The sequence below is a fragment of the Marmota flaviventris genome, chromosome 1, assembly GCF_047511675.1.
Source record: "Marmota flaviventris isolate mMarFla1 chromosome 1, mMarFla1.hap1, whole genome shotgun sequence".
Classification (NCBI taxonomy): domain Eukaryota; kingdom Metazoa; phylum Chordata; class Mammalia; order Rodentia; family Sciuridae; genus Marmota; species Marmota flaviventris.
Window position 1 is genome coordinate 215,763,897 of NC_092498.1, and position 60,960 is coordinate 215,824,856.

General features: G+C 51.9%; 5 protein-coding genes across 5 annotated transcripts; 4 read left to right on the top strand and 1 right to left on the bottom strand.

Moving 5' to 3' along the window:
* Positions 1-10,232: 10,232 nt before the first annotated feature.
* On the top strand, positions 10,233-14,689 carry LOC114107531 (CD209 antigen-like protein C). Its single transcript, XM_027954944.2, has 7 exons — positions 10,233-10,387; positions 10,485-10,571; positions 11,339-11,428; positions 11,744-11,830; positions 12,231-12,382; positions 13,023-13,132; positions 13,919-14,689. Exons 1-7 carry the CDS (start codon positions 10,342-10,344, stop codon positions 14,067-14,069), a joined length of 723 nt encoding a protein of 240 aa, XP_027810745.2. The 5' UTR covers positions 10,233-10,341; the 3' UTR covers positions 14,070-14,689.
* Positions 14,690-21,744: 7,055 nt separating this feature from the next.
* Positions 21,745-26,410, top strand: LOC139702334 (CD209 antigen-like protein E). The gene is made up of 7 exons (XM_071603267.1): positions 21,745-22,016; positions 22,112-22,195; positions 22,456-22,545; positions 22,858-22,947; positions 23,332-23,483; positions 24,200-24,306; positions 25,069-26,410. The coding sequence occupies exons 1-7, from the start codon at positions 21,971-21,973 to the stop codon at positions 25,214-25,216; spliced, it is 717 nt and encodes a 238-aa protein (XP_071459368.1). The 5' UTR covers positions 21,745-21,970; the 3' UTR covers positions 25,217-26,410.
* On the bottom strand, positions 25,236-30,837 carry LOC139702788 (CD209 antigen-like protein A). The gene is made up of 6 exons (XM_071604999.1): positions 30,747-30,837; positions 30,568-30,651; positions 30,218-30,307; positions 29,816-29,905; positions 29,145-29,431; positions 25,236-25,382 (listed from the first exon to the last, which is right to left on the bottom strand). The coding sequence occupies exons 1-6, from the start codon at positions 30,790-30,792 to the stop codon at positions 25,236-25,238; spliced, it is 744 nt and encodes a 247-aa protein (XP_071461100.1). The 5' UTR covers positions 30,793-30,837.
* A 1,953-nt stretch (positions 30,838-32,790) lies between these two features.
* Positions 32,791-44,207, top strand: LOC114107566 (C-type lectin domain family 4 member M-like). The gene is made up of 13 exons (XM_071605067.1): positions 32,791-32,857; positions 33,246-33,332; positions 33,592-33,684; positions 34,079-34,230; positions 34,956-35,065; positions 35,691-35,837; positions 35,940-36,100; positions 39,995-40,048; positions 40,474-40,563; positions 40,885-40,977; positions 41,369-41,520; positions 42,222-42,331; positions 43,162-44,207. Exons 1-13 carry the CDS (start codon positions 32,812-32,814, stop codon positions 43,310-43,312), a joined length of 1,446 nt encoding a protein of 481 aa, XP_071461168.1. The 5' UTR covers positions 32,791-32,811; the 3' UTR covers positions 43,313-44,207.
* A 10,291-nt stretch (positions 44,208-54,498) lies between these two features.
* Positions 54,499-57,154, top strand: Clec4g (C-type lectin domain family 4 member G). The gene is made up of 9 exons (XM_027954840.2): positions 54,499-54,553; positions 54,819-54,929; positions 55,224-55,277; positions 55,456-55,518; positions 55,650-55,754; positions 56,010-56,099; positions 56,281-56,429; positions 56,537-56,652; positions 56,970-57,154. Exons 1-9 carry the CDS (start codon positions 54,499-54,501, stop codon positions 57,106-57,108), a joined length of 882 nt encoding a protein of 293 aa, XP_027810641.2. The 3' UTR covers positions 57,109-57,154.
* The last annotated feature ends 3,806 nt before the right edge of the window (positions 57,155-60,960 follow it).

Below are 60,960 nucleotides of genomic sequence, written 5' to 3' on the forward strand. Positions count from 1 at the left end.
GTTTAAAACCAAAAGGTTGGAGACCAAAGTCAAGGAAGTAAAAGGGCCAAGGAAAAAGCAGCCAATATTTGGCCCTTGCCCTCTAAGGTCAGCCAGGACCCAGAGAATGACTCTGGTGAGTCCCCTGTTGTTAGGGTCTGTAAACAAGTCTGGATGGCGCCTGGCAAAATGCCAGAGGGAGTGGTTTGTGAAGTAACTCCAGCGAGCCATAAAGTGTGGAGATTTCTTATTGGTTGACTGATGTATCTAGTTTATGCTAATTAAGATAAGCTGTGTGGAATGTATAAATACCGCTCTTGTCCTACAATAAACGGCTTCCACTCCTGCTGTATCAATCTGCGCAAGTTGCTCGTCACCCCCCCGGTTATTTTGCCTAGCCAGCCGGGCTGCGGCACCCTGGTCTGCTGATCAGGGAGATCGGGAGAATCCTAGGGAACAGGAAGCCAACCAGTGCACATTCTGCAAAGAGGAGGGTCATTGGAGAGGGAAATGTCTTCTTCCAAGAGAAGCCACATGTGGTCAGCAAGACTCTGACCCATCCTGGCCGATGGCACCACTGCTGGAGGAAAGCTAAAGGAGAGAAGAGGCTTCTCACACATCCCCCAAGAGTGATCTCTGAGGAACCTTGGCTGACTTTTTTAAGGGGGTGGGTGGGGTGAGTACCAGGGATTGAACCCAGGGGCACTCGACCACTTAGAGCCATCCCCAGCCCTATTTTGTATTTTATTTAGAGACAGGGTCTCACTGAGTTGCTTAGCATCTCGCTTTTGCTGAGGTTGACTTTGAACTCATGATCTTCCTGCCACAGCCTCCCAAGCCACTGGGATGACAGGTGTATGCCACTGCGCCTGGCTTCAGCCGACTCTTAAGAATAGATAGAAACAAGGTCAGTTTTGACCAACTTGGTCTTAAATACCTGACAGGAGGGTATAGCCAAAGCACAGTCCCACATGGACATTTAAAAGGAAAAACAATTTTTTTTTAATGTAACTTAAGACATACACTGTGTCAGCTCTACCAAATGTGAGCAAAGATGGGGACTATAAAGGTAGGTTTTGTGTAGGAGTGTTTAACGATAACTATCACAAAAGACTCTAGTGACACAACTCTGTCCTGAGTCAATTTGAGCCTGATCTCATAGACCTACAAATCTTCCTAACCTCCTACATAGATAAACTGGATCTGTTTTTCACTAATACAATTATGAGTTACTGTCTTCATGGTTTTCAGAAACTGGCTGAAATAGTAATTGATTTTGGGCTAATTGTTTACCAAAAAATGCTTTGCCGTCTTGTTTATTGTTGTCTTAACCTGATCCCTGCCCTATGTATGCCTTTGTCCAGTTATCCACCAATGGACAGTATGGACCTCTGGGCGGCTCTGAGGCTGAATACCCTTCACTGTCCACGCCCACCTGATAGAGAACAAGGACTTCAGATCACTCGCCCCAACTTCACCCTCTGTCAGCAGAAAACAGCTTGGAGCGGTCGCTGCCCGTTTTCCACAGAAATGGAATGTAGACATCGACGTGGGGAAACGTAGCAGTGTCCACTTGATGCTTTGAGCACAGCCCTTGCTGCTCGGTCACTGCAACTTATTTATTTATTTTTTATACTTTCATTTTATTTATTTTTTATGTGGTGCTGAGGATCGAACCCAGAGTCTCGCATGTGCTAGGCGAGCGCTCTACCGCTGAGCCACAACCCCAGCCCCCCTGCAACTTATTTTTAAGATGGACATGTTTCTTTCTCTTCCTCTCTCCCTGCTCCTCCCTAATCTCTCCCTGTCCCTAATCTCAGGCAGAGTTAATCCTGTCCCTGAGCACATACCCACCACAGGAATGAAGAAATTCAGATTTGGGGATGGCACCGGATAATCTCAGAAATGACCATCTCCCCTATTAACCAGCAAGTTGCAACTCCATCAGAGAACACGTGGAATGTAGCCTTTGAATCACCTCTTTAAAAAACCCCGTTTCCCCTGATGGGGAGAATCACAGCCTCTAGGACAGGAGTGCCCTCTGCTACTCCTTTGCTAGCAAAGCAATGACATTTCTGTTTCCTTTTTCTCAAAACCGTGTCCTCCCTGTTGGCTTGGCATCAGGGACAAGGTCCAAGCTTTCAGTAACAGTGGCACAGCTGAGAGGGCTGGAGGCTCCCTGCAGCCTCCTCACTCTCGCTCTGGAAATATTTTTCCTTTGTGTGTTTCTAAGTCACATCGTGTATAATACACCAGGAAACGTAAGGGATGTGTCTTTTTTTAAAAATACTTATTTTTTAATTGTAGTTGGATACGTTCCCTTTATTTTACTTATTTATTTTTATGGGGCTGAAACCCAGGGCCTTGAACATGCCAGGCAAGCTCTCTACCGCTGAGCCACATCCCCAGCCCCTGAGATGTGTCTTTCTGGAGTTCGGTGAGTCTTGTGTGAAATGATCAAACTTGAGAGGGGATTGTGGAAATCCCCACTTAGTGTTCATCTGGGCAGAACTGTGGGTACCTGGGTACCCCTCAATTCTGGCACCTGAGCTAAGTCAGTGTAGGGGTACTGAGTCCTCCAAGTCACAGAGTCTGATGTCAACTGCAGGGAGCCAGTGTCAGAATGGAGGGTCGCTTGGCAGAAAATAAGCCCCCAGGCTCCCCGCCCTTCAGCCGTGCTGATCCCCAGGTGCCCTTCAGAAACAGCTTCCATATTAAATTCCATGTCCCCACTGTCAGTCCTCAGAGGTCTTGTTTCTTCGACTCTCTCTCGTTTTTGATTTCATGATTTCTCCTCTTATCTTCATCCTTCCTTCATCAGACTTGCTTTTCTTTGATTTTCCCATTCATTTTCAAGTTTCTTGAGGAAGGAATTTAAATTGTTGACCTGAGATCTTTCCCCTGACAAAGGATGAAATTAGACTAATTGATGTAAGGATTTTGTCGGCTTCATGTTTAGTTCCAGAATCCTGCAACTCTCCACCCCATGAATGGAGAATATGTGTCCCGACGGTGTTGCGAGCTGACCATGGGCTGTGTGTGGACTTTGTCATCATTGCACCCTAGTGAACAGGAACATCTGGTGTCTGGGAACTTCCAGTGTAAGTTTGCCCAGAGACATTGGGAATCCTATTCCGCTCTGCCGTGTCCCACACGGCACCTGAGACGGGTGTGACCTGCCAAGAGGCCAATCAACCTGCTGACTGCAAGACATCAGGAAGCAAGACTCTGCCCTGGAAATCTTATCCCTGCCTTTGATGGACCCCCTTAAAGAAACCACTGGAGCCATCTCCAGCTCTTGTGTGGACTACATCTATCAGGACCTCTGCCTTTGAAAATACATTTCTGACCCCCTTTGTCTTTTCTTCTTCACTAATTATTCTAGACTTTAATTTCTCAGGTGGCTTACACCCTCCTTGGCAGGAGGAAGAATACCCCAACAAGATGCTGACTGTCACCCCATATGATGGCACAAGCCATGCAGGTTGGTTTTATGGACAGAGAGGGGTGGGAGGGAAGCAGACACACACACACACACACACAAACACAAATACGAAAACAGAGAGTGGGTTGTTCCTTTCCAGCCTGATTCCTCCTCAGTTGCATTTTAGCAACTATGAATTTCCCTCTAGGCACTACGTTAGCTGCATCCTACAAATTTTGATATATTTCTTTGATTTTTCATTCAGTTCTAAGTATTTTGTCTTTTGATGCATACTTTTGAATGTTGAATTATTTAGTAGAGTGTTGAGTTTAAAAGTTTTAGGAAGACTGGACAGTAGAGAATTAACCAATTAGTTTACTCAAGCTTCCTTCAGATCCATTTTTTTAATGTATATAAGGATTAAGGCAAAAGGAATTTGAATAGCACACAGACTGAACTTAGTCTTATGAGAAGTGATTTATACAACTTAGCTTTGGCTTTATGACGGGGAACTTCAGCATGATTGGCTCCATTTTGACTTTTGGTCTGATATCACCAGCTGGCCGGACTGGTGATATGAGCGAGGTTCAAAGGAGCTGGCTCTATCAATAACTAAGAAAATGGTGAAGAAACCACGCAGCACACGAACATAAGTTTTTAAAACAGGACGGCTTGGTGACCCAAGGATCAGCTCCAGAGCTGGAAGGAGCAAGAGAGCGAGTACACCCGAAACCTTTGAATTATTGAGGAAAAGACATTCAAGAAAGTTCCACCCAAATAAGGAAAGGGATTGGGTTTCGAACGGTGGAGTCCTGCTTGGTGATGTCTTATGGACAGCAGATTGACTGGCATCTTGGAAAGCCACACCCATCTCAGTGTTGAGTGGGATCAAAGGCAGAGAGAGAGAAAAGGCATACCTATGTTGCACAGCTCAATCAGGCAGTAGCATCAGGCCAGTCCCCTCATATGCTCAAATGTGCATAGCTCACACACACAGCCCATGGCTGGCTCGTGACAGTCTGATCAGTTCAGGCCTAGAACAAGAACATTTTAGCAACTATGAATTTCCCTCTAGGCACTGCTTTAGCTGCATCCTACAAATTTTGATATATTTCTTTCATTTTTCATTCAGTTCTAGGTATTTTGTCTTTTGATACATACTTTTTGAATGCTGTATTATTTAGCAGAGTGTTGTTGAGTTTAAAAGTTTTAGGAAGTTTCCTCTCATGTCTGCTACTGATTTCTCATTGGATTCTTGCTGTAGTCTGGATGTGAAGCCTTGCCCCAAAGCCTACATGCTAACGGCTTTGCAGCCAGGCCTGGATGCTATTGGGAGGTGGTGGATCCCTTATGAGATGGGACCCAGTGTGAGGTCTTTGGGTCATTGGTGTGTGCCCAGAGGGGACACACTTAGCCTTCTTTCTTTTGCCCTCATTGGCCATGAGGCAAACAGCTTTGCTCCACTATGTGCTCCCTGCAATTGCACTTGTCAACCATCAGAGGCCTGAAAGTGTTGGGTCCTCCGGATCATGGACTGGAACCACCAAAACCAAGAACAAAAATAAATGCTTATGTTGTTGTCACCTGACCATCTCAGGTTGTGGTTTTAATGGCCAAAATCTTAGTCACTCAGTTCCATTGTGATGAGAGAATGTCCTTGGGATGGTTCATCTGGGTTGTCAATTTGGTCAGATTGAGAGATGTCTAGGATTAAGAGGTGATTGGCATGTGGGACGGTGTGGGAGGTGGCCACTCTGAATGATTCACATTCTCCTTCCTTGAGCGGAGAGGCTCTGACTGTCACTACATCTCATAGTGACCTGGACATTCCCTGGGTCCTGGAAGTTTGAGGACGTGTCTTCAGACGTAGGTGTATTGCCCATGGATTGAGCTACACCCACCTGTTCCTTTGTGATGTTACCCCCTTGCCCTGTTTGGGATAGAATGTTCCATAGAAACTCCCTTTGTGGGTCCCCTTTTCTTTCTCTGCCTTTGGGGGTGGCCTTCCTAGATGTCAGTCAACCTGCTGACAGCAGACATCAGGAAGCTAGACTCAGCCCCCTGAAACCTGACCTCGGCCTCATTTGCATGGCTTCTCCTCAATACAAGTGTTCAGCATGCGCTCGCTCGCTCTCTCTTTCTGCGGACCCTTAAGGTCAGAGGAGCCATCACAGGACCCCAAAGAAAAAGGTCCCTCTGTCTCTTGTGTGGTTATTTTGCACACCCAGTTCCCCTGGAGGGACCCTGAGTGTTTTAGTCGTGAGGAACGCAACAGGACGGCACACTAGTGGAGACCCGATGGACAGCACTGTCCAGAGGCTGGGGCCCCGATGGAACCTGGGCTGGAAGCAGGAGGAGGTCTCATGGATGGGAGTCTCATTCTGCTTGAGCAAGGGCTGCTGCTGTCACCCGTGGACACTGGAGTTGACTCCTTCCCTCTCCCAGGGCGGGCGCTCTTCAGTGGCTCTCCGGGGAGTGTCCAGGCTTTCCGTCTCAGCCCGGGACAACCTCACTGGTCCCTCTGGTGCTGAGGCTCCAGCTTCTCAGACTGAGAAGTTCCTCCCTTCAGCTGTCCAGCGTGCAGAGGGCCATGGTGGGACATCCAGCCTCGGACTGTGTAAGCCCGGCTAATAAGTCCCCTCTTATAATCATACACACACCTTATGGTCCTGTGTATCTAAGAACCTGAATATAATGGTTTTAAAATGATTTTAATTCATTTAAGTGTTTTATGTCCCTGGAGAGGGTCTCCCTTGGTGAATGTTCCATGGGCACTGAGAAAACTATAGTCTGTAGTTGGGTGGTTGTGTGTGTGTGTGTGTGTGTGTGTGTGTGATGCTTTGGGTTGTTTGTGGTTCTCTACATACAAAACACACGTATGGGTTTCTTTTCCTGCAGGGTATTTCTCCTACTCCCTAAAAGTCTTAGTCATCTCCAAGGTGGAAATCGATGTCATGTAACGAAGGGTCAGTTGGGGTGTAAGACCTGACACTAGGCCCTGTGTAATGTGCCTTGACATCTGGGGCCAAGCAGGAGGCCCTGGGATGGCCGGCCCACAGGTTCCCTCACCCTGCAGCTTCTGCCATCATGTCCCCTGGCCAAGCGACGCCTATTGGAAGGCAAGGCCTGGTTTCTGTTCCCCCTCCAGGGGTGAGTTTTAGTTCCCTGCCATCCGCAGCCATTCAGCCCAGCCAATCCTGTCCCCGTGGGTCCCAGCATGCTGTTTGTCACCACGGAGTCGGACTCCCCACCCTGTGGTGGCTCACTGTTTCCAGATGCATCCTCCTGTGGTCTGCATGGTGGACACCATCCTGCCGCCTGTGCCAGGCAGGTATGGAGCGTATGTGGGGAGAGATCACTGTCACCTTGCCACCCCAACAGTAGCGGCTGTACGTTCAGGCGTCTCTCCCCAGTGGGGTATTAAAACCCAACGGATGAGGACATTCTATGCGCTCTTTCCTTTGGTAAAGTGTCTGTTCAGATCTTTTGCCCTTTAAAAATGTTTTTTTTTTTTTTTACACTGGGGCTGTAGGTCAGTGGTAGAGCGCTTGCCTAGCATGTGGGAGGCACTGGGTTCGATCCTCAGCACCACTTGAAAATAAATGAATAAAATAAAGGTATTGTGTCCATTTACAACTAAAAAAATTTAAAAAGTGTTATTTCAATTGTGGCAAAATACGCAGAGCAGAGAATGAACCGTCTAAGGACATTTCTAAGTCTGCTGTTTGGGGACACCAAGCCCATTCCCAGGGCTGCACAGCCACCACTTGGCACTCATCCACAGAGCTCTTTGTTTCTCAAAATTGAAACTCTGAACCTTTGAACAGCTCCCTGGTTGTCCTTCCTTCAGCCCCTAAAGCGACGGTTCTATTTCCCATCTCTGTAGAGGTGACATTCTATGGATCAGCTATGAGCAGAACCATTCTGTATCTGTCCTTTTGCGACTGGCTTACTTTGCTTAGCATAACGTCCTCGAGGATCGTCCACAGTGTGGCATGTGTGGGAATTTCCTTCCTCGTTCAAGGCTGACTAACATCCCGCTGTATGGATACACGAAGTGTATCCATTTCTCCCTGAAGGACACTGGGTAGCTTGCACTCTTTGGCTATTGCATGTAATGCTGCAATGAATTGGTCATGCAAATATCTTTGTGAATCCTTGCTCTCAATTTTTCCAGGTATATGCACAGAATCAGGATTGCTGGGTTATATGCTAGTTGTATTTGTAATATTCTGAGGAACTGACGTATGTTTTCCACTGTAGCTGTGACATTTTACATCCCCACCAACAGTGTGCAAGGGTTTTCATTTCTCCCTGAACGGGCCGACACTTGTCATTTCATTTAGTTTTGGGGAGATACTGGGGATTGAACCTAGTAGTTTTTTACTACTGAGCCACATCCCTGGTGCCTTATATGTTTTGAGATGGGGTTTTGCTAAGTTGCTGAGGACCTCACTAAATCACCGAGGCTGGTCTCGAACATGCGACCCTCCTGCCTCAGCCTCCCAAGTCGCTGGGACTACAGCCATGCCTGGCATTTTGTTATTTTTTATAGCAGTCACCCAACAACTTCAAGGTGATATCTCAGCATGGTTTTGATTGGCATTTCCTTAAAGATGCATGATGTAAAAAACGTGTGTGCTTATTAACCCTTTGTGCGTCTTTAGAGATGTGTTATTCAATCCTCTGCCTATTTTTTATTTGAGTTATTGGCTTTTCTGTTCTTGATTTGAGCTTTTCTCCATTTTAAAACCAGCTGTCTTATTTTCCTTAGTTGGGTTTTAAGAGTCACAAGTGCACTTTGAATGCAAGACCTTCACCTTCACCTGTGATTTGCAAGTATTTTCTCTAGACCTGTGGATTTTCTTGTCACTCTTTTTTTTCCTGGGCCACTTGGAGTGCTTCTGACCTTTCTCCAATAGGAAGGAGTGTGCTCAGATTCCTGATGGACACTGCTATCATGTAAGCACATCTCCTTCTACTTCTGGTTGACGAACCGTGTTTTAAAGGTGAATAGCCAATCGATGGTACGTTTTGCTGAACGCTTTTGTGCAATGTGGTGAAACACTCAGGAGGATTTTCTGCTTTAGTTTATGGGATATATATAAACCAGTTTTCTCATGCTGTTCATGTACCTGTGAAAGAGGTGTACTACATCATGGTGCACGTGCCGAGTCACCCAGCTTCATCCCATCAGGGAGAATTGCACTGAAGCCTGCGCCCTGAATTGGAGGATGTGATGGGAACAGCTTTCCTCTCTAGGGTCTTCCACCAAAGAATCCACGACCTCAGGGAAAAATATCAGATGAGCCAAATTGAGGGACGGTACACAAATGCCCGACCTGTGGTCTTCCAAATGCTCACAGTCATCGAAAACAAGGGATCAGTGAGATTGTCCCGGCACAGAAAATCCCGAGATGAGATGTGACTGTCTAGACACAAGGTGGCATCCTGGGTGGGATTTGGGAGCAGAAAAGGACATTAGGGACCAGATAGTGAAATCTAGAAAACCCACGAAGGTCACTGTGTGTGTCATAAATAAGAAATTGACCTGGGCACATTCACTATTTCTAACATGTTCTCTTAAGTAGAAGATCAACGCTAGGGGAAACTTGATGAGAGGACTGTGGGAAGCCTCTGCTCTGTTTTTGCAATATGACCACAAATCTGAAATTACTCTAAAATGAAGAATAAAGCCCAAATAAAAACAAAGTGAATAGAAGGTCGAAATCCTCACTATCTGATCGTGATGCATGCATTTCCTATTTTCTAATCAGAACATGACACACAAAGTCTTATATTTCTAGCTCTAGCATTTTATGTAGGAATACACCTCTGAAAACATCTCTCACATAAAAATGTGGTACATCTCCAGCTCACAGGGACTTCTTGGTGTTCCTCCTGGCCAATCCCCACTCACCCCTTGTAAGTAAACTCCATTTTGAGTCCACATCAAATGTCAGTCCTACCTGTTCTTGAAATCCATATAAAATCGAACCTCAGAGTACATACGCTTTATGTCTGAATACTTTTGCTCTTTTTTGACATTCATGTATTTGTTGCCTGGATCAGCAGGTTGCTTTTTAGTTGCTGTATAGCATTCCACTCATTGAATGGCAGGATTTTTAAAAATATATTTTTAGATGTCGATAGACCTTTATTTTATTTATTAATATGCAGTGCTGAGAATCAAACCCAGGGCATCACACATGCTAGGCAAGCGCTCTACCACTGAGCCACAACCCTAGCCCCAGGATTTTTTGTTTTTATTCACCTGCTGGTGGCCTCCTTTTTTTTTGGTCCCATTTGGGACTATTTTGAATAAAGCTTCTAGGCATCTTTTGGTTTCCTCCTTGAGACTATGTGACCCTCTTTGGTTCATGGTGTGGACTTGGAAGCAGAATCTCTGGGTTCAAATCCCAGCTCTGCTGTTCACCAGTGTGTGACCTTGGGGTCGGTTACCTGACCACATTGTCCCTCATTGTCTCTCAACTGTAAGGTGCAGGTCAGACCATCTACACAGCCTGGGGAGACTGGACTCGTGAGTCTAGGAAGCAGTTAGAAAGGAGCCTGGTCCGAGCAGCGCAGAGTAGACATGAGCCATGATGATTCAGCCCCGTCCCTGAAGCCAGCAGGAGGCACCCTCAGTGAGGACACCAGCAAGCTGAGGCAGCGAGTTCCTGGTTCTGTTGAAAGCACCCCATGACTTGGCCACACCGTGAGTGGACCAGTCCTTTCAGCTACGGGCCCGGGCCACTCCCACTGCTGCCCGAGATTCCTGGAATATGGGGGGCCCATCCCTTTAGCATCTTCCAGTGCCCCTAGCCAGTTCCCTCTTTCTCTTCCTGACCTTCAGTCGATTCAGCGAGTGAGTTACAGGGGGTGGGAATAAAGGCTGAGATCCCAGCAGTCCTGGGCACTGAGAGACAGCAGTGAGCATGAGTGACTTCCAGGATGTGGACGCGCAGCAGCTGGGTCCCCTGGGTGAGGCTGGGCTGGGCATCTGGGAGCTGGGAGGGGGTATGGGAGGCCAGCTTGGGTCTCAGCTGCCCAGGCTCTGGCTGACCCTCTGCCCATGCAGACGAGGAAGAGCTGACAGCCAGCGGCGCCAAGTATTCCTTTCAACGCTTTGGATTCCAACCCACGGGCGGCCTCAAGAGCACTGCAGGTAGAGCGGGGCTGGGGTGTGGGCAGTAAAGGACAGGTCCACCCAGATGTCTGTGTCCTGGGGAGTTGGAGGCCAGGGACAGACTCCTGGATACTGGGGTAATAGAAACTGGAGTCTGAACCCCTGGGGTCTCGAGGAGGTGGATATAGAGGACAGGACCCCACTGGTCTGGTGAAGGTGGAGGCTGAGTGCATTCCTGGGTTCTGGAGAGGTGGAAATGGACTGGATATTCGGGTTTTGTGGAAACAGAGGCTGAGGGTCTGGTTTCTGGTCCTAAGGTCGTGGAGGCTGGGGACTGGACGGCAGGATCTTGGCAGTGCAGAATGGGGACCAGGGTCCTGGGTCCTGGGGAGGTTGAGGCTGAGGACTAGGCTCCTGAGTGGACTCCTGGGTAGTGAGAGTGGACGTTGAACACTTGATTCTCGGTGAAGGCTGACGGTCTTAACCCCTGTGTCTTGGGAAGACTGAGGCTGGAAACCTGGACACCAGAGTTTTGGGGTCCTTGAGTCTGGGGGAGCAGACTACAGGGTCCTGTGGAGGTGAAGGTTGAAGGTCTGGATTCCTGGGTTCTAGGGGGGAGGAATCTGGGAACTGGACTCCTCGGTCCTGGGGAATTGGAGGCTGGGGACCTCTGGGCTGTGGGGAGCTGGAAGTCATGGGACTGGAATCTTGTGCCCTGGGAAAGAGGGGTTTGGGGCCAGGCTGTCCTGGGCCAGGCTGAGGCAGGGACGCTGGCTTTCCGGGCCACCCATCCTTCTCTCTGGCAGGGTTTCTGGGCCGTGGCCACATCCCCCTGGTGCTGAAGCTGCTGTGCCTCATGCTCCTGGCCGGGATCCTGATGGCCGTCCTTGTCAAAGGTCAGGGAAGGCCCAAGGGCTGGGGCAGCTGGGTGTGGGAGGGAGGTGGGCTGAAAGCCGGGACGGGGTCTCTCAGCGCCTTCTCGGCACTTCTGAGGGCCGAGGAGGAGCGGGGAGCTACAGGGGGAGGGTCCTGGTTCCACTTCCCCTTGAGGTTCAGCCTTCTCTGGGTGTCAGGGTTCTTCATCTTCAAATGGGATTGAACGAGATGTTGTCCCTCAGAAACTGTGTCCCTGGGAACCCAGTGCAGGCCATGACACACAGTAGGTATTCAATAAGTGCAGTTTTTCTCTCTCTCTCTCTCTTTTGGCCCAGTCTCCAAGCTCTCCCACTTCTATGAGCAGAAGAGATCGAAGCAGGAGGACATCTACCAAGAGCTAACCCAGGCGGAGGCTGAACTGGGTGAGTGACAGGAGAACAGGGTCCCCAGGCTTCAGAGGGTCTGGGTGGCGCAGCCTGAGTCAAGGGCCAATTCTGAGCCTCAGTTTCCTCAACCAAGAAATGGAAACAAACGGGAAGGTGACAACATCCCTCGCTGCCCACAGTAGGCCAGGCGCACAGTGGGCACCCAGTGAAGCCAGTCTCCTGGTCTCTGTCTGAGTGCTGAAGCCCCTACTTCTCCCAGTCTGGAGGAGACCGTGCCAGGACTCCTGGGTTCTCCTGGAGGTGGAGAGGTCCAGGGAGAGGGGAGGGAACAGCCATCAGATGCAGTGGAAGGAGCCCCCAACTCTCAGGGCTGGAAGGCGGGGCAGACACAGGAGCTTGGCCTCCCAGCACGGGTCCTGACCCTCTCCCCCAACAGACCGCCTGTGCCGCCCCTGCCCCTGGGACTGGACGTTCTTCCGAGGACACTGTTACTTCTTTTCCAAGTCCCAGCGGAACTGGAATGACTCTGTCACCGCCTGCCAGGAGGTGGGGGCCCACCTAGTCATCATCAAAAGTGCTGAGGAGCAGGTGTGTCTGGTGGGGGTCCCTGTTCTGGCCTGGGCATGCATCTGGTCACTGGCCACCTGGGAGGAGGTGGTTGGTTAGGACACATTTTTGGGACCATTTAGGGGGAGGAGGAGGAGACTCTGAATGAGAGGGTTCTAAGACCTTACATAGGAGACACACACAGTTCCGGAAGTGGCTGAATGCTTTGGGGGTCACCTAAATTGTGAGTGGTCCCTGGTGTCGTGCTAGCTGGTGTTTAGCAACCTGGTCCCTTTGCCATTTTCCCTGGCGTGAATTTTCCACTGTTACTTTTGGATTGAGCTGGGCACCACTCGATACAGAACATGCCCTGCATGGAGGCCGGGCGGGGGTAAATTCCTGGGAATCATGCTCAGAACTCACAGACGGTGAACATGAGGTGTTGCCAAGTGTGTGCCATGTGAGGCGGCTCTGTGCGTCGTGTGCACAAGTCCAAATACACCTGTCCGTAGCGCACACATGCGGGAGGGACTCAGACCTCCTGAGCACACCTGGGGGCTGGCTGGTGCACGAGAAGGCTGAAGGTCAGACTGCAAGCAGAACTTGCCATCAAGACATTGGTGAGACACTCGCTGGAACTTGGGGGTCTGAGCTCCCTCCTGACTCCTCCTCTCCCCTCCAGAACTTCTTGCAGTTGACTTCTAAGAATAAAGGCAGCACTTGGATGGGACTGTCAGACCTGAATAAGGAAGGCACGTGGCTCTGGGTGGATGGGTCGCCTCTGTTTTTCAGGTAGGTCCTGGAGAAGGGCATTCCCCAGAGAGAGGGCTGGGTTTCCCAAACTCTGCCCTGAGCTCCCCCACGCTGCCCCTCTAGGCCTAAGAGTGTGGCATTTACTGAGACAAGGGAGGGGTCTTGAGACCCACGTTAAGGTGGGAGGGCGGCCTCGTAAACCGCCCTGTCAGAGATGTAGGAGGCTCTGGATCTGCAAGAAGTCTGCAGCCAGGGTTGGTGATTTACAGTAAAGTGTCTGAGTAGGAAGCCTGAGGCTTCGTAAGACCAGCCAGTCTGGGGCTCTTGTCACTGGAAGGGTGACTTGTTACACTCAGATCCCCAGTGAGGGCACACACAGCCTGCCCCGGGGAATTACCCAAGAGTGTGCCAAGGTCTGCCAGGAGACAAAGGGCGAGACACTGTGGGAAGGAACAGTCATTGTGGTGTTCACGGGAAGAAACAGGCAAGCCGGGCTAAGCAGGCTTGGTGGTGGCTGGTTCAGATCACCAGTGGGCTCTGGGGTGTAGATGTTGTCCCTGGGTGTATTGTACCAGGCCCGGGGGAGGTGTACAGAGGCCCAGAGTTCAAGAGCACAGTAAGGGAGGCGGTTGGGATGGGGAGTCTCGGCTGGTTGGTTGGTTCTCATCCTCAAGCATGGGGGACAAGGGGCCTTGGGGTCCAGAACTAGACTCATCTATCTGCCGTAGGCCTGAAGGGAAGCGGGGAGAGCGTCCAATGTCCCGGAGCAGGAACGGGGCTCCTCGAGTGGGGCTGGGGCGGAGCTCACGCTCGTCTGGCTTGCAGATTCATGAAGTTTTGGAACGAAGGGGAGCCCAACAATCACGGGGAGGAAGACTGCGTGGAGTTCAGAGGGGACGGCTGGAATGACAGCAGATGTGACCTTGAGAAATCCTGGGTCTGCAAGAAGTCTGCAGGCTCCTGTTCCCACAAGTGAAGGCGGGTCTCTCCCCAGGCTCCACCACGGCCCGGTCCACCCTCCTGATCCCGCGAGTTCCCCCGCAGGCCTGTGGGCATCGAGAGCTGAGCAAGACTCTGAGGCTCTTCTGTCACATTCCTCCTCTCCCAGGGGACTGACTGGGCATGGTGCTGCTTCCTCCTTTGCCTCTGGGTTCCCCTTGGCTTTGAGGTTGTGGTTGAGAATCTATTTTCTGTTCTAACGTAGCAGCTGCTGGCCACTCAAGAGCGAATATCCAGGAGATGAGGGTTGATAGGAAGGAATCAGGTTTACTCCTCATCTGGCACCTTGGAAGAGGGAGGGGGCCACTGTCCTCAAAGCACTAACCTGGGGAGCACAAGAGCTTTTATAGGAGGGAAAACAGGGACCTTGAGACGGCGGGCAGGAAGGGTGCCTGCTGAACGGAGTTTCCATCACCTGGCGGTGGGGGGGGGGGGGTCTCCATTTTCTCCTCTGGCTGGACATGGCAATAAACCTCAACCTCTCGGGGTGTTTCTTTTATTGAAATGTACGTATTCCTTTTCTGCAAGTTGAAGACATTTACCTGATTTGTGTTAGTCGATGCATAGAAATAAAAGACTAAGCACTGACATCACAAAGCTCGCCGGGTGTTTGGGGTTCTGTAAACGGAAAGCAAGATTTCCCCAGCAATGAACATTATGACCACTCAGCAGGGTGGGGGTGGCTTTCCTTTAGAAGTCAGAACGCAGGACCAAGGGGAGGAGGCCTGATGCTTACGAACGGATCAGGGAGGGGAAACCCTTTGTGGAAGGAGAAAGTGACAATATACTGCCAAAGACGATTCCCAAAGAAGTGGCCCTGGTCCAGTTTAATAGAGTGACAGGTGGGAGATGCACTCAGGGGCTGGCTGTGTCCATTAAGGCACCGCCTTCCTTGCTGAGACCAGAGGGTGTGCATGGCCATGTGTAGGTGCCGCCACGTCCCCTGGGGCTCTGAGTGGCTTCCTTCATCACTCTACTTCCACCCAGCTCCCCTGCACCCATCTGCCCGGCACTTTCCTGTACTGCTGTAGCTCCTCTTGCAGGCTGGAAGCACCTGGGGACTCATTCTCCCTGTCAATCAATGAGTCTCGGCAGGTGCGGCCCCCGTGTTAGAAGTACCCGAGGACTGAGGAATCAAACAGGTGCTTGGACGCAAGGCGAACTTTGCTTCTGCAGAAGCACCTGCTACTGATGAAGTGCTTCTGACAAAGTCCAGCCAGCAAGCCTGCTTGGGTGGGCCGTCCACCTGTTTTTATCCACAATGAAGCTCCGCTCCTAGCTCTGATAGGAGGAGCTCAGGATCGTAATCTACAGGATTGGCCAGTTTTAAAATTGGGGTGGGCGAAGGGCAGGGCTATGTTAAAATGGCTACCATTGCATCTTATGTCCCCAGGTAAGGCTAAATACTATATTCTGAAGATGGACCTCTGGACCCTCTGTTCGTCAGCCCCTTCCTGTCTGGACTCTCCCACAGGGAGTTGCCTTCTCCAAGGTTTGCCTCCCTCCTCCTGGTACAGCTCACGGGGTTGTAGGACAAGGACAATCTGGCCATGTTGGGCCAACATGGGGACCTACTGAAAGGCCATTCAGGCTCCGGAGCTCCGCATGTGGTCAGCCGTGGCCCTGCCAGACCTCCTCTGCTGGTCATTTCCCTCTGACCATGCCCATTCCATTCCTGTGGCATCATAAGAAAAGCTCTTTGGTCTTTGGGTTTTGACCACATTGGACTCAGGCCAATAAGGTGAACTACAGTAGAGCTTGGGGCTGGTCACCAGAAAGAACAAATAGTCGATTTGAAGGTGAAAAATGCCAGTCCCCTTTTCCCCGCCAACCTCCAGGCTTAGGGCAGGTTGGAGATCGACCTCCATAAAAACTCTCGAACAAGAATGGGCAAGTCCCAGGCTGGCGACCCGGGGAAGCTGGAGAAGACCTGGGAGCTCTGGTAACTCCTTCCTCTCGTCCCTGGTCCGTGACTCTCTCGTTTGTGTGTCCGGGAGTTTGGCCTTTTGTAATAGATGAACACATAGCAGCAGAATGAGTTCCGAGTTCTGTGACTCTGGTGTGAAATTACTGAGTCTGAGAGGGGATTTTGGGAATCCCCCATTGCTGGGCACCCCTTGTTCCTGCCTTCTGAACCAGATTAGCCTGTTGGGACTGAGTCCTCCAACTCACAGGACCTGAGGACAGCTCCAGGTACCTAATATAAGCAGGGAGATTTGCTTGGCATCAAAAAATCCCCCAAGCTTCTTTTCCCTTCTGCTGTCAGGCAGCTACTCAGCCATGAATGGGCCGGCAGGGAGGGACAACTCATAAAACATCCCCGGTGAGAAAAACTATTGTTCCAAGATCCTATCACACTCCACCAGGTGGCCTGGACCCTCCCTTGTCACCTCAACTGCCACCACCCCCAATCACCCTGGCAACCAAAACATCAAGGAGAGCTTGCTGAGGGCTATTCCGAGGGTAATGAATGATCAAGGGGGCAGGAGATTGAGGCAAAAACAGGGGACCCAATTTCCTTAAGGACTCCAACTCCCGGAGCTCCAGCCAGCCTCCCCTGGAGGCCGTCCCTGCTGTCACTGTAAGACATGGAAAATGACAAACCCCCGTGTAGTGTGGCCTGGGAGGAGGGAGCGAGCAAGAGGGGGCAGCACATGGATACCATCGCTCCTTTCCCAGTCCAGCCTTTCCTAGTGACAGGCCAATCCCTGGGAAGGAGGAAAACACCATCCAGGGACCAGACCATCCCCGGGAAGGAGGTATCCATGCAGCCTAGAATGAAGGTCTCTGGGAGGAAACCAAAGGACTGATTCTTCCCCCAATAAACCCTTTCCCAGTGACAGTACAATGGGACCCCAAAGGGAAAGAGAGAAGCACTGAACTCTGACCCAGACCCTCGGTTCTTCTCCCCCCCCACCCCGGAGTAAAAATATTGCCCGGTAAAAACAAGTTTCAGATTCTCACAAACCTGTGGTGCTGAGACTCGAACCCCGTGCCCCACACACGCTGGGCAAGCTCTCTACCACTCTAGCCCACCCTCCGGCTTGCTTTTGGTTTGACTTTCCCATGATATTTTAAGTTTCTTGAGGAAGAAATTTAAACTAAGGGCTTGAGATCTTTCCTCTATCAAGGATAAAACCAGGCAGTTTGATTTAGAGATTTGGTTAGCTTCATGTCGATTCTAGAAACCTGCAACTCTCAAGTCCATGGAGTATAGATGGTGTTCTGATGGCAGAAGCTACATGGGTTGGTTCTAAGGACAGAGAGGGGCGGGAGGGGAGCAGACACAAACAACACAGAGTGCCTTGCTCATTTCCAGCCAGATTCCTCCTAAGATGGGGAGAGAGGACAACAGAGGACTAAAGATTTGTTTATGTGAGGTTCCTTCAGGTGCCCATTTTTGTGTAAGCATTAAAGCAGAGGGAACCTCCATATCATAACGATGGAAACTAGCCCATTTAAAAAATTTGGACTTTATCTTTCTTTCTTTTTTTTTTAAAGATCTCTTTTTTAGCTGTAGATGGACACGATACCTTTATTTTGTTTATGTGGTGCTGAGGATCGAACCCAGTGCCTCACACATGCTAGGCGAGCGCTCTACCACTGAACCACAACCCCAGCCCCTAGACTTTATCTTCCTGATATTGACTTCTTGGCATTAGATAAACAGCTGAATTTCAGCTTCACGAGAATATGAAACTTTAGTCTGAGTGGTTCCATTTTGTTTTTTAGTCCTGTTGATTCAGGCCTAGTATAAAAGCATTTTAGTGCTATGAATTTCCCTCTCATCACTACCTTAGCTGCATCCCACATTAATGATTCTACATATCCGTTGACAGACACTGGTTGCTTCCATATTTTGGTTCTTGTGAATAATGCTGCCAACGACATGGGTATACAAAAATATTTTTGAATATTTGCTGTTGTCATATTAGCTATATGCACAGAATTGTGATTGCTGGATTATGTGGTAATTCTATTTGTAATTTCTTGAGAAACTGACATATGTTTTCCACCATTTTACTTCCCCACTAACACTCTACAAAGGATCAAATTTCTCCACATTCTTCCAAAATTTGTAATTTTGTTATTTTTATAGCTATCATCCTGTAAGTACAAGATGATGTCTCATTGTGATTTTTTAAAAAATATTTTTAGCTGTAGATGGACACAATACCTTTCCTTTGTTTATTTAGTTTTTTTATGTGATGCTGGGGATCAGACCCAGCGCCTCATGCATGCCAGGCAAGTGCTCTATCCCTGAGCCACAACCCCAGCCCTCGTCGTGATTTTGATGCACATTTCCCTGATGATGATCCCATGTTGAACACCTTTTCATGTCCCCACTGGCTGTTTGCGTATCTTCTTTGGAGACAAGTGCACTCAAGTCCTTTGTCTCTTATTTGAGCTACTTATTTTTCTGTTCTTCAGTTGTACTTTTTCTCATTTAAAAACTAGTGTGCTGTGTTATTTTCTTCTTCTTGGGTTTTAGGAGTTGTGCACACATTCTGGGTATGAAATCAGTATGATACATGATTTCCAAGCATTTTCTTCTAGTCTTTCGGGTTTCACTTCATTTTTCTTTTCAACATCAGTGGAAATGGTTTTTAAAGTTTCTCCAGTAGGAAGAGGTTGGCTGTGGGTTCTTGATGGACACCACTATCACATTAAGGGCCATTTCTTTCCTTCTTCCTCTCCTTTCTTTACTTCTCCTCTCCTTTCCTTCTCTTCTCTTCTCTTCTCTTCTCTTCTCTTCTCTTCTCTTCTCTTCTCTTCTCTCTCTCTCTCTCTCTCTCTCTCTCTCTCTCTCTCTCTCTCTCTCTCCTTCCTTCCTTCCTTCCTTCCTCCAGGAATTGAACCCAGGGGCACTGAACCACTGGGCCACATTTCTAGCCCTTTTAATATTTTATTTAGAGAGAGATCTTGTTGAGCCTCACTAAGTTGCTGAGTTTGAACTTGCAATCCTTCTGCCTCAGCCTCCCAAGCTACTGGGCATTTCATTGCATTTCTAATCGACTATTTTTTTTTTAAATAAAAATAAATTGAATAAAAATATAACCCATGAATCAGTTTTGAGTTTTACTGAACGCTCGCATTCAATGCATTGAGATTCTGAGGTGGATTTTCTGCTCTACATGGTTTGTGCAGTAGTCAGTTTTCTCGTGCTGCTTACAGAAGTGTCAAGAATGATGAGCTGAGCATGAGGTAAGGGTGAAGAAACATGGCACACCTCACCTGAGCCGAATCACCAAGCTTCACCTCCTCGTCTGCAGGCCATATGGATGCCTCAACCTGAACTGCAGAGGTGTTCAGAGCGGCACTTCACCCACCCCAAATACCAGACACCGACAAATCAAGAGCGTTCTGCAAGGTACCCAACTGCAGTCCTCAAATGATCAAGGGACTCAAAATCAAAGCCAGAGAAACCGTCAGCCGTGAAAGCTCTGAGGGATGAGAAGTCTGACCATAATGTGGCTTCCTTGATGGGACCCGGGAGCAGAGGAGGAAGGGTAGGGGAAATAGTGCCACCCGTGACGGGTGCGGCTTCCTCTGCGCTTGGACTAACTCAGCAGCCCATGTGGGCGAGTTGCTGCGGTGGTCACTTCTTGCTGCGGGGAAGGTCAGCCTCAGGGGAACCTGATGAAATGAGGACTGGAAACCTCAGCCACAGATCCAAATCTGCTTAATCATTTATTTAAAAATAAATGTGAGTTTAACCATTTATTAAACAATAAAGAAGAGAAGAAGAAACCCTTGCTCTTGGTCATGAGGCACACACGTATCTGCCATCTTCAGACTGAGACATAAAGCACACAACGCGATGCTCAAGCCTTCAGTATGCAGGTCACCCATGTGGCCGCCTCTCAGATCCAAACAGAGAACATTTCTAGCACTTTCTTACACCCCCTCTGGTCAATCTCCACTCAGCCCTCCTGGTCACCCCATCATCTCATCAAAGCTTATTTCTAGAGGCTGGGGTTGTGGCTCAGTGGTGGAGTGATTGCCTAGCATGTGCCAGGGGCTGGGTTTGATTCTCAGCCCCACCTATAAATTTAAACAAATAAAGTAAAATAAAGATCCATTGATAACTAAAAAAAATTTTTTAAAGATTATTTCTACCTGTTATTGAAATCCATAGAAAACAAAAATCTTACAGTAATACACTTCATGTTTTGGCTCTTTCACTTTTTTAAGAGGTTCATATGTGTTCCAACTCAGTAGACTGCTTTTTAAATTGCTGTATAGTATTCCATTCTGTGAATATACTTTTTTTTCCCCCATTTATCTACTGGTGACCGCTTGGGTTTTTCAGCTTGGAATAATTCTGAATAAAGTTTCCGGGAGACTTGGTTTTCTTCCTTGGGACTATTTAACTCTCCTTGATTTACAGGGGAGAGTGTGAGGGCAGACTCTCTGGGTTCATATTCCAGCTTCACCAAAAACCAGCTTTGTGACTGTGGCCCCGTAGCCCAACTTTGCAGGGCTTCAGTTTCTCACATCTGTATAACAGACAGCAGACCATCTACTATGGGGTGGAGAGGTTAAATGAACGAGTATGTAAAATAGTTAGAAAAGTCCCTGAATGACACTTCACAGAAGAAGAAATACAATCAATCAACAAATATACGAAAAAATGGTCACCATCTCTAGCAATCAGAGACTTGCAAATCAAAACTACACTAAGACTTCCTCTGACTCCAATCAGAAAGGCAATCGTCAAGAACACAAGCAGCAATAAATGTTGTTAGGATGTGGGGGAAAAGGTACACTCATACATTGCTGGTGGGACTGCAAACTATGGAAAGTGGTGTGGAGATTCTTCAGAAAACTTGGCATGGACCACCATTTGACCTAGGTATACCATTCCTAGGCTTATACCCAAAGGACTTAAAATCATCAGTGATGCAGCCACATCAATGTTTAGAGCAGCTCAATTCACAATAGCTAAACAGTGGGACAAACCTAGATTCCCTTCAATAGATGAATGAATAAAGAAAATGTGGTATATATACACAAAGGAATATTACTCAGCTTTAAAGAAGAATGAAACTATGGCATTGACCAGGTACCGGAGAATATCATGCTAAGTGAAATAAGCCAGTCCCCCAAAAACCAAAGCTGAATGTTTTCTCTGACTTGCGGATCCTAATTCACAATCGGGGTGGGGGCTACAGAAGAATAGAGGTACTTTGGATTAGAGGGGGTGAGGGGGTTGGTAAGAGGGGAGGGGCTATGGGAGTGGGAAGGACAGTGGAATGAATCAGATATTATGGCCGGTTGTGCATACATGATGTCAGGACTGGTGTGATTTTACATCATGAACAACCAGAGAACGAGAAGGTACACTCCACTTATGTATGATGTGTCAAAACGCATTCTACTGTCGTGTATAACTAATTAGAAAAGTTCGTGTCTACAGGAGGCCTAAAATACACAGAGGCAATGATGACTCAGTCAAGTCCCAGGTCAGCAGAAAGCACCCAAAGTGGGGACATCAGCAAACTGAGACATCAGGGCCAGGGCCAGCGTTTCTGGGAAGAGGGGGGCGTGGCTAGCTCACCATCACCAGATGGGTGAAGGTTGGCCAAGCAGCTTAATTTGACAAGTGACCCATTTCATTAGCGGCACCAGAGTGGCCTGACCAGGAGGGGACCGGTTCTTTCAGCCAGGGACCCCAAACCTTGCAGTCCTTCCCTGAAATTCCGGGAACACAGGGCTCGTGACAGATACTCGGACCCCTCCCTGTCGCTTCTTCCGAAGTCCCTACCCAGTTTCCTGTTTCTTCCTGACGGGGAGTAGCCACAGGCAGGGAGTTACAGGGGTGGGGATAAAGGCTGTGGTGCCAGCAGTCCTGGGCACTGAGGGACAGCAGTGACCATGAGTGACTTCAAGCAAGTGCGGGTGCAGCAGCTGGACCCCCTGGGTGAGGCTGGGCTGGGACTCCGGGAGCCTGGAGGGCCACGGGCACCAGCCTGGGGGGCAGCCTGTCCCGCTCTGACTGACGCTCTGCCCACACAGAGGAGGAGCTGGCGGCCAGCAGCGCCAGAGGCTCCCTCAGCCACCACGCACTCCAGCCGCCCTCCAGAGCAGGCAGCTCTGCAGGTAGAGCAGGGGGGGACTGAGGAGGGACAGGTGCTCCTGGGCAGCCGCGTCCTGGGGACGAGGAGGTCGGGTGTCCGGGCTCTGGGATCCTGGCAGGCGGAGGCCCAGACCTGGAGGCTGGAATCTGGGCTCCTGGGTCCTGGGAAGGTGGAGGCCGAGACCTGGACTCCTGGGTCCGTGGACGAGGCCCGGGCCAGGCTGTCCCTGGGCCAGGCTGAGGCAGGGACCCTGGTGTGCTGAGCCCTTCCTTCCCTCCTCAGGGTGTCTGAGCTCCGGCTCTGCCCTCCTGCTGCTGCAGCTACTCTCCCTCATGGTCTTGGCTGGGCTCCTGGTGGCCGTCCTTGCCCAAGGTCAGCCCTGGGGTTTGGAGCTCTGTGGTCTGGCCCTTGGACTTGGGTGGCCAAGGCAGGAGGGAGCTGGGATGAACGCTGGGATTCGACCCTTAGCAGGTTCTAGGGTCTGCTCGGCCCCCACACCTCTGGTGCGGGGGGTGGGGAGCAGCACAGGAGGGTGCTGGTCCCGCCTTCCCTGGGTGTCAGGGGGCCTCGTCTTCAGCTGGGGTTAAGAAGGCCTTGGCTCTCAGACACCAGGTCCCTGGGGGCCAGGGCAGTGCATGGAAGCCAGCAGGTCCAGCATCTGGGGCTTCTTTTCTCTTGGCACAGTCTCCAGGGTCCCCAGCTCCCAGGGACAGGAGCAGGAGCTGTCAAAGCAGAAGGTGTGCCAGGAGCTGACCCAGCTGAAGGCAGGAGTCGGTGAGTGAGCAGACACCGCGCTCCCAGGGCCCCAGAGGGTCTCCACTTTGCTTGGGTCACCAGCCCTCTCTGAGCCTCAGTTTCCTGGGCTATTTTGTGGGAACACAGGATAACAGTGACAGTGGCACTTGGTGCTCACAGACGGCCGTGCACACAGTGGGCACTCAGGCCAGTCTCCTGGGCTCTGGAGCCCTGCTTGTCCCAGGCTGGAGGAGATGGGACCAGGACTCCTGGGGGCTCCTGGGGGGAAGGGACATCTGGGAATGGGGAGGGGACAGTCACCCAGGTGCAGGGTCATGTGAGGGCCCTGACTCCAGGGCTTGAAGGTGGGCAGACATGGGAACATGGCCTCCCAGCACGGGTCCTGACCCTCTCCCCCAACAGACCGCCTGTGCCGCCCCTGCCCCTGGGACTGGACGTTCTTCCGAGGACACTGTTACTTCTTCTCCAAGTCCCAGCGGAACTGGAATGACTCTGTCACCGCCTGCCAGGAAATGAGGGCCCAACTAGTCGTCATCAAAAGCGCTGAGGAGCAGGTGCATGGTGGGCCCCATCCTGGTCTGGGCAGGCATCTGGCCACTGGCCACCTGGGAGGAGACGTTGGTCAGACAGGTTTTCAGGAGCAGGGGCTGCTTCCTCCAGTGGAAGGGAGGAGAAGGCATGGGTGGCCGGTGGGGCCAGGCAGCTCGCAGGGAGCCTCACAGGAAGTCTGGTCGTGCATGAGTGCTTTGGGAGACACACCTAGAGGGTGACCTGGTGCGCTGGCCAGGGGAGCCGCCTGCTCTCAGGGATAACAAGTACTCGGGGGCGCTGTGCCCATCTCCCTGGTGAAAACCTGCCCCCCGCCCCGTGGTCGCATTCCAGCGTCCCAGGGACTCACTCCGTGCAGAGCTGGAAAGAGGGCATGTGCGTGATTGGCAGGCACGAAGGTTCCATCCAGCTCCGCACATTGAACCCTGTCACGAGTAACTTCCTGTGGAAATGCTCAGAACTCAGCACCCAGCTAAACATGTCACGTCACCAAGTGTGTGTGACGAGAGGCCGCTGGGCACAGTCAGTGTGCAAGTCAGGACACATCTGTCCATAGGGTACAGTTATGAGAGCCACACAGACCTCCTGAACATGGATGGGACCTGGAACATTAGAAGGCTGAAGGTCAGACTGCAAGCAGAACTTCCTGTCAAGAGACTGGAGAGACAGCAGGTGGAAATGGGGGCAGAGCTCTCCCTTGACTCCTCCTCTCCTCCTTCAGAACTTCCTGCTGCAGACTTTTAAGAATAGGCAGCACTGGATGGGACTGTCAGACCTGAACGAGGAAGCCACATGGCACTGGGTGGATGGGTCACCTCTGTCACCCAGGTAGGTCCTCAGATGAGGGGACAGGCAGGCGGTAGAGTGGGGTGGGTTCTGAAATGGGGGATCTTGAGCTATCCTGGTGGGTCCCCTGCTCTCCCTGTTGCCCTGGTCCCCAGAGTCCGTCGTTCGTGTTGAGGAAGGGGGTCTTCATGCCCACGTTCAGATGGGAGGGCAGGTCCCGAAGTTGCACTGTCAGAGCCGCGGGAGGAGCTCCTGGCTGGGTGGGTGACTTAGAACCAGGGGACTAGTAGGAAGCCTGAGGTCTGGGAGGGCCACCAGATCAGGGACGAGAGCTTGTGAGACCTCAAAGAGCCCAAGAGAAGCAGCCAACCTCACCCCTCGAAGGGCCCCCAGGGCAAGGGCAGGAGCAAAGGATGGGGAGGGAGGGGCTGCCGGCAAGGACCTGCGAGGCAGCGCGAGTGGCTTCGGAACGGCCGCCTGGAACCTTTTCAGTGGGTTCTGGGGAAGAGCCACCCCTCATTTCTGGTGTTGGTCAGCGGGTGGCGATGGCAGGTGTAAGGGGCCCAGGGCCCACTGAGCACGGCGTGGGCAGCGTGGAAAATCCCACTGGAAATCCCACCCTCAGCTTGGGGTTACCAGGGTCCGTCAAGGTCCTGACCCAGGCACGTCCCTGGGCGTCCACAAGCCATGCCAGCCGTGTGCATGCAGGGCAGATGCGAGAGAGGGGGCATCCGATGTCCTGGGGCAGAGACTGTCCCCGGGGTGGGGGGGGGGCTGTGGCTCACAGTGTGGATGGATTTGCAGCCTCACGTATTGGAACCAAGGAGAACCCAACAACGTGGGGGAGGAAGACTGCGCGGAGATCACTGACAGCGGCTGGAACGACGCCAAGTGTGACGCTGAGAAATTCTGGGTCTGCAAGACCTCCTCCTCCTCCTGCCCCAACACCTGAACGCTGTTTCTCTCACCTGTCACTGCTGCCTGACCTGGCTGGACAGGTGGTCGAGCTTGACCCCAGTGTCCCTCCTCTTGCCCTGGGTCTTAGCAAAGCCCTGATTCCCTGCCTTGGAGTCCTCGTCATCTAAGGGGCTGGACCGCGAGGGTCCTTCCTTCGATGTCTGCAGGTTCTCGTGGGCTTAGCGGTTGGGTTTCTGGTCCACCTTTATGGTTGAATGCGGTGACCAGGTGTCTGATGCATCAGGACCTGGGGCACTCCATTCATCTGCTCTGCCTTCCCTGTAGGGTTTGGTGGCCAGGTGCAGCCTCGCTGTCCCCTGTCCTCTGTCCCTGCACACCTTCCTTCCATCTGCTCAACTTCGTCCACCTCCCTGCAGCCCTGGCCCCGGGGACCTTCCCTGGTTGCTGTAGCTCCTCCTGCAGGCTGGACGCAGCTGGGAAGGGCTTCCCCAGCCAACGACTGAAGAGAGTCGGAGGATGACTACCCCAGCTCCCTCTCCTGGGATGCCCAGTGGACCTTGCAGTCCGGCTCCCGATCTCTCTTCAAGGAAGGACATGCGGCCTGGCTGCGGGCAGCCCCCTCCTGCCTCGGGTCTCCTACAGGGAGCTGCTTCCTCTGGGTGGGCTCCCTTCCTGACCCATCCCATACGGGTGCAGGAGGGTGAAGATGTGGCCGTGGTGGGCCAACATGGGCCAACTCTGAAGGACCCTTCTGGTGCCATGGCTCCCGTGGGGTCAGCTGTGGCTCTGTCAGAGCTCTGCTGACCTCTTCCTCTGCCCCATCGTGCTCCCCTTCAGGACATAACAGAAGATCTGTTTGCTCTTGGTGCCGATATTGAGCCGTGGGTGTGCCCTTGGGTATTTTAGTCTGCTCCCTCACACCTGAATTTAGACTCATCAGGTGACTTAGACGGGGGTCTCTAGGAACCTGAGGATGGGAACAACCACTAAATCTCCAGGGAGGGGCGTGGAGACGGAGCTATACAAATTCTGGAAGAGGGAGCTTTGGCAGTTCCACAGCTGGGGGACATGAGGAAGTGCCGGAGGGTGGCCCCTGGGAGAGGCACAGACGCACCCCACAAGATTCTCTCCCTCCCTTCTTGGGTTCACCTGTTCCGTGTGTCTGTTTCCTTCATAATAAACCAGTAAGCGTTTCCCTTATCAGTATCCTTTATAATAAACCTGTAAGTGCAAGCAAAGTGTGTTTCTGAGTTCCTGTGCATCGATCTGGAGACTGGGTTGGGCAATCAAAGCCAGAGGGCTGGCCCGCGGGGGCCTGACCCGCCCAGGCACCCCAGGAGGGTGCAGCAGAAGAGGGCTCCGTCTTACGGACCAGACCGACTTGAGGAATCTGATGTGCCCTCTTGGTGACTAGTGTCAGAACGGCAGGATTGCTTGTTGGAAAAAATTCTGCAGGCTCCCGGCCACCAAGGATGGCCCCGAAAATGTTCCTTCATGAACAGCTTGTGTGCTAAATTCCCTCGCCCCGACAGACAGTCGATTTTGAACGCAGTTTTATTTCTTGGACTCTCCCGATGGTTCCCCTGGTGCTGATTCCCTTTCTGGTCTTCACTATTTCCTTCTCTGGGCTTGTTTGGCATCGATTGGACTCTTTTTAAAATTAGTTCCTTGAGGCTGTGTGTGTAAGATCTTTCCTCTGATAAGCACAAGTTCTAGGGTTGAATCTCCGGCGGCTTTGTGTTCCGATATAGAGCACAGCAACACTTCCTTGCTTAAAGTAGGACAGATTTTCTAATCCTCAGAGCCAAGACGTCTGGCTGGGTAGAGAGGGAGGGCTGGGGAAAGCAGAAACGAGACAAAGTGGATCGTCCCTTCCACCTTATGTTCCTCGTCGGATGAAGGCAGGGGGGACAGAACTCTAGAGCCAGGACAGACTGGGAGACCTGAGGCTACTTTAGGTGGCCTTTTCTGTGTGAGGATCACGGCAGGGAGAGCTTTGTTTTCAGGCCTGTGGAAACCAGCCTGGCTGTAAAATTGGGCAGTCATCCCTCCAACTGTGACTTCTCAGGAAGCGAGAGAAGCGCTTTAGTTTCAGTCGGGTGACTAGGAACATTAGCGTAAGAGACTCTGCTGGGCTTTGCTTCATCTGTTGGGTCCTAGAGCAGGAGCTTAGTTCAAACAGTAACCTTCTGGGATTTTACCTACACCTCTTTTCCAATCTAAGCAAAAGAAAAGTGTGTGTGTGTGTGTGTGTGTGTGCGCGCGCGTGCACGCATGTGCTCCTGCTTGTGAGTGTACCAGATCCTTTAGGTTGTATGTGGCCCTGCATCCATAACATCTAAAATACATGTATGTGATTCCTTTGTTAGGGGGGTTTCTCCTACTCCCTAAAAGTCTCAAGAGACATAGCCATTGAAGTCCTTTGTCCCTAACGAGGCTATGCGTTCTTCTGTTACAGGATTGTCGTTTTGCCCACTTGAAAATTCGGTATCTTATTTTCCTCTTATGGAGTTTGATGAGATATGAATGTACTCTTGATATAAATCCTTTGTGGGATATGTGATTTGCAGACTACAGATTTCATTTTTATGCTTGTTCCTGATTTCAATGGGACCGTTCAACATTTCTCCAGTAGTTATGAGGGACATCATAGTTGTGGGTTCTCGAGGGACATCACTCTCATGTTAAGGACATTTCACTTCATTTCTAATTCACTAAGAATGTTTAATGTAAATCATGAATGGGCCTTGTGTTGTACTGAATTTTTAAATTAAATCAAGTCAAGTATACACACACACACACAATACCAAACTACAGAACACACATGGTACACAGCTTTCTCAAGTTCCACGTTCTCCGTGGCAACATTCATCAGGGTAGATGATGTCCAGGGATGCGAACAGGCCTCGATACATTTAAATCCTTGGAATTGTGTGGAGTATGTTCTTTGATTATTAGGGAATCCAACTAGAAATCAGTAACTGAGACAAGACAGGTCATTCTCTAACACTTGTGTATTAAACAAACACTTCTTTTCTTTTTGTACCAGGGATTGAACCCAGGGGTGCTTGACCACTGAGCCACATCCTCAGCCCATTCTTTTTAGTATTTTATTTAGAGAGAGGGTCTCACTGAGTTACTTAGGGCCTTATTAAGCTGCTAAAGCTGGTTTTGAACTCAAAATCCTCCTGCCTCAGACTCCCCAGCTACTGGGATTACAGGCATGTGCCATTGTCCATGGGAGTGGGGAGCCACATTGAGTGACCACGCCTTCCAGTCCTGATGCACCACGGGGATCTGAAAGATCACGCCATGACTCGTGACTCGTGACTGGTCTTTTCCCCTGCTCAGACAGCAAGGCAGTCTTCTGAGTAGGCACACCCCCGGGGCTGAGCAACACTCACTTATTCTTTTGTAATACTACCCCTTTGTCCTGTTTGGGATAGAATGTTCCATGGAAATGCCCTTTGTGTGTCCCCTTCTCTTGCTCTGCCCTCGGGTGTGGCCTTCCTAGATGTCAGTCAACCTGCTGACAGTGGACATCACGAAGCTAGACTCAGCCCCCTGAATCCTGACCCCGGCCTCATTTGAATGTCTTTTCCCCAATAAAAGGGGTCAGCGCTCCCTCTCTCTCTCTCTCTCTCTCTCTCATTCCAAGGACACCTAAGATCAGAGGAGCCATCAGAACCCAAAGAAAAGGTCTCTCTGACTCTTGTGTGGTAATTTTGTGCAGCCCAGTTCACCTGGAGGAACCTGAGTGTTTTAGTCATGAAACGCGACCAGGGGGCGGGGGGCAGGTTTTCACCAGGGAGATGGGCACGGCGCCCCTCGAGTACTTGTTATCCCTGAGAGCAGGCGGCTCCCCTGGCCAGCGCACCAGGTCACCCTCTAGGTGTGTCTCCCAAAGCACTCATGCACGACCAGACTTCCTGTGAGGCTCCCTGCGAGCTGCCTGGCCCCACCGGCCACCCATGCCTTCTCCTCCCTTCCACTGGAGGAAGCAGCCCCTGCTCCTGAAAACCTGTCTGACCAACGTCTCCTCCCAGGTGGCCAGTGGCCAGATGCCTGCCCAGACCAGGATGGGGCCCACCATGCACCTGCTCCTCAGCGCTTTTGATGACGACTAGTTGGGCCCTCATTTCCTGGCAGGCGGTGACAGAGTCATTCCAGTTCCGCTGGGACTTGGAGAAGAAGTAACAGTGTCCTCGGAAGAACGTCCAGTCCCAGGGGCAGGGGCGGCACAGGCGGTCTGTTGGGGGAGAGGGTCAGGACCCGTGCTGGGAGGCCATGTTCCCATGTCTGCCCACCTTCAAGCCCTGGAGTCAGGGCCCTCACATGACCCTGCACCTGGGTGACTGTCCCCTCCCCATTCCCAGATGTCCCTTCCCCCCAGGAGCCCCCAGGAGTCCTGGTCCCATCTCCTCCAGCCTGGGACAAGCAGGGCTCCAGAGCCCAGGAGACTGGCCTGAGTGCCCACTGTGTGCACGGCCGTCTGTGAGCACCAAGTGCCACTGTCACTGTTATCCTGTGTTCCCACAAAATAGCCCAGGAAACTGAGGCTCAGAGAGGGCTGGTGACCCAAGCAAAGTGGAGACCCTCTGGGGCCCTGGGAGCGCGGTGTCTGCTCACTCACCGACTCCTGCCTTCAGCTGGGTCAGCTCCTGGCACACCTTCTGCTTTGACAGCTCCTGCTCCTGTCCCTGGGAGCTGGGGACCCTGGAGACTGTGCCAAGAGAAAAGAAGCCCCAGATGCTGGACCTGCTGGCTTCCATGCACTGCCCTGGCCCCCAGGGACCTGGTGTCTGAGAGCCAAGGCCTTCTTAACCCCAGCTGAAGACGAGGCCCCCTGACACCCAGGGAAGGCGGGACCAGCACCCTCCTGTGCTGCTCCCCACCCCCCGCACCAGAGGTGTGGGGGCCGAGCAGACCCTAGAACCTGCTAAGGGTCGAATCCCAGCGTTCATCCCAGCTCCCTCCTGCCTTGGCCACCCAAGTCCAAGGGCCAGACCACAGAGCTCCAAACCCCAGGGCTGACCTTGGGCAAGGACGGCCACCAGGAGCCCAGCCAAGACCATGAGGGAGAGTAGCTGCAGCAGCAGGAGGGCAGAGCCGGAGCTCAGACACCCTGAGGAGGGAAGGAAGGGCTCAGCACACCAGGGTCCCTGCCTCAGCCTGGCCCAGGGACAGCCTGGCCCGGGCCTCGTCCACGGACCCAGGAGTCCAGGTCTCGGCCTCCACCTTCCCAGGACCCAGGAGCCCAGATTCCAGCCTCCAGGTCTGGGCCTCCGCCTGCCAGGATCCCAGAGCCCGGACACCCGACCTCCTCGTCCCCAGGACGCGGCTGCCCAGGAGCACCTGTCCCTCCTCAGTCCCCCCCTGCTCTACCTGCAGAGCTGCCTGCTCTGGAGGGCGGCTGGAGTGCGTGGTGGCTGAGGGAGCCTCTGGCGCTGCTGGCCGCCAGCTCCTCCTCTGTGTGGGCAGAGCGTCAGTCAGAGCGGGACAGGCTGCCCCCCAGGCTGGTGCCCGTGGCCCTCCAGGCTCCCGGAGTCCCAGCCCAGCCTCACCCAGGGGGTCCAGCTGCTGCACCCGCACTTGCTTGAAGTCACTCATGGTCACTGCTGTCCCTCAGTGCCCAGGACTGCTGGCACCACAGCCTTTATCCCCACCCCTGTAACTCCCTGCCTGTGGCTACTCCCCGTCAGGAAGAAACAGGAAACTGGGTAGGGACTTTGGAAGAAGCGACAGGGAGGGGACCGAACACCTGTCACAGTGCAGCACGTGCCCTGTGTTCCGGGAATTTCAGGGAAGGGCTGCAAGGTTTGGGGTCTCTGGCTGAAAGAACCGGTGCCCTCCTGGTCAGGCCACTCTGGGTGCCGTTAATGAAATGGGTCACTTGTCAAATTCAGCTGCTTGGTTAAGCTTCGCCCATATGGTGGTGGTGAGCTAGCCACGCCCCCCTCTTCCCAGAAACGCTGGCCCTGGCCCTGCTGCCTCCGTTTCCTGATGTCGCCACTTTGGGTGCTGCCTGCTGGTTCCTCCTGGGGCTTCTTGTCCCACTAGGAGTGAACATCAGACGCTGGCGGATTTAGAGGCATCCCACAAACAGCTGACCTGTTGTGGTCAACATCAACGTGGTCAGCATCTTCCAAACAGGAGAGTCACAGCATCTGCCACCGTCCAGAGGAGCCAAAGGGGATGTGATGTCCTGATCCGAGCAGTGTCCTGGGTGGATTCTGTAGCAGAGGAAGGACGTTGGAGAAAACGGCGAGACCCACATACCACTTCCAGTGACTCTGTACCTGTCTCAGGAAGAGGTCAGCATGGGGCACCTGCCAGGTCTCCACCTTCCAGCCAGAGTGCCAGAACAGGGGAGCTCCCTCGAGGACTCGGGAAAGGTCTATGCTACCTTTGCAAAATTACCAAAACTAGTATAAAATAAAATTCCTATGTAAATATTAAAAATAAGGCAGCAAATCCAGTATTTCATCATAACCTGTGCACGTGTTTTTAATTTCTAAATTGAACATAACACTCCTCCAGTACAAGGTGCAAGTCTTCAATCCATGTCTCAGGACACTTTTATCGATGAGAGCACACCTCCAGCCTCCTCTCGGAGAAGAGTGAAAACATCTCAGGACACTGAAGATGTCCTTGATCCTCCTCCATGTCAATCCCCACTCGGAGCCCCCCTTCAAGATTGGTTCTTGGAATGGAAAAGCACCAAAGCCAGTCTTAGGGGTGTGTTCTGGATGTCTGAAGGCCTTTACTCTTCTGGGAGATACGTGCATGTTGTTTCATGATTTGATAGTTTTTTTTTTTCTTGGCTGTATAGACTTCCATCTGCCAAGACCCAATGTTTTCTTTCATTTGTCTATAGGTGGCCACTTGGGTTCTCACAATTTTGGACTGTGGTGAATTCAGCTGCTAGGAACTCTTTTTTGCTTTCTCCTGAAGACTATGTGACTCCCTTTGGTCCACAGTGTGGACTGTGGGGACTGACTGTCTAGGGTTAATTTCCAGCTCCACAATTCACCAGCTGTGTGACCTTGAGCCAGTGTCCTGACCATGCTGTGCTTCCAATTGACCCAAACTGTAAAAAGGAGGTCAGATCATCCATCACAGGCTGGAGAGATTCAACCAGTGAGCACCGGAAAGCAGAAAAGGGCCTCACTGCAGGGGACATGAAGCACATAGACGCAACCGTGCTTCAGCCCCAAGTCCCAAGTCAGCACCATAAGTGAGGATGTCAGCAAAGCCTGGGTCAGAGGGGAGGTGTTTCTGGGAAACAGAGGCGTTGCTAGCCCACTCTTGCCACAGTGGAGAAGGAATAAAAAGTCGCTTTTTAGAAAAATAAGTCATTGGTTTTAAAGACCACAGTAGCCTGGCCACAGCACCAGTGAACCAGTTCTATCTGCCTCAGAGCCCAGACCACCTCCAACCCCTCCCAGAAATTGCTGGAACCTCGAGCCCCCGCCGTGGGGTGGAAGAGGCACAGGCTCCTCCCTCTACCCTCTTCTGGGCCCTTCCCCAGTGCCCTGTTCCTCTTCCTGACAGTGGATCCAGAGAGGGGTGGGGTGGGAATAAAAGCTGGGTCCCCGCAGCCCGGGGCACTGGGGGACAGCAGTGACCATGACTGATTCTAAGGAAGTGAGGATGCAGCCACTGGGTCCTCCAGGTGAGGCTGGCTGGGACTCTGGGAGCTGGGGAAGGGGCCTGGGCGGCCAGCGTGGTCTGACACTCTGCCCGTGTGGACGAGGACAGCCGAGAGCCAGAGGCACCCGAATTCTGCAGATGACGTCAACTTCTGGTTTCGGTAGTCTGGCAGGTAGAGCCGGCATGCGGCTGAGGAGGAGTGGACAGCTCCTCCAAGACACTTGGGTCGGGGACTCTAGACCCCGAGTTTGAAACCCCAGACCCTTTGGGGGAAATTGGGAGCCGGGCTGCCGCAGAAAGGTCGAAATGGAAGCCTGGGAGCCAGTGCCCTGGGGATCAGGGCCAGACTGTCCCCGGAGCAGGCTGAGGCAGGGACGCTGGGCGCTGGAGTCCCATCCCTCTCTCCTCAGGGTGTCTGGGCCACGGCCACACGTTCGTGCTGCAGCTGCTCGGCCTCACGCTCTTCGCTGGGCTCCTGGTGGCTCTTCTTGTCCAAGGTCAGGGCAGCCTGAGGGGGAGGTGGGGGAGGCAGGATCTGGTCCTTCAGCCTCTTCTGGATGCTTGTTCTTACGCAGGGGAGCGAGGGAGGCACAGGGAGGCTCCTGGGCCACCCGCCCTCCTGGTTCAGGTGTATCTGGGTGTCTTCATCCTCCAACAGGATCCATTAATTAGACACAAGTGATGTCCGTAGGGGTCCCGTGCGGGCTGTGGCACACAGTCGGTGTTTAATAGTTGCAATTTATTTGTTGGGCACAGTCTCCAAGGTCCCCAGCTCCCAGGAACAGGAGCAGGAGCTGGCGAAGCAGGAGAAGGTGTACCAGGAGCTGACCCAGCTGAAGGCAGGAGTCGGTGAGTGACCAGACACTGCGTCTCTTGGGGGCCTCAGAGGGTCTGTGCTGTGGGGCTTTGCTTGAGTCCTTGGTCCTCTCTGAACCTCAGTTTCCTGGGCTATTTTGTGGGAACACAGGATAACAGTGACAGTGGCACTTGGTGCTCACAGATGGCCGTGCCCACAGTGGGCACTCAGGCCAGTCTCCTGGGCTCTGGAGCCCCTGCTTGTCCCAGGCTGGAGGAGATGGGACCAGGACTCCTGGGGGCTACTGGGTGGAAGGAACCCAGGGGGTGGGGAGGGGATGGTCACCTGGGCACAGGGTCATGTGAGGGCCCTGACTCCAGGGCTTGAAGGTGGGCAGACATGGGAACATGGCCTCCCAGCACGGGTCCTGACCCTCTCCCCCAACAGACCGCCTGTGCCGCCCCTGTCCCTGGGACTGGACGTTCTTCCGAGGACACTGTTACTTCTTCTCCAAGTCCCAGCGGAACTGGCACGACTCCATCACCGCCTGCCAGGAAGTGGGGGCCCAACTAGTCGTCATCAATAGCGCTGAGGAGCAGGTGCATGGTGGGCCCCGTCCTGGTCCGGGGCAGGCATCTGGCCACTGGCCACCTGGGAGGAGACGTTGGTCAGACAGGTTTTCAGGAGCAAGGGCTGCTTCCTCCAGTGGAAGGGAGGAGAAGGCATGGGTGGCCGGGTGGGGTCCCAGGCAGCTCGCAGGGAGCCTCACACAAACTCTAAATGTGTGGGGACACCTGAAATGCCAAGAGATTCCCACATGTGTGCTGACCCAGTGCCCAACAACTCAGTCTGTGGGGAGCGAGTTCCTCGTGGGTCACTCTGCAAGTTTCCCTGGTGTAAATATTCCCACCATGGCTGAGGTCAGCCCACCCATAGGATGTCACTTGTTGTAGAGCTAGAAGAGGTGACGTGCCTGACCAGCCGTCATGCACAGATACAATCTGGCTCCAGCGCTAGTCATGAGCAAGTTTGTATGGACGTGCTCAGAACAGGCGAGTCGAACACGCAATATTACCAAGCGTGTGTTGTGAGGCCGGCTGTGTGTGTACAGTATGCCAGGCCGGACACACTGCCCACAGCATACAGACGTGGGAGACACTCAGACGTCTTGAGTACAAGTTGGAGGAGAGCGTCTTGGTCTGGTAGACTAGAAAGAAGCTGACGGTCAGACTGAAAGAAGCACTTCCCACACCAAAAGATTGGGAGACACTGGCAGGACAATAGGGCACAGAGGTTCCTCCTGTCTCCTCCTCTTCCTCTCCAGAGCTTCCTGCAGCTGACTACAAAGAAAAGAGGCCATACCTGGATGGGGTTGTCAGACCTGAATGAGGAAGCCACGTGGCACTGGGTGGACGGCTCCCCTCTGTCGCTCAGGTGGATCCTGGGATATGAGGACACGCTGTGGAGGAGGGTGGGGTTCCGAAGCTGTGGCTTGACTTGTCGGTGGGCTGCTCCCCACTCCTTCGCCCTCGAGGCCTAGAGCTTAGGACATGAGCCGAGCCGAGGGGGGTGCTCTCCCCACCCGTGTTCAGACCGAAGAGCCGGTGCCCCAGATTCTACTATCAGAGCTGCAGGAGCAGCTTCCAGCCTGGCGCAACACAGGCAAAATCACAGGGCACCATTTCTGGGGAAGAGACAGATTGTTATACTCCCAGGTCCCAAGAGAGGGAGTGTCCCTGTCCCTCACACCACAGGGGACACGTGGGGAGGATGTGGGGGCCTGTTGGGAGGCAGAGGGTGCAGAAAAAGGGAAAGAGCCCACTAAGCAAGGTGTCTGGGGTGTGGAGTTTAGGATGCTGGTTGGATTGTGTCTGAAGGTCCCACCCTGATTTGGGGGGGCCCCTTTTAAGCATGGGGGACGACAAGGGACAGGGCATGTCATTAGGCGTCGTGAGCAAGGCTTGCATGCATGTGCGTGCAGGGCAGATGGTTTCCAGAAGCCAGAACACAGCTCACAGAGGGGGCTGGGCAGAGGCTCATGATGCGGGTGGCTTTGCAGATTCATGAAGTACTGGAACCCAACGGAGCCCAACAACTTGGGACAGGAAGACTGCGCGGAATTTGATGGCGACGGCTGGAATGACGCCAAATGTGATATCAGCAAATTCTGGGTCTGCAAAAAATCTGCACTTTCCTGCTCCCACGAGTGACAGCCAGTCCCTCTCTGCTGCCCTAGCAGCTCCAACCTCCTCGCCAGGTGACCGAACTTCACTCTCATTTCTGCCAGCCCTCTCCTCTCTGGGTGTAGGCACAGAGATCTCAACTCCAGCTCTGGGTCTCTTCTAGGAGATTTCTCGTCTCCAGAGAGACTAGGCCATGGCCTCCCTCCCTCCTGTGCCTACGGGCTCTCTCTGGCTGTGGTTGTGAATGAGGAGGTGCCTTTTGTTGTTCGCATTCAGCTGCACAGGTGTTAGGTCGGTGGTGGCCACTTGGTGGCAACTTACTTAGAACAAAGCAGCCCGGGCGGGAAAGGAACATCAATCAGGTGCCAGAGGAAACGCCTGTCAATCAGCGAGATCTCCTGACTAAGGCCTGTCAATCATCAGGACCCCCTGGCCAATCCTGGAGTTCAGCCAACTCCCCCGACCAACTCCAAGGGACAAGGGACCCTAAAAACACCTTTTCCTGTCCCAAGCCCTTCCCTTCCTGCTGTAAGCCCCATAAAAGTCCAGCCTGGTCGAGCTCCCACACAGTTTCTCCTCAGACCCTTCTCCTGTCCCCTCTGTGGGTCTGATCGAGTTCTGCCCGGGAGTGATATCTCAATAAAGCCTCCTTTTAAATCTGCCTCCTTTGATTGCTGGCCGCCTCGCCTGATCTGACAACAGGTGCACTTGAATTTAGGTCAGTGAGCCGAGTTAGGGTGTGGCTTGGCAACCTTGTCACAAGGCTGGTCACCAGAAAGTCCACATGGATGATTAGCAGGTTGGAACTTGGAGCCCCATCGGCTCAGCTCCGGGGAGCCGGGGGGTGGGGGTGGTATTGGCCCTTGAGCTCTGGGAGGACTCTTGTAGCAAGGAGACTCGGGTCAGACCAGGCTGGTGAGGGCAGGGAGGAGCTGCAGGCGGCCCTCTTGGGGACAGGAAGCCCCACACCACTCCTCCCTCTTTCCCCTACTGTATACACCATTTCCCTTTGTCTGCATCTGAATTCTATCTCTTATAATAAACCAGAAAATATAAGCAACATTTTTTTTTCTGAGCCACCTGGAAAATTACCAAACGTGAGGGTGTTGGAAGAACCCAAACTTTGTGGTTGGCCTGATAAAGCAGGGTCAGCCCCTGCACGCGGCAGACACCTGCAGGAAGTCAGTATTGTGGGAGGAAGCCCAGACCTGGTGGAATCCGCTGCTGCCCCCGGTAGCTGGTGCCAGAGCTGGAGGACCGCTGGTGGAAAATAACCACCCCACAGGGTCTTGACTTAACATCTGAGCAGCCAGCTTCCATGTTAACCGCCACCTTTTGAGATAAGTTTGCTTCCTGTACTTCCTCTTACCCGACCCCCCCGCCCTGTTAGTGACCTACCCCATGTACCGTATTCAGCTGCACAGGTGCACTTGAAGTTAGGACACGACCCCTTGGTTCTGGAGAGCCCCAGGTGCCATCGACCTAAAAAATTCCCACCGCCCAGCTCTGACGTCCCCAGCCTGTCCCACAGCGCCACAGCTCCAGCTCCAAAGCCCGACCCCACAAAAGCTGAACCCCGAACATCTCGGGGCCTCTCTCCTCTCTGGAGAGGGATGGCCTCTATTTGTCATCTGTGACAAATAAACCTTGGTGCGGGTCTCTGCCTGTCTCCGTCCTTCATTTCTCACTGGCCCGTCTCCCGCTGTCCCTCACTGTCCTTCCCCCCACCCCGGGCTTCCTGTGCCCTAGTGTCGACCCAATGTCCCTCCATGATCAACTCGCATTGCTCTCTGTTCTTACCTGTGCCGTTTTGTTCCTTATCCTGGCTTTTGGCATTTGGCTTCTCTTGTGTTGGTTTCTTGCTATTACTGGAAGGCTAGTTCCCCGGCCAAAGAACAACATGATAACAGCGGAGTTGATCTCCATAGGTTTTGTGGTCAGTTTTAGAGTGGGGCCACCTGTCATTCTATGAAAACGGGGTGAAATTTCCAATCTTTGGAGTAAAAAGCCAAGCACAGAGGAACACGCCTGTAATCCCAGCAGCTCAGGAAGTAAAGGCAGGAGGATTGCAAGTTCAAGACCAGCCTCAGCAACTTGGAAAGTTCCTAAGCAATGTAGCAAGACATTGTCTCAAAATAAAAAAATTAAAAAGGGCTGGGGATGAGGCTCAGTGGTTGAGCACCCCCGGGTTAAGTTGACAGTACAAAAAAAAAAAAATCCAAACAAAACAAACCTACAAAAGAACCAGAGTAAAAAGTTTGGTTGTATAGACCAGGAAATTCCAAGGAAAGCAGAAATGAAAGAGAAAAAGGAATTTAGTTCATTTCCTTTTAAGGTAGGGAAAGGGAAATTTTTTTGTCCTTCAAAAGTGTCATTTTAATCGTGGTAAAATCCAAACGATATAGCATTTTCCATCTACAGAGTTTTTAAAGTGGACAATTCAGTGGCAGTGAGAACATTTGCAGCCGGGCGCGGCGACGCACACCTGTGATCCTGGTGGCTTGGGAGGCTGAGGCCGTCCAGGGTCACAGGAACGGCAGGAATAACCACTCCGTTACCTGGTTTCATCATCCCTCAAAGAAAGGATCCTAGCATTTGTCTTTGTGCACTGGTCTTTTCCACCTCGCAGCAGGTCCCCGCTGCTCACAGGTGGCGTCATCAGAATGGCCTTTCTTTTTGAAGGCTGAGTGATAGTCCACTGCTTTGTGAGTAGACGGCTTCTGGTCATCCATTTCTGGTGGGTTCATTGGACGGGTGGGTTCCTTCCACCTTTTTGCTGAAGCAGATGCCTCTCTGACGAACACAACTGTACAATTATCTCTTTGAATCCTCGCTTTGGATCCTTTTGGTCATATTCCCAGAAATGGCATCATCGGGCCACATGGAAACTAACTCAGTGTGGGGGCTGGGACCGTGGCTGGGTGGTAGTGTGCTCGCCTAGCATGTGGGAGGCACTGGGTTCGATTCTCAGCACCACCTACAAATAAATAAAATAAAGGTCCATCAACAACTAAAAAATATTAAAAAAAAAAAACTTCAGTGTGTTCTTCTTGTTGAGTTTTAGGAGTTCTGTGTGATCTCTGGATGTTTGATGTTTTTCTTTTCATTCTTTTTCCTGATGTGTGCGTGTGTGCGTGTGTGTGTGTGCGCGCACGTGTGTTACTTGGGACTGAGCCCAGGTCCTGTGCATACTAACCAAGCACTCCACCACTGAATGACACCCTTTTAAATTTTATTTTGAGGCAGGGTCTCACCATGTTGCCCAGGCTGGCCTTGAACTTGCCATCCTCCTGCCTCAGTTTCCTGAGCAGCAGGGATTCCGATGTGCACCACCACACTGGCTTCCCCCTGGGTTCAGTGAGAGTGCTCCTGACATTTCCCATGAGTCTTGCTGTGGGGGGTTGATGGACACCACCATCACGTTAGGGACATTTCATTTCCATTTCTAGTTGCCGAAGAATTTTTAAAGTATCAGTCAGGGCCTGGGATTGTGGCTCAGTGGCAGAGTGCTTGCCTCACATGGGTGAGACCCTGGGTTCAATCCTCAGCACCCCATGAAACCAATCAATCAATAAAAGTATTTTTAAAAGTTTCAATCAGGAATCGTGTTGTGTTTTACCTATTTTTTTTTTCAATCTATTCAAGCACTTACGTGGGTTTTTTACTTTAAATTTTTAAAGCAGTATGATAATGGATTTTCTGATGAAGTTCATGCATTAAATACACACACACACACACACAGAGAAGCAATGATGATTCAGCCCAAGTCCCAAGTCAACAGAAAGCACCCTAAATGAGGACATCAGCAAACCAAGGCAGCAATGCCTGGGGCCGGAGGGGGCATGTTTCAGGGAGGACGGGAGGCCTCACTGCCCACTCTCACCATGGGTGAAGAAGGGGTAAGTATGGAGCTTGACAAGATGTGGGTTTTGTTAAGAACATCCACAGCTTAGCCGTCCCGAGAGTGGACCGGTTCTCCTGCTCTGGAGGCAGGCCACACAGCCGCTCCCTGAGATCCTGGAATGTGAGCCCCTGTCCTGGTGTGTCCCAGGCTCGGCCCCCTCCCTCTGCCCTCTTCCTGTGTCCTACCCAGTTCCCTGTTTCTCTTCTTGACGTACAGTAAATTCAGGGGGTGGGAATAAAGGCTGTGGTGTCATCAGCCCTGGGCACTAAGGGACAGCGGTGATCATGAGTGACTTCAAGGAAGCCAGGGTGCAGCAGCTGGGTCCTCTGGGTGAGGCTGGGCTGGGAGTCTGGGAGTTGGGAGTGGGGTGTAAGGGGCCAGCTTGGGCCCCAGACTTTCAACTCAGAGAAGGGGCTGCTGATGGCCAGCGGCACCAGGTCTTCGGCAGAAGGCTCAGGATTCCGACTGACTTCTGCATTCAATAGCTTGGCAGGTAGAGCTGGGATGGGACCAAGAGGTGGACGGTCCCCCGGCACTCGGTTCTGGGATAGTAAGATTAGGACCCTCGACAGTGGGACCTAAAGGAGTGGAATCTGGGACAAGGACTTTAGCCACGCACACAGGCTGGTGTCCACTCCTGCATCCTGGCAGGCAGAGGTTGATCCTCTGGAGTCCTGTGCCCCAGGGAGGCGCAGGCTGTGGCCAGGCTGAGGCAGGGCGCTGGACGCTGGAATACCTCTTCCTTCTCTTCCTAGGGTGCCTGGGCCATGGCCACGTCCCCCTGGTCCTGCAGCTGCTCTGCCTCACGGTCTTAGCTGGGATCCTGGTGGCTGCCCTTGTCCAAGGTCAGGGCAGGCCTTAGGGTGGGGATCCCTTATCTGGGCCCTAGACTGGGGCAGCCAGGTCCCGGATGGACATGGGGTTGAAACTGGCATGGGGTCCTTCAGCAGCTTCCCTGGGGATTGCCTGCCCCCACCCCCCACATCAGTGCAGGGGAGGGGGAGGAGGACCTGCGAGGGTCCCAGCTCCATGCACCTTGTGCTTCAGCCTACTCTGGATGCCACTTTTCTTCGTCTTCAATCAGAACTAAACAACACCTTGGCTCTCAGAAATGATGACCAAACAGTAGGTGTTCAACAGTTGTAGCTTATTTTCTCTTGGCACAGTCTCCAAGGTCCCCAGCTCCCAGGAACAGGAGCAGGAGCTAGTGAAGCAGGAGAAGGTGTACCAGGAGCTGACCCCGCTGAAGGCAGCAGTTGGTGAGTGACCAGACACTGCATCTCTTGGGGGCCTCAGAGGGTCTGTGCTGTGAGGCTTTGCTTAAATAACCAGCCCTCTCTGAACCTGCTTCCTCATCTGTGAAATGGGAACACAGGATAACAGTGACAGTGGCACTTGGTGCTCACAGATGGCCGTGCCCACAGTAGGCACTCAGGCCAGTCTCCTGGGCTCTGGAGCCCCTGCTTGTCCCAGGCTGGAGGAGATGGCACCAGGACTCCTGGGGGCTCCTGGGTGCCAGGGGTCCAGGGAGGGGACAGTCACCCAGGTGCAGGGTCATACAAGGTCCCTAACTCTCCAGGGCTTGAAGGTGGGCAGACATGGGAACATGGCCTCCCAGCAAGGGTCAAGCCTGACCCTCTCCCCCAACAGACCGCCTGTGCCGCCCCTGCCCCTGGGACTGGACGTTCTTCCAAGGAAACTGTTACTTCTTCTCCAAGTCCCAGCGGAACTGGCACGACTCCGTCACCGCCTGCCAGGAAATGAGGGCCCAACTAGTCGTCATCAAAAGCGCTGAGGAGCAGGTGCATGGTGGGCCCCATCCTGGTCTGGGCAGGCATCTGGCCACTGGCCACCTGGGAGGAGACGTTGGTCAGAACAGGGTTTTTGAAGCAGGGGCTGCTTCCTCCAGTGGAAGGGAGGAGACGGGCATGGACAGGGGGTCCCAGGCAGCTCGCAGGGGACACACAAAATCTGGTCAAGGGTGAATGCTTGAGGAGCAACAAAGATGTTCAGTGCCCCCACTGGTGCGCTGACCAGGGGTGACAACTTGCTCTCTGGCAGAAGTGCCGTGCTCATGAGTTACACTTGCCGACTTTCCCCACGTAGATATTCCATCACGACTGATTTCAAGCTACCAATGGGCCGTCATTCAATGCAGACTTGAAAAGAGGTGATGCGCGTGACCAGCTGTCATGAGCAGGGACGGTCTGACCCTAGACTTTAACCCCGTCATGAATGCATTCATGTAAACGTGCTCAGAACATGTAGCTAGGGTGTGAGAGGCGAGCCAGCTGCACATCGAGTGTGCATCCAAAACACATCTGCCCATGGCCTACAGATGAGGGAGGACCCAATCTCCTGAACACAGGAGGGGGTTCATGGCTTCCATATGCTAGAAGACTGGAGGCCAGACTGCAAGCAGAACTTGCCACCGAGAGACTGGGGAATCACAAGCTGCTAAATAAGCCCAGAGCTTCCTCCTGACTCCTCCTCCCCCCTCCAGAGCTTCCTGCAGCAGACTTCTGACATCCAAGGCTCTGCCTGGCTGGGGCTCTCGGACCTGAATAAGGAAGGCGCATGGTACTGGGTGGATGGCTCTCCTCTGTCACTCAAGTAGGTCCTGGGCGAAGGGCACTCCCTGGAGAGCAGGGTGATGCTCTGAAGCTCTGGCTTGGGCTACACCTGGGGTTCCCACTCCCTGGCCCCTAGGCCTGAGAGTCTGTGACACTCACTGAGTTGAGGAAGCTGGTCTTCATCCTCCTGTGCCGGGAGAGGGCCACTGGGTGAAATTCCACCACCAGAGCTGCAGGAGGAGCTGGGAGCCTGGGTGGGTGACTGAAAACGGAGAGTGTTACTAGAAAATCTGAGGGATAGCAAGACCAAGGGCACAAGAAGACAATTCCACTGAAAAGATAGCTTGAGATTCTCGTGGATCTCAAAAGAAGGAGCCAACTTCAATCCATGGCAGCCCCCTGGGGAAGGGCAGGGCTGGGCAGCGGGTGGAGGCGCCGTGGGCGAGGGCCTGCATTGTGGTGTCCACGGAAGGATTCAATGAGGCAGAGTTTAAGAAGCTCGCGTAAGAATGGCTAGCTTGAGTCTTTTCAGTGGGCTCTGGGCTGGAGGTGCTGGCCCTAGATGCCTGGTACGTAGCCCTGGGGAGGTGTATAGTGGCCCAGAGTCCCCCAAGCAAGGTGGCTGGGGTGTGAAGTCTAGGCTGGTTGGTTGCATGTGACAGTCACACCCTTAGCAGGAGGATTCCTCTCATGGGGGCCAACAAGGGGCAGGGTCCAAGGTCGAGTGACTCAGGCGTGTCACTGGGTGTCCGGAACAAGGCTTGTCTGCCACAGGCTTGTAGGACAGATGTGAGAGCATCACATGTCCTGGAGCAGAGACAGCGCACGGAGGGGGCTGGGTGGAGGCTCACCACGTGGATGGTTTTGCAGCCTCACGAGATACTGGATGCCAGGGCAGCCCAACAACCGTGGCGGACAGGACTGCGTGGAAGTGCGAAGCAGTGGCTGGAAGGACTCCACATGTGATTACAAGAAATTCTGGGTGTGCAAAAGATTTGCAGCTTCCTGCTCCACGGAGTGACTGCTGGTTCCTCCGCGCCACGCCTGCCTCCTGAAAAGCCCTGCAGGTCTCAGAACTCCACCCAGGTTTATGCCAAGCCCTTCCCCTGCCTATGGACATCGAGGTTTTAATACAAGCTCTGGGACTCTTCTCTGGGATGCCTCAATCCCTGTGGGGCTGAGCCCACGTGGGGTGACACGGGCCCTCCCTCCTGGGCCTCTAGGTTGCCCCTGGCTTTAAGGGGTGGTTGTGTCTCACCTTTGCAGTTCCATCCAGTGCCCAGGAGTGGGGCCCATTCTCACAGGTGTGGGCTGGGTGTGTTCCACTAATCTACTCCGTCTTCCCTGCTGAGACCAGAGGGTTTGCATGACCATGTGTAGCTGCTGCCATGTCCCCCGGGGCCTATCCCACCCCGGCATGACTTTCCTCCATCTGCTCAACTTCCATGACCCTCCCCTGCAACCCGTTTGCCCAGGGCCCTCTCCTGGTTGCCGTAGCTCACCCTGGAGGCTGGAAGCATGAAGGAATTCATTCCCCCAGTCAATCAAGGACTGTCAGGAGCTGCAGCATGAACACCCAGCCCTGCCTCCCTGGGTGACCCTGGTGGACCCTGAAGTAGGCCTGCCAGCTCTCTTCAGGGAGGGACACGCTGGCCCGCTGCTGGGAGTTCCTTGGAGGCAGCTGACACCTCTCAGCCTCTTCCAGTCTAGACCCTACTGCAGGGAGCTGCCTTCTCCAAGGCCGGGATCCTTCCTGGCGCAGCCCAGATGGGTACAGGCCCGTGAAGATCTGTCCACGTTGGGTCCACATGGGGCACCCCTGAAGGACCATGCAGGTTCCAGAGCTCCCATGGAGTCCTCTGTGGCTGCTGTCAGACCTCCTCTGCTGGACTGTCCCCCTCCCTGCTCCTATTCCCTTCCAATGGCATAATAAAAATATCTTTTTGGTCCTGAGTGGCAGGGTTGGCTTTTTAAAATTCCTAGTGAGCCTCTGGGCGCCCACTTGAATTCAGGCTAATGAGGTGTTTGATGGTAGGACTTGGATGCCTCCACATGGGAGGGGTCACCAGGGAAATCGGAGGATTTTAGAGGGTTGGAACTTCCAGCCCCATGCACCAATTAAATGAGGCAGAGTTTAAGAAGCTCGCGTAAGCATGGCTAGCTTGAGTCTTTTCAGTGGGCTCTGGGCTGGAGGTGCCTGGTACTTAGCCCTGGGGAGGTGTATAGTGGCCCAGAGTGCCAGAGTCCCCCAAGCAGGGGCAGAGATTGAGCTGTATGAAAAGTCTGGTAACGGTGGGGTTTGGTGAGTATCAGGCTGGTGAACAGGAGAGGGTCCGAGGTGCTGCCCACTAGGAGAGAGCGTCCCACCGCCGCACGCTTTCCCTCCATCCGGGCATCTCTTCCATCTGGCTGAGTTGTGTTCTTTATAACAACCCAGTGAATGCAAGCATGTATTTTTCTGTGAGCCATCTGGAAAACTGGGAGTGGGTTCTGGGAGCCCCTGATTCATGGTTGGCCTGGCTGAAGCGTGGCTCCCCTAGGCACCCCTCTTGCAGAAGACATCTGGGCTCGTCTTGTGGAACTGAGATTTCTAACTTGTGTAATCCAGCTCCAGGAAGCTGTAGTGAGAAGTGGAAAACGACTTGGTGTAAAAGTAACTCCATAGACTTCCCCTTCCTCCTGCTGGGACTGACCGCAAGGATGTCCCTTCATAAATAACTCGAAGGCTGAATCCTATCTCAGTAAATCGACCTTCAACAGTGGGGCTAACTCAGAGGCTCTCTCCATACACCTCCCAGAGGCACAAGGGGCTGAGTCCCAGCTGCCCACGTCAGTCATATGCCTGTCAACCTCCCCTGTGTCTGTTCCCCTCCTTCCTTCCCCTCCCTGTCCCTCTTTTCTTCCCCCTCCTCTACTGCTTCTCTTGGAATCACCTCCCAGCTAAACTGTGGATATCCAAATACTTGGCTCAGGCTCTGTTTCTGGAGAAACCTGGACCAAGTCTACAATACATCTTGGTATCTGCCCGACGTGCTTCTTCTCTATTAAAATACTTTTTTTCTTCTCTTGTGCGATTTCTCTTTTAGATGATCTTTAAATGACTATAGCTCTTTAGGTTTTAATTGATCTTTTGAGTAAGCCATCCGTGCCCGTGGGACCAAAACATGTCAATCTCTCCAGTGAAAAACTCAGTGCCCTCCTTCCCCATGTTCTGATCTCAAAAGGTCTTCTCCCTGTTCTTTATGATATTCCAAATAATCCACTTGCCACGTTGGCTTCAAACTCTACCTGCAATACTCTATAGAACTTTGAAAATCTATTTGTGAATAAATGGAGCACAGGGAATTGTTGGGACTCTGAATCTTCTCTGTGATACTGCACTGGTGGAGACGTCCCCCACAGGATTGTCCAAACCTATAAAACACACAGCACAAGTGAGCCCAAATGCAAACTGCGGACTTTGAGAGGCAATAACATGTGCACATTGTTCCACCTGCTGCAAAAGAACCTAGGCCTGGTGGGGGCTTTGACAATGGAGGAGGCTGTGCTTTTGTGGGGGTGGGAAGTGAATGGGAAATCCCCCCACCCTCTACGTAATTTCGCTGTAAATCTATACTTTTGCTGTGAATCTAAATACTAAAGTCCATTTTTGAAAATCTGTTCTTTCTTACAGAATGATTTCAATTAATAAATGAAATAAAGAAGAAAGGAAATGTGGGATTATCCTTAGGATATCTCATCAATAATTGCTGTAGAAAGATCTCGAGACAGATGTTCTAATTAATGGGGGAGAATGTTACAAGAAACAGGACATTTGCACCACCTCAGTGAACTCGTTTCCCTCAATGCTTATTAACGACCACTGTGGTCTTAACACATGTTCACACATCTACTCCTTCTTGGAAATCAGTTCTCCCTGTGAGGGCAGCTGGACATGGTGACTCACTTTCAAGGAAGAGAGCAGCATCAAATGGCTTTTAGAGACATTTTCCTTAATTGTTGCTCTAAATAAAATATCAAAGATTTTGGTTTTGTTGGAGAAGGACAAGTTTTGTAGGTCCCCAAGTCACGGTGATATCTGATAGATACAGGTATGGATAGATACCTGTAGACATATATATCTTTCTATATTTATCCTCCAAAGAACCAGATTTTCTCCTTCAGGAACAATATCAGTACCATTGAAGATGCATCAAACAGCATGGAACAGGTGTGTGGGGGTGAATAGAGACTCTATTATGGAGAAACCTGGCATTTACCACCTTAACTAAGATCACCAGTGACAAGTCATGATCATGTGGACATCATGTATTTCCCTACTGGACCCACCAATATCGTGTGAAAGAAGGGCACATTACCTTTGTGGTACATCCCCCCCTAAACCCATATCCTCAATCTAATCATGAAAGTTCAAATCAAAGATCATTCAATGCAAAATGCCTGATTGTTACTCTTCAAAACTTTCCACTTCATGAAAGACAAGAGAAGAAGACAGGTGTATCCATCCATTTTCTGTTCCTATAATAAAATAGCTGAGGTTGGGAACTTCATGAAGAAAAACAGTTTGTTTAGCTCAATTTGGGGGCTGACAGTCCAAGGCCATGCAACCCCATCAGTTCAGCTTCTTGTCCAGGACCCTCTTGGCTGTGATACAACATGGCAGATGGCGTCGTGGAGAAAGCAGAAAAGGAGATCATGTATGAGACAGGAAACCACAGAATACGGAAGGGCCAGGCTTTCTCTCTTTTTGTTTTTATTTATTTTTTTATCTTTTAATGATTTTATTATTTTTAAAGATACACAACAGCAGTGGAATTCATTACAATCTTATTACATATATAGAGTACAATTTTTCATATCTCCATATATAAAGTTTGGTCACGCCAATTTATGCCTTTCTACATGTACTTTCTTTTTTGCATTATAATACTTAATCAGGCTTCCTCTTTTGATAAAAATTCACTTTCCAGAGAACTATCTCACTTCATGACATTGGCATTAATCCTTTGCAAAAAATGATGCCCCCAAACCTAACCACCTCCCATTAAGCCCCACCCCTTAAAGGTCCCATCACGTCTCACACTACATCACAAAGATGAGACCAAGCTTCCCACCAATGAACTTCAGGGGACACACTAAAACCAATCACTAAATCACAGCAGCAGGAACCTGTCACAGTCTGGAGGCGATCAAGAAGACAAAGTGACTGTTATGGGCTGAACAGTGCCTCCAACCCAATGCTTATGTTGCTGGGCATGGTGGTTCACACTTGGAATCCCAGAAACTCTGGAGGCTGAAGCAGCAGGATCACAAGTTTGAGACCCACCTGGGGAACTTAGCAAGACTTTATCTCAAAATTCAAATAGGGCTTAGAATGTTATTCAGTGGTAGAGCTCCCTGGGTTCAACTGCAAAAAAAAAAAAAAAAAAAAAAAATCATGGGTTGACGTCCTAACCTCTTAGTACCTCAGAATGTGACCATACTTGGCAATGAGGTCTTTACAAGGGCAATAAAGTGTCAAAGCAATGCCTGATTGTTACTCTTCAAAACTTTCCACTTCATGAAAGATATGTCAGAGAGAAGGTGGCATCTACAAGCCAAGGAGAGACACAAACAAGAGACCCTTCCCCTTACAGCCCAGAAGGAACCAACCATGCTGTGCTAGCTAGCTTTCTGTTACTGTAACACATAACTGAGAGAAATCCATGTCCAAAGAGGAAAGGTTTGTTTCAGCTCACAGTTTTGGAGGCTTCAGTCCTTGATCAATTGGCCCCATCCCTACGGCCTGTGGTGAGGCAGCACGTCATGGTAGCAGCCATGGCCAGACTGCTCGCCTCAGAGCTGGGACACGAGAAAGAAAGGAGGGAATGAGGCCCCACATCCCTTCCGAGGGTATCCACACAGTGATCTGAAGACCTCTCGCTGGGTCCCACCCCTTAAAGTTTCCACCACCTCCCAGGAGGACCAAGCTGGAGACACACCAGTCTTTGGGGGACATTTTGGATCCAAATTATAACATCTGCTCATATTGATCCTGGGCTTTTGGCCTCCAAAACTGTGAGCGAGTAAGCTTCTCTGGCTGAAGCTGCATTCGTCACAGCAGCCCTGGCGAACTCGGACGCCGCCCACAGGCAGTGTGGGATGCCGGGTGGGATGATGGAGCAAGCAGAGAAGGGGCACCGGTGGGAACACTGGTAAAATCCAAATGAGGCCTGCAGTTTAACCAATGGTGGATTAATACCAATATTAATTTCTTCATTTTGACAAGTGTATAATGATAATACATGATATTAGCATTAGCAGAAACTGGGTAAAGAATATACAGAACTCTCGACTGTCTTTGCAACTCATCGTGAATCTATATCAAAATAAGAATTTGCAAGAGGCTTGCGGTGCAGCCTGGTGGTCGAGCGCTTGCCTAGCGTGCGTGGGGTGCTGGGTTTCATTTCCACTACCAAAAAAAAAAAAAAAGTTTGAAAAAGACTCAAAAACACTGCTTAGAATTTCATTTATTTAAGGTTCCTAGAGAAATCCATAAAGACAGAGGGTTATAATCATGGGCACCAGGAACTAGGAAGTGAGAATGGAGGGTTGGTGTTTACTGGACAGTCTCAATTTGGGAATAGTGGGTGGTGATGGTTTCACAAACATATGAACTGATTTATTCATGAATTTCCTTCTTTTCTTTTTTTCAGTGCTACGAGGGCCTTGCACATGCTAGGCGAATGTTCCACCACTGAGCTGCTCACCGACCCCATACTCTTTTTGGGGGGGTAGGGGGCCCCAGGGATTGAACTCAGGGTCACTCAACCACTGAACCACATCCCCAGCCCTATTTTATATTTTATTTAGAGACAGGGTCTTGCTGAGTTGCTTAGCACCTCATCATTGCTGAGGCTGACTTTGAACTCGTGATCCTCCTGCCTCAGCCTCCCCAGCTGCTGGGATTACAGGTGTGCGCCACTACACCTGGCCCAACCCCATATTCTTCTTCTTCTTTTTTTTTTTTTAAGAGAGAGAGAATTTTTTTAATATTTATTTTTTAGTCTTTCGGCGGACACAACATCTTTGTTTGTATGTGGTGCTGAGGATCGAACCCAGGCCGCACACATGCCAGGCGAGCGCGCTACCGCTTGAGCCACACCCCCAGCCCCCCAACCCCATATTCTTAACGTGATTTTTCTTCAGCATCCAAGAGTATTTCCTATTTGGCGAAGGGGCTTTGGTTTCTCTTTCCTTTGCAGATGCTAATTGCTAGAACATGAGAAAGTTGTCTTTTTAAAGGTTAATCTTGCCACAATCTTTAATTAGTCCAGAGGTTAAATCCTTAGCAATTTCTAGATAAATGATCCCAGCTTTGACGGACTGTCAACTTTCCTTTTTGCTTTCCAATATTTATTTTCTTATTGCATTGGCAGAAAGCAAGAGAAGCATCTTTATTTTGTTCTTGATTTTACCAAAATATTTTTCTCATATTTAAAGTCATGCAGTACATTGGGCGAAAAGCATTGTTAGGCTCTTTTGCCCGTGTGCAGATATCATAGAGGATGCTCCTACAAACTGAGATGGCTGTGATGTCATGGGTGGTACCGTCTTCTGCAATCTGTGTGGCTCGTCACCGATGGAAACATGGTTACCTGGCGTGTGACCTTGTGGAGATGTTCGGTAGGTGCCAATCGCCCTATCAAAGCACTGCATACTGTGTGGTTTAACGCCACAGAAGTGTGCTGTCTCACAGTTCTGGAGGTCACGTCTGAAACAAGACAGAGTTCCCACAAGACAGAGTCCCTCTGAGTCATGGAGGGGACCCTTCTTGCCTGTTGCCAGCTTCTGGAGGCGGACGGTGAGCCCTGGCTTCTCCCCTCCTGTCCCAGCACAACACCTTATCTGTGTCTCTTCTCTTGGTTGAAGGACAGGGGCTTATGGGATTCGAGCTTGTCCTAACCTCACCAGAACTTGATTACATCTGTGAAGACCCATTTCCAAACAAGGTCCCATTTGCAGGTACCCGGGATTAGGGCTTTAACTTATCTTTTGTGTGGGACACAAACCAACCCCCCCCCCCCACTCAGTGGGCATCTTTTTTTTTTTCATTTGTTTGTTTGTTCTTGATTTTTACCGAAGATGGTTCTCATGTTATCATTAAGTAAAACCATTTCTGTAGATCCCTGGAAATTGCCTTTAAGGAAATCGCCTCCTGTGTTTGCTCAGCATTCGTTTTCTTGTGTTTATCTTCTTTTTAATGAAAAATGAGCATTGAATCGATCTATCTCAAAATGTGGAAGAGACAAAAACAAGAGCCGGAAGGATACAGACCACGTGGGAGCGTGTTTACTTAGCTTCCAAATGGGCAAAACAATCCGAAATATCATCCAAGGGTGCATGCACAGTTAAAGTGTTCTTTAATGTGATAAACACCGAGCCTGGGAGGGAAGTAGCCTTGGGGAAGGAAATGGGAATGAGACCAGAGACGGACTGGAAGTCCTAGAAGAAGACTCACACTATATTTGTCATATTTACTTTTAAAAGGATCTGAAACATGCAATGGTGTCAAAACAGGAATACAGCGGAGTGGAAGGCAGGCGCATTGTGTTCTGCAGATCTCTTGACACACTCATTTTTTTCATCATAATAATCAAAGTCGATATTAAGAGCAATGAGCGGGGCTGAGTTGTGGCTCAGTGGTTGAGCATTTGCCTAGTACACGTGAGGCACTGGGTTGGATTCTAAGCACCACGTGAAAAAATAAACAATTTTTTTTTTCTAAAAAAGCCACCACCAAGCCGGGTGCGGTGGTGCGTGCCTGTAATCCCAGCGGCTTGGAAGGCTGAGGCAGGAGGATCGTAAGTTCAAAGCCAGCCTCAGCAAAGGTGAGGCACTAAGCAACTCAGTGAGACCCTGTCTCTAAATAAAATACAGAATAGGGCTGGGGGTGGGGCTCAGTGGTGGAGCGCCCCTGAGTTCAATCCCCAGTACCACCCCCCATCCCCGCAAAAAGAGCCATAACCAAAGCATAATGCGTCCTTTGCACTGAAATGGGTTCCTGGGTCATAGGAGCCTCCTCTCTCTAAAAAGAATGGACACCCTAGAGTGGCCCTGGCTTGAGGCTCGATCAGGTGGCCTTTACCTTCTTTCTCCTCTACTCCAAACCTTTGTCCTTGCCACTAGCACCAGCTGCTCCCCAAACTCAAAATCCTACCCCTGGACTATCTCGCTTCTTCCTGAGTCCTGTTCCTTCACTCTTCCAATCTGTGCACGTGCTGATGCCATCCTGGGAATCTCCCCTCCCCACCTTTTCCAGAATGGCCGCCTGCTCCGGGCATCCCCTCCTCCCAGAAGCCCTCTGGGATCCTTCAGGTACGTTCAGGAGTGGCCGCCAGTCCTCGTGATTCCCTGTGCTCCCTATGTGAGCTCCACTGTCTTAAAATTCCCTGGTCACGTGTTTCCCACCCACCATGACACCCAGAAAAGGGTTTCCCTTCCCTGTCTTGGGGCAGAAGTAAAGGTGAGGGGTCTGTGGCCAGCCTCGTACCTGGGACCTCCCTTCCCCTGCAGCAAGTCCTGGGCATGGGGCCGGGGATGGGCAGCTTTGGGTTTTGTGGAGCAGCAGGAAAGCTCCACCGAGCTCCTCAAGGCTACATCGGCTCTAGGCATAAATCAGAGACCCACCTTCCTGCCCTGCTCCCTTCTCCCCTCGACCATGTACCTGTCCTTGAAGGCACCATTCCAATGGGATCCCTTTCAGGAAACATCTGCTGACCCCCCACATGAATGAATTGGTTCTCCTCCAAAATAACTAATGAAACAATCCCATCCGGATCCTTTCCTAAGAACACATTTTGATGGTTGCCTTAGACAGAAATTTTGCAATCTTTTTTTTTTTTTTTAATTTCCTCTAACTAAGCGCCACTTGGGGTGTGCCTTTCCAGAAAGTTCTGCCACATAGTCATGTCTTGCTGGTAAGTCAGCTGTCAGCACCTGTTGACACGGTTCCTTTTTCTGATGATGGAGGCAAAAGGAGTCTTACATCTCAGAAGGAGAAGACTTCTAGGAAGAGGAGCAATGTCCTCTCGTGTTCCGACTTACACATACTTGGTTCATACATACATACCATATACCCTCAGCCCAGTGGTAGAAAATCTGATACTGTGTTTCTGGAACATTCTATGTGAACTTGGTTCCACATGTCCTTCCCCAGATTCTGTTGAACAGTTCCTTGTCCATCTCCAGGTGTCTGACCCTCTTCCCTGCAATAACAAAACGAGGACCTGTGTTTATCAAGTCTGGACCCCGGTCTGAATGTTGTGCCTAAGCCTATATATTAGAATCATGCTCCCTTCCCCACCCTCCTGTGTCCTTTGTCATCTGCTTTAAAAAAAGAATCTGGGCTGGGATTGTGGCTCAGCGGTACAGCGCTCGCCTAGCACCGGCGGGAATCGGGGTCGATCCTCAGCACCACATAGAAATAAAGGCATTGTGTTGTGTCCATCTACACCTAAAAAATAAACATTTAAAAAGAAAGAAAGAAAGAATCCTCCTTTCTCTTCATTTTATGTGACCATGAATGCTTCTCTCATTCCTTTCTGGAAAGAAGTAAGAAAACTATCAAATTTTTTTTAAAAATTGGCGGGGGGGGGGGGTGTGCTGGGGATGGAACCCAGGGTTTCATGTGCGCTAGGCAAGCACTCCACCACTGAGCCACACCTCAACCCTTGAGTTAACTTTTTAAATGAAGTGTGAATAATGTCAATTATTTCTAAAGCCTGTTAAGAAGTGAGGGTGCATATACATATCCCCAAGAGGGCTGGAATCTAGTAAATGCAATGGTATCAAGTAAACTTAGCTTCCCAGCCAGGTCTCCTGGTCACCTCCCCACTGCCCAATCCTCCAAGCCCTTAATTCTGTTTGAGGTTTGGTTCTTTTATAACACTTGTGATTTTTTTAATATATGTTTTTAGGGTTCTCACTCTGGGCATGACGGACAGTTGGAGCAGGATCACTCTTTGCCACGGGACAGAGGTGGTCCTGTGCATTGTAGGGTTTTGAGCAGCATCTCTGTCCTCTACCCACGAATGTCAATCTCACACACACACACACACACACACACACACACACACCAAATTCTAACAACCAGAAATGTCTCCAGACATTGCCAAATATCCACTGAGAGGCCCACTTACCCTTCGGTAAGCACACTCCTCTATAAAATGTGCTTTTAAACTGCTGTCTATTTAGTATAGGGTCTATCCCCTGACCACCCCAGTGAATTTGAGTTCCAAGGACAAAGAAATCTGCTCCTTGATGTACCCAATACTCAGAGTATGCTTCACAGTAAGGGTTCAATATTTGTTGGAAAAATGCATAATAATTAGTGGGATTTGTTTTTAGGAGTTGGGGGCAGAGTCTTGCTAGGTTGCCGGGGCTGGCCCCAAGCTCCTGGGCTCTGGTGATGCTCCTGCCTCAGCCTCCCTGGTTGCCGGGTCTGTGGGTGTGCACCACCACACCTGGCTCACTTAGTGGTTTTCTCGCACCTGAGATGGCGCTGGGTCTGTCATGCATGACCTCACTTCTTTATCCTTCTTTGAGGGAGGCCCTGTTATCGTCCCCTCCTATTCACAGAGGGAAAACTGAGGCTTGTAGAAGCTACATCTGCATACAACCCCATCCACCCCGCCCCCACCCAGCAGTAGAATCCAGGAGCTTAACGGGCCACCCCGAAACTTTTCCATTTGTTCCCTTCTGGCCAAGAGAGACTGAATTCAGGTCAGGGTCAGGCCCAACCTCTGAGAAGCACCTGTGGGGAAATGGAGGGGGCGGGGTGCGGATCTGGCACTGGCTGGGGAGGTCCCATGGAGGGGCTTTCTCAGGATCTAGCAGGGGTATGAATTTGGTTGGGATCAGCAGGTCCAACTCAGGAGGAAACCCAGCCCCCAAAGAGTGAGGGACCAAGCTCTGAAGAGAAGCCACAGCACCAGCCTGGGGGCGTGCTGCAGAGACCAGGCCCGGGAGGCTGGAACTGCCCCCCACCATGTCCCAGCCCAGCAAGGAGCCGGCCCTTCGATTGGTCGGCAAATGTTTCCCTGTTACCAGGAATGGAGGCCAAGGAAATGGGAAGGCAGAAGGCAGGAAGAGAGAGTGGGTGTGGCCAGGGTGGGGCTGGGGGCTAAATTTATATCTCTGCCCCCTTCACAGGACTCCTGCTTCACCATGGACAATGCTGGATACAGCAAGTGGGGCGGCGGGTCCCAGGACCTCCCTGGAGGTATGAGTAATGGATTGCCTAGCTGGTCTCCTGGGGTTCCTAGTGCGTGTCTGGGGTGTGATGGGGAATGGAGGAGAGGAGGCAAGAAGACCCAGGCAATGGGTTCAGGAAAAAACCCCACAGCCATAGACCCGGTTAGACCTGGATCCAAATCCTAACTCTGCTGCTCAGGGGCTGTGCCATGGTGGGCAAGTTATTTAACCTCTCTGTGCCACAGCCTAGGGTTTAGTGCTTGGGCCCTAGGAGTCCATCTGTGTTCTCCTAGGGCACTGGGGACGCTGGGAGCACTGCAAGCAACGATTTTTCTTCCTGGCCCTGGTTCTCCTGGTGGCCACAATCCTATGGGCTTTCATTCTGAGCATTCTGTTGTCCAAGGGTGAGTGACCCCTTCTTGAGGACCTAAGTCTGCCCTTTCCATTGCTCCAACCCCCTCCATGATCCCAGCCCCCTGCCTGGATCTGAATGTGCCACCCCTGCATAGACTGGCTGTCCCTCTTTGGGCTGGGCGCACCCACCCGTGCGTTTGTCTCCCTTCCACACATGTGATCATCATGTGTGTCGTACGCCGGCCTGCTTCCCCTGTGGGTCCCAAGACGGGGTCCTTGCACCCCTGGGGTGAGGGGATGTTCCCGGGTCGCCCCGCTGGGCCTGCAGGAGCTTCTCTCTGCAGCCTCTGTGGAGCGCCGGGCGCTGGTGGGCCAACAGGACCTGCTGGAGACGAACGGTGTGTGCAGAGCGGTGGGCCCTGGGGGCTGGGGGTGGGAATGTCCAGGGTCCTGAGCCCGGGGAGTAGCTGGGTGAGGACACAGAGGACCCAGAGGCTGGTCTCATAGTGGGGGAAGGGTGTCCCCTGAGTCCCTTCAGGTGACGAAGTACACATGCGCGTGGGGACATCATTCCAGCCTCGGAACAGACAGTGGTGCTGGGTGCCTTGAAGGAGGAGGTCGGAGCCTGCAACAGCTGCTGTAAGAAGGGGGCCTGGCAGTCGCTTGTGGGCTTAGGGCAGGTGGATCAGGGCAGGCTGGTGGGGGCAGGCTGGTGGGGGCAGGCGGGCTGGCCTCAGAAGTCCCACCCACCTGTATCATGTCCTTCCTAGGCTTGGGGACCAAGGCGAAACTGCAGACCACTCTCACTGAGCTTGGGGAGACACAGGCAAAAGTGCTACAGCAGGAGAGCGCCCTGAAAGAACTGCAGGAGCGCGGTGAGGGGCGTGACCCTCAGCCCTGGCCCCAGTGACCTTGACCCCTGACCCTGATCGTGCCCACCTCCATGGCTGGACCAGATCCTAATGGCTGGACTCTGACCTTGAGTACAACTCCTCACCCCAGCCACGCCGGACCCTACCCTCTTATGACAGTCGTTGTCAAGGTCGACATCCACCGGGACCTGACCTTTACCTGGCCATGACAGGCTGATTCTAACCTCCACTGTAATCTCAACTCCCTTGACCCTGCAGTGACCCAGGGCTTGGCTGAAGCCGGCAGGGACCGAGAGAACGTCCGCACTGAACTGTTCCGGGTGCTGGAGGGCATCAAGTTCCAGAACGGTGAGCAACGCAGGGGACGGAAAGCAAGCAGAACCTGCCGGGGCCTCGGAGTGCCACTCTCCACCAGGCCCTGCCCTTGTACTTGGCTTCGGTGGTTCTGCCCGTGGGGGATACCCACCCACCCGGTGCTCAGTGAGCTCCACCCGGGAACAGCCCACCTCTCTGACCCTCCACCCTGCAGGTTCCTGTGAGCCGTGCCCCAAGTCCTGGCTGACCTTCCAGGGCTCTTGTTACTTTTTCTCGGAGCCACCCAGCTCGTGGGAGGCGTCGCTGCGCCTCTGTGCAAACCTAAGCGCTCACCTGGTGATCATCGGGGGCCTGGAGGAGCAGGTAGCGAGAGGGAGGAGCTCAGCAGGAGGACCTGGCGTGTGCCGTGTGTGGCTCGGGTCCTGGGGCGGTCGGTGGACTCCTGGGTTCAGGTCCCCGCTCCTTCCCAGGGCTTCCTGAGTCTGCACACTCGCGGCCTGGGCTACTGGCTGGGCCTGAGGGCTGTGCGTCACTCTGGCAAGGTTCAGAGCTACAAGTGGATCGATGGAGTCCCGCTCAGCTTCAGGTGAGGGACGGACTCCTGGTGAGAATCGGGGAGAGGGACAAATCAGACCCGAGGGGAGGTGCTTTGGACCACCTCTCGGGGACTCCTTGGCTTGGGCTAAATTCTTAGGGATGGGAACATCAGATCGTAGGAACTGGCTGAGGAGGGTTAAACTCTGGGCTCCCAAAGTAATAACCCCAGGTGCATGCTCAAGTTAGACACTCAGGGTGAACAGGTTAGCCCCAAGCCATAAACAGGCTAGATGCTGGGAAGGAGGGCTGGACCCCAGGTCCGTCCTCAGCCTGGCCTTGCAGCAGCGCCCTACTTCACCTTGGCAGCCACTGGAACACGGGAGAGCCCAATGACTCAAGGAGGCAAGAAGACTGTGTCATGATGCTGCACTCGGGGCTGTGGAACGACGCACAATGCAGCAGTAAAATGGACGGCTGCATCTGTGAGAAGAGGCGCAGCTGCTGACCCGGCTCAGCGCCCAGAGCCACGCCCACCGGCGCAGTTGGCTCCCAGGTGCTCAGAGGCCTCTGCTCCAACCTCACAGGACCCTGCACTCCCACCCCTCCGCCAGCTTCAAAACTCCCTTCTCCTAATCCCGGGTCACCTGAGCCCACCTCTCTTCCTAGTCGAGAAAGAGAAGGATAGACTGGCACCCTGTCATCCATCCCAGACTTCACAGCAGGACACAAGGCCCTGAGGCAGGGGGAGGAAGGAGGAACTCCCCTGATGAGATTATCTGGTCCCTTTTGCTCAAAGCACCTAGCTCCTGGGACTATCAGGAAACATCCCAGAGAAACTGGGTTTTTGAGAAGTGATGGGATTTCTGCAGGTGGAGCTAGGAAGGTGGCGGGCAGGTAGGGAGCCGGGAGTAGGAAGCGGAACCCAGCAGGAGGGAGGCTGTCAGTTGGGCAGAAGGAGTGTGGAGGTGTGGGCTGCAAAGGGCCTGGCTGGAACAAGTGGGGACTTCTGATCTGAATTCACCCTGCACTCCCAAAGTTTCCTGCTTTCATCCTGAGGACTTGGGGGCTCTCTGAGAATTTCCAAAAAAGCAGATGGATGCAACAGAGGACAGTAACAGGCCAGCTGCTCCCAGTTCCCTGCAGAACTGAGTCCATAACTGAAGGCTGCTTTAGTTCCCAGAATGCCTGGCCGTGGCAGCCTGAGGCAGCAAAGGAGGAACACCATTCCAGATACAGCCTCTACCCACCGTGCCTTAAATCCCCTCCTCTCCCCTCCTACTCAGTCCCAAGCCCCAGCCCTGCTCCAGGCCACCACGGACCTGTTGTCTATCGACATCAATGTGACTCGTCTTTTGTAAAACTCCACATACATTGAATTACATACGACATACAGCCCTTTGTTTCTGGATACTTTCTGTCCACCGAGTACTTTTGAGATTCAGCCATGCTATTATGCGAATCGATAATATTCTCTTTTTTTATTGCGGAGTCATATTCTGTTGTGTGGCTGGACCACAGTTCACTTATCTGTTTACCCGTTGATGGATGTTTGGGTTGCTTCCAATGTAAGTTACTATGATTCGGCTTCGGTGAATATTCTTATACAAATTTTTGTATGGCAGGTCAGTGTGTTTACGGTTGCTATTAAAAAACACCCAAGACTGGGTAATTTACAAAGAATAGAAGTTTTTTTGACTCATGGTTCTGGAGGCTGGAAAGTCTGAGAGCATGGCGACAGCATTTAGTGAAGGCCTTCTTGCTGAGGTATTCATCTCTTTCATTGCTGAAACAAAATACCTGAGGCTTGGTATTTTATAAAGAAAGGAGATTTGTTTAGCTCACAGTTTGGCGGCTAAAGTCCAAACAGCCGTGTATCTGCTCTGGTTAGGGCCCTGTGGCTGCATTACATCATGAGGCTAGCAAGGAGAAATCTCATGGCATGACAGAAAGCCAGAGAGAGGAGAGGGGCTAGTCTTGTTCTTTTGTGACAAGTCTCTCCCGAGAACCAGGATCTCACCAGGATCTCAGCAGAATTAACTTAATCCCTTCCAAGGAAATGCCCCCAAACACCTAATGACTTCCCACTAGGCCCCACCTCCTACAAGTTCCACTATTTCTTAGGGTCACCTCACTAGGGACCAAGCTTCCAACAGATGAGCCCCTGGGAACATCGTCCAACCCATGGTCTATAGTATAACATGGCGAGACAGAGCTAGTGTGCCCCCTCTGGTCTCTCTTCCTCTTGTGATAAAGTCACTGGTTGGGGCCATCATGGCAGCCCCAACCTTATCACCTCATTGAACCCTAGTCACCTCCCAAAGGGTGATTCTCCAAATTCCATGCACAGGGGAATTTAGGGATTAAGTTTCCAACACATGGACTTTGGAGGGACACATTCTGGCCACACCATGTGCATTTGTAGGTTTTCACTTCTTTGGGATAAACACCTAGGAGTGATGTTAGATGCACACTTAGCTTCCCAGAGAGGTTACTCTCACCAGCAAGGTCCAGAGGTTCCAGTTGCACAGGGAAGGGGTTTTGGCCCCAGGGAAACTGCAGCAGTTCCAGAGCCCAGATGGAGGGGAGGAAGGGAGGCCAGAAGGGGAGGCAGGTAGTGGAGGACGGCAGGAAGCAGCAGTTCTTGATTACACGGGTTTGCACAGTATGGAGAGCAGGGTCCCGGGGGTCTCTGATATTTGGAATTACACCCTAGGGAAGATAGCAGGAGTCCCCGGATAGAGACGAAGAGAAGGATCGGTGCCTGATCCCCAAGAAGGGGCTTCTGGATGGGACAGTAGATGGACGGGAAAGGACAGGCGCCCTCCCTGAACAAGGAGGAGGCTGCCAGCGAGCAGTGAGGATCAGGGCGCAGGTCTCTCGGACCCAAGGGGCAGCTTCATTTGAGAAAGGATTTTAAATGCCACAAAATTCTTTAGCTGGCGGGAGGCGGGGGGGGGGGGGGGACACGAGGCATGAGACAGAAGTCACCCAGGACCTAGGTCGTTCTGACCTACAGCAGGTTTCTGCCTCCCTAACACCTTGAGGATCACCCCCTCCGTCTTGGCAGTTCTTACCTGGAATGTATAACATGAGTGACCAAGAACCAATCAGCGCCCAGCACTTACCCTTGCTGACCAATGGGCGAGGGCGAGCCCTGGGGGGCGTGCCTGCGGGCGAGCCTCGACTGTGAAATCCCAGAGCCCTCGGACACGCTCTGGGGAGACCTTTTTCTGGACCAGGAGAACCTCTATTTTCTCCCCAGGTGGCCCCACTCTCGTTGTGGCTTAAGGCCATCGAGGTTCCCACACGTGGTGTCCTCGACTTCCCTTTGGGGCTGACACATTCGTGCCATCCCCTTCTCACCTGCGGCGGCCTCTGCGGCACGGATTCCATGCCAGGCCCTGGAGTTCCAGGTCAGGGTCACTCGGCCAGGAGGAACCAGAGAACCTCAGGCTGGGGGGCCACAGGCTTCCACAGAACAGCGGAGGCCTGATGGGGCCCCTCGCAGGGAGTCCTAGAGGAGGCCACACTGCGCTAGGGTGGGAGAGATGGGAGGAACGGTTGCCTGGGAGCAGAGGCAGAGGTCACCTTAGCAGGGCTCTGGAGGAACTTTCTGGGGCGATGTTCTGTTTGCTGATGATTTGGGAGCATACTGGTGAACGCACTCGTCAAAACCTGCAGAAAGCATGCTTGGGATTCATGCATTTCATTCTAGGTAACTTTTAAATTTATGATTTTATCTGGCAAATAAAGATACATAAACGATAGAAAAAGTAATAGTCATCCCTTGGAATTTGTGGGGAATTGGTCCCAGAACCTTTCCCCCCCGACACAGTACCAGAACCCGTGGATGCCCAAGCCCTTCACACACAGAGGCATATAGCATTTGTAGAGGGCCTCTGCACCTCTGGCTAAATCATCTCGAGTTGGCCTAGAGTGCTAGGTAAATGCAAAGTTGTTATACTGAGTTGCTTAGGGGAAAATGAGAAGAAAAACTGCATGCATGTTCAGTGCAGATTGTTTTTCTAGTATTTTCCACCTGAGTTGGTTGAATCCACAGATGCAAAGGGCTGACTGTATATGCGTGGCATATGATGTGATTTTTGATACATATACATAGTGAACTGGCTAAAATAAGCTATTAACATATGCATCACCTCACATACATGGTTAATTTTTTCTTTCTGTACTGGAGATTGGACTCAGGACCTTGTACATGCTAGGCAAGTGCTCTACCACTGAGCCGCATCCCCAGCCTTTTTATTTTATTTTGAGACAGGATCTCACTAAGATGCTGAGTCTAGCCTTTGACTTGAGATCCTCCTGCCTCAGCCTCCCAAGTAGCTAGGATGACAGG

What these genes read in the sequence shown, in the direction of transcription:
- LOC114107531 (XM_027954944.2), top strand. Translation starts at nt 10,342, where the DNA reads ATGAGTGACTTCCAGGATGTGGACGCGCAGCAGCTGGGTCCCCTGG. An exon ending in CGGCCTCAAGAGCACTGCAG is followed by an intron (nt 10,572 to 11,338) that starts GTAGAGCGGGGC and finishes TCTCTCTGGCAG; the next exon opens with GGTTTCTGGGCCGTGGCCAC. An exon ending in GGGTCGCCTCTGTTTTTCAG is followed by an intron (nt 13,133 to 13,918) that starts GTAGGTCCTGGA and finishes TCTGGCTTGCAG; the next exon opens with ATTCATGAAGTTTTGGAACG.
- LOC139702334 (XM_071603267.1), top strand. Translation starts at nt 21,971, where the DNA reads ATGAGTGACTTCAAGCAAGTGCGGGTGCAGCAGCTGGACCCCCTGG. An exon ending in CAGAGCAGGCAGCTCTGCAG is followed by an intron (nt 22,196 to 22,455) that starts GTAGAGCAGGGG and finishes TTCCCTCCTCAG; the next exon opens with GGTGTCTGAGCTCCGGCTCT. An exon ending in GGGTCACCTCTGTCACCCAG is followed by an intron (nt 24,307 to 25,068) that starts GTAGGTCCTCAG and finishes ATGGATTTGCAG; the next exon opens with CCTCACGTATTGGAACCAAG.
- LOC139702788 (XM_071604999.1), bottom strand. Translation starts at nt 30,792, where the DNA reads ATGAGTGACTTCAAGCAAGTGCGGGTGCAGCAGCTGGACCCCCTGG. An exon ending in CCAGCTGAAGGCAGGAGTCG is followed by an intron (nt 29,432 to 29,815) that starts GTGAGTGAGCAG and finishes CTCCCCCAACAG; the next exon opens with ACCGCCTGTGCCGCCCCTGC. An exon ending in GGAGAAGGCATGGGTGGCCG is followed by an intron (nt 25,383 to 29,144) that starts GTGGGGCCAGGC and finishes GAGAACCTGCAG; the next exon opens with ACATCGAAGGAAGGACCCTC.
- LOC114107566 (XM_071605067.1), top strand. Translation starts at nt 32,812, where the DNA reads ATGACTGATTCTAAGGAAGTGAGGATGCAGCCACTGGGTCCTCCAG. An exon ending in GCAGCAGCTGGGTCCTCTGG is followed by an intron (nt 40,049 to 40,473) that starts GTGAGGCTGGGC and finishes TTCTCTTCCTAG; the next exon opens with GGTGCCTGGGCCATGGCCAC. An exon ending in GGTGGCTGCCCTTGTCCAAG is followed by an intron (nt 40,564 to 40,884) that starts GTCAGGGCAGGC and finishes CTCTTGGCACAG; the next exon opens with TCTCCAAGGTCCCCAGCTCC.
- Clec4g (XM_027954840.2), top strand. Translation starts at nt 54,499, where the DNA reads ATGGACAATGCTGGATACAGCAAGTGGGGCGGCGGGTCCCAGGACCTC. An exon ending in GGACCTGCTGGAGACGAACG is followed by an intron (nt 55,278 to 55,455) that starts GTGTGTGCAGAG and finishes ACATCATTCCAG; the next exon opens with CCTCGGAACAGACAGTGGTG. An exon ending in TCGGGGGCCTGGAGGAGCAG is followed by an intron (nt 56,430 to 56,536) that starts GTAGCGAGAGGG and finishes GCTCCTTCCCAG; the next exon opens with GGCTTCCTGAGTCTGCACAC.